Source organism: Polypterus senegalus, chromosome 1, assembly GCF_016835505.1.
Source record: "Polypterus senegalus isolate Bchr_013 chromosome 1, ASM1683550v1, whole genome shotgun sequence".
NCBI lineage: Eukaryota > Metazoa > Chordata > Cladistia > Polypteriformes > Polypteridae > Polypterus > Polypterus senegalus.
Genome location: NC_053154.1, coordinates 147,796,878 through 147,868,966, shown reverse-complemented (window position 1 = coordinate 147,868,966; position 72,089 = coordinate 147,796,878). Strand labels below are relative to the sequence as shown.

Below are 72,089 nucleotides of genomic sequence, written 5' to 3'. Positions count from 1 at the left end.
TAGTGTGTTTGAGCAGAGAACTGTAGGTTGGTTGTTCATGGACATGTGTTTGGAGTTGCCAAAATGGGGGTGGGGCTTGGTTCTGTAAGCTTGGTGTGTGCTGGAGCTGATGGGTGGACGCTTTTAGCACTCACAATGTTTTGCAATGATTGAACATCAAGATCGAACATTCCGTTTGACCTTAAAAGAATCCAAGAGTGATTTATATGTGCAGTGAAGACAATGAGTCATAAAAAGTGTACACTAAGGTAAAGTTAAATATACCGTATATACTCACATATAAGTCGGGTCTTGAAACCTAAAAAATCGATCATAAAATCAGACCCTGACTCATACGCCTGTTCAAAAATGCGACACTTAAATTTTTTTTTTTTTTTACATCTTCTTGTTTCCAATCTCACATCAGTTTCTCAGACCCAGCGAATTTTGTTGCAGCAGCGCAGTTACCAATTTCTTTCGCTACTTCAATGACTTTTAATTTAAAACCAGCTTCATATTTTCTTCTGATCGAAAGCTCCATCGTAGATAAGGGATGCTGTTACGATAAAGGTGCATGAGGGTGTGAGATACAAATCAGTGGAAAAGTTGCTTCGGAATACTTTGGTTATTACCATGTGGTCGCGTAGTCAACATTTCAAATGTGAATATTCTTCATCGGGATTCATCCTATCACCCATATCTATACTAATAAAAGACAAAGCCCTCACTGACTGACTGACTGACTCACTCACTCATCACTAATTCTCCAACTTCCCGTGTAGGTAGAAGGCTGAAATTTGGCAGGCTTATTCCTTACAGCTTACTTACAAAAGTTAGGCAGGTTTCATTTTGAAATTCTACGCGTAATGGTCATAACTGCAACATACTTACGTACATATATACGGCCATAGCCTGCAGCTCAGTCGCAGTGTGAGGCGGAGTTGCGTCCTCCATCAGCACGCCTCCCACGTAATTGACTGCCTACCCATATAAGGCCGTCCGTCAGTGGCAATCCAATAGACACTCTGCCGCTAAATATTTGCGGGTGAAGGACTGTGCTTATGCAAACGAAGATGAGATGGTCAGGGATAGAATAGTGTTTGGCACAAACTCAGCGAACGTGCGAGAGAAACCTTTAAGTGCCGAGTTTTAGCTAACATTAAATAAAGCCGTGGACAGCGCGAGATTGCACAAGATAGCACAAGCACAAATGAGAACCTTCGATGCATGTACTCTGAGTGACTCACGTTAACTGACTGTGAACGCAGTACGTAGAGAACAAGCGAGAGCTCCAAAGAGCGCTGAACAAAAAACGCATTACAAAATTGAGAAGACAGCAAAAGAATATGAAGCGAGTGATGCATACAAGCATATTCATAAGTGCAGCTACTGCAGAAAAAAAGCACAGTGTAAACCTTAAGTTTAAATTAAGTTCATAGACACGCTGCCGCTGGCGTTTGTCATGCCTACGACGAATACGATATTCACGAGATACAATTTTAATGAGAAGACGCAGGGTATCAACGAGACTTTTGATCACTTTGTAACGGAATTAAAATTGCTGTAACAGAGTTAAAATTGCTGGTGAAGGACTGTGCTTATGCAAACAAATAGGAAAGCAAGGTGTAAAGCTTAACTTTAAATTAAGTTCATAGAAACGCTGCTGCTGGCGTTTGTCATGCCTAAGACGAATATGATATTCACGAGATACAAGTTTACTGAGAGGACACAGGGTATAAACGAGACTTTTGATCACTTTGTAACGGAGTTAAAATTGCTTGTGAAGGACTATGCTTATGCAAACGAAGATGAGATGGTCAGGGATAGAATAGTGTTTGGCACAAACTCAGCGAAAGTGCGACAGAAACTTTTAAGTGCCGGGTCTGAGCTAACATTAAATAAAGCCGTGGACATCGCAAGATCGCACGAGATAGCACAAGCCCAGCTGAGAACCTTCGATGCATGTACTCCGAGCAGCTCACGTGAACTGACTGTGAATGTAGTACGCAGGCAAAAAGCAAGAGCTCCAAAGAGCGCTGAACAAAAATGCATTACACAATTGAGACAGCAGCAATAGAATATGAAGCGATTGACGCATACACGCATATTCATAAGTTCACCTACTGCGGAAACAAACCACACGGTGGAAAAAGTCAATGTCCAGCTAAAGGAAGACAGTGTAAAAAATGTGGTAAATTGAACCACTTCGCTAAATTTACAGGACTGGGAAAGGTAAACCCGTGCATGCAGCGTGTGATGTCTCAGATAAAGAGGAAGACCAGCTTTTTATTGATGCAGTAGGACAGGAATAACCCTCTGACGCTGAACAAGCCTTTGTACACATATCAATAGGAAAGCAGGGTGTAAAGCTTAAGTTTAAATTATGTTCATAGACACGCTGCCGCTAAATATTCGCAGGCAAATCCACAACTTGATACCGGGAATGGCTGTTAAACATCTTAGATTCACGAGTACCGATTTGGGTAGTGAACACTTCGATGAATGAAACCTGTTATCTTTACAACGGTTGACAAACACGGAATATAACTTGAACACAACACATTTTCCAAATACGAACCTGATTGAAAGAAATAATGATAATCAAATCCTTGATGACAGCAACACTCATAACAGTCACAAAACAATTACATTGACAATCATGTTACGTTATTTTTAAAATGTTTCCTTTTCTTTTGCATAACTTCTTTAACACACTACTTCTCCTCTGTGAAGCGCGGGTATTTTGCTAGTAAAAGATAAATGATACATACAGTATGGTTTTAATTTAGCTGTGTGACTCCAACTTTTTTATTCAGAAACACGGATTTGCTGAACATTTGCCAGTTCACTTAGAAAAATGTGTTGTTAATGAGTGGATGATGGAGCTCATTTGAAACCATTCATTTAAAAATGTTATTTAAGACACGGTAAATGATATTAATGTTTTTTGATGTCTTTTTTTCCTTATTTGGTGCCATGAGACAAGTGACCAAATTGTCCTTTCAGTAACATCTGTAGAAGGAAAACAGGCATCCTGGACGAGAAGGGGAAGAACACATTACCTGAACAGCAGGCCAGGATTACAACAAAAGCAAATTGGCCAACAGATCGAAGAAATAAATTTGTGTCTGACCAGCAGGAAATAATGGACAGAGTAGTGGAAGCTGAGATTCGGAAGCAGTTCCATCCCCCATACACCAGGTGGCAGTGGTTCTTATATGGCAACCCAGATGGGACACCTGCAGGGGTGTTTGGGAATTGGAGTCCAGAAGTGCAGTCCTTTTGGGGATCTTGAGTCTCATTAGACCGGAGGACCTCCCTACTTACTTTGTGGCCTGGAATTGCTTCCCAGAAGACATGGAGTGGCACCAGGTATGACGTAAAAGGAGTCCGCTGCTTCACATCAGGAAAACAGAGTCAGGAGGAAGGAGGCAACACTCAATGGAGATTGAAAGGAGGAAGATTTATTATTTTAATTGTGTGTATTCATTGTGCTTATGCAACTGGTTGAAGAGGTGATTTGGAAAGGTTCTTGTGAGGAGAATAAAAATCCTTTATTTTATCCTACAAATGTGTGCTGCTGTCTTGCTGTGTCTGTGGTTTGGGGGCGACACGCACCCATTATGGTTATACATCATATCCTTGCATTGTAGCCATTATAAAGAAAGAAAAATGTATTTTGTCAGCTTTACTAAATCGTACCCTAATATACACTGACAGTGATATACCTCAGGAATCTATTACCATATATAAAACATTAATTGTTTTTGATATATTTGATATACTTTATTAATCCTGAAGGGAAATTGTTTATTTCGATTCAAAGCAAGGGTCAGCCGCTGTACAGCACTCCTGAACAATTTTCAAGTTAAGGGCTTTGCTCAAGGGCCCAGTGGAGTAGGATCCATTCTGGCAGTAACAAGATATAAACCACCAACCTTCCAGGTACCATTGCAGATCCTTAACCACAGAGCCACCACTCTGCCCAAAAAAAAAAAAAAAATGTTAATTTTGTGACAATTATTTTATTAATTAGTAGTATGATTTCTTATTGTTACATGGCCTTACAGATCTCTTAATTTGACCCCAATTTATTATTATTTTAGTATTTAAAGATTACTGGACTACTGCAATTCACTTCTGGCAAGAGTACCCACATTTACTATCAAGCCGTTGCAAATGATCTATAATGCAGCAGCCCATCTTGTATTTAACCAGCTGAGACGGGCACAGGTCACTCCTCTCTTCACATCACTATATTTGCTCCCTGTAGCAGCACGCATTAAGATCAAATCCCTGATGCTTGCCTGCATATGTGGAGACACTGGTGAGGTGCTATGCTCCTTCTCGCCCACTCAGGTCTGCCAAGGAACAGTGTCTGTTGATGCTGCCTCTGCGAAATGTCAAGTCTCCATCCAGATTCTTTTCCTGTGTAGTTCCTAGTTGGTGGAATGAGCTGCCCACTGCCTTCCAAACTGCTGACTTGCTCAATGTATTTAAGAAGCAATTGATTATAAGTTACTATAATATTTCAGTTAGCATTGACTTTAGATTAAGAAATTTGATTCAAGTCACCTTTTATGTGTAACCTCGGAGGCTGAGTTGCTGTTCAGCTAGCATGAGCTTTATAATAAATCCAAAGGGACCAAAGAGATTTCTTAGCGTGTGTTACACAAATAATAGTTTACATGTAACCACAGAGGCTGAGCACTATTTCTTAGTGTGTGTTTCAGAATAAAACCACAGGGGCTAGACAGCTCATCTTAACATGCATTACATCTAATTCAAATCCCATTACACAAATACTCACCAATTATAAATATTTAGACTATAAATCACAGATTCCAGTGTATGCCCACAGATAAATGGAGCCATACCTTTTCTGTATTGAGACTCGTAATAGAAGAGTAAAAGACATGGTTTACAATAATTAACAATATATTTAATGAGCACACTCAAAATTATTACAGCAACAGACTAATATACTTCTAAATAAATGGTGAATAGACGTGTTCTGAGAGATTGCCCCAGAATCTTTCAAATTGCTCAATGAATGTTGTTATTCCCAGAAACCTTGTTTCTAGAATGCCATGTAAGCCGTTATTCTGGTCAGAGAGACTGCTGATGTGAAGCTTTTTGAAGGCATCTGCACTCAGTTCATTTATGGTGGGTCAATTAATGCAAATTATTTCCTGTCCACACTCACTCTGATATCCCTCAGTATCTTTGGTGCATTGGACACAAGACAGGAACAATCCAGGAGCATCAGTGCATCACTGGGATAGCACACTTGTACCTGACAACATAAAATGAACACTAGGAGAATATGCAAGTTCCTCTGAGGGATTTGAAGTCAATTTTCTAATCCTGCCAGGTAGCAATGCAAACTACTGCATCCCCTTGCAGGACAGAGAGAGGTGCTAAGCTGTCAGCTAATCAGCATTTGTCCTTTTCACTGGACTCATCTTTAGAGACTTGCATCATGATGTTTTATATACACTCAGCTAAAGGATTATTAGGAACACCATACTAATACGGTGTTTGACCCCCTTTCGCCTTCAGAACTGCCTTAATGCTACGTGGCATTGATTCAACAAGGTGCTGAAAGCATTCTTTAGAAATGTTGGCCCATATTGATAGGATAGCATTTTGCAGTTGATAGAGATTTGTGGGATGCACATCCAGGGCACGAAGCTCCCGTTCCACCACATCCCAAAGATGCTCTATTGGGTTGAGATGTGGTGACTGTGGGGGCCATTTTAGTACAGTGAACTCATTGTCATGTTCAAGAAACCAGTTTGAAATGATTCGAGCTTTGTGACATGGTGCATTATCCTGCTGGAAGTAGCCATCAGAGGATGGGTACATGGTGGTCATGAAGGGATGGACATGGTCAGAAACAATGCTCAGGTAGCCCGTGGCATTTAAATGATGCCCAACTGGCACTAAGGGGCCTAAAGTGCGCCAAGAAAACATCCCCCACACCATTACACCACCATCACCAGCCTGCACAGTGGTAACAAGGCATGATGGATCCATGTTCTCATTCTGTTTACGCCAAATTCTGACTCTACCATTTGAATGTCTCAACAGAAATCGAGACTCATCAGACCAGGCAACATTTTTCCAGTCTTCAACTGTCCAATTTTGGTGAGCTCGTGCAAATTGTAGCCTCTTTTTCCTATTTGTAGTGGAGATGAGTGGTACCCGGTGGGGTCTTCTGCTGTTGTAGCCCATCCACCTCAAGGTTGTGCGTGTTGTGGCTTCACAAATGCTTTGCTGCATACCTCGGTTGTAACGAGTGGTTATTTCAGTCAAAGTTGCTCTTCTATCAGCTTGAATCAGTCGGCCCATTCTCCTCTGACCTCTAGCATCACCAAGGCATTTTCGCCCACAGGACTGCCGCATACTGGATGTTTTTCCCTTTTCACACCATTCTTTGTAAACCCTAGAAATGGTTGTGCGTGAAAATCCCAGTAACTGAGTAGATTGTGAAATACTCAGACCGGCCCGTCTGGCACCAACAACCATGCCACGCTCAAAATTGCTTAAATCCCCTTTCTTTCCCATTCTGACATTCAGTTTGGAGTTCAGGAGATTGTCTTGACCAGGACCACACCCTAAATGCATTGAAGCAACTGCCATGTGATTGGATGATTAGATAATTGCATTAATGAGAAATTGAACAGGTGTTCCTAATAATCCTTTAGGTGAGTGTATAACAGCGGTACTCATCTCCTAGTTATATATCTGTTTTATAAGTTCATATAGATTTTTTGTTTTTTTCTTTATTTATTTTTGCCTAATCTTATTTGTTTTTCTTTTCTTATAACTTTCTCTTTGACATCTACTCGAGTACTTTGAGCTATATTGTTTGTATGACAATGTGCTTTAGAAATAAATGTCATTGTTGTGATCATTGGTGACCTGGCTCAGCTCACCTAGACAGATCCTGGAATTCAAAACAGATACTGAGAATATCTTGGTGTTACTTGACAGATGTGTCTTTTTGGGATGAGCTTAACTTGCACTCTGGAAGAGCTTCTTCTGAATCTTAGAAACTGCTGAGGATACAGAGTGTGAATGGAGACAGTATGGCTCTAACCTCTCTCTCTCTCATTCCTCCTAGGGCACGAAGCAGAAGCAGAAAATGGCCGACGGTGGGGTAACTCACGTTGAAATCGTGGTTGAAGAACTCCAGGCACTCGACGAACAGATTCAGAAACTCCTGTCCCGACGGAGATACCTTAGAGATCTGAAGGCCCGGCTGCTGGATAAACCGTCCTCGCCATCTGTAACTGGCGAAACATCAACCCTGCGTTGTGCCGACCTCACCCGCGTCTCGTAGGAGCGACGCCGCTGATGACCTCGGTGGATTTCAGCTATGCAGGTGGGGGTTCAAGGCCAGAGCACCTCCATCGGCACAGGCGAGCATCCTATCTCAGAAGCGGTTTGACCCTCTCCGCGTCCCCAGTTCGCCTTCAGCCCTGGTGATGTATTAGTGGTAGGTGATTCTATCGTTAGAAACCTTAATGTCGCATGCCCTAATGCAAAATCGTTTGTTTCTTGTTTTCCGGTGCTCGTGTCCGAGATGTAATGAGCGTCGCCAGCAGTCTACGAGAAACACAAGGAGAGGGCAGCTGGAGCAATCGTTTTGCATGCCGGCATAAACGATATAAGGCACCGACAATCCGAAATCCTGAAGGCTGACTTCGCAGCTTTGATTAAAGACACGAAGGAGAGGACCCCATCGGCAAAGATCTTCGTTTTCGGGTCCACTACCTCTCGTCAGACGATCCAACAAGTACTACAGTCGTCTGCTAGGGTTGAACAACTGGCTACAGGGTTTCTGCAAGAAGAAGGATGTCGGTTTCATCAACAATTGGAATCTCTTTTTGGAAAGGCCGCGTTTCTTCAAGCGTGATGGCCTGCATCCGAACAGTTTCGGCGCCCGGGTCCTCTCCGAAAACATATCGAAGGTAATTCGTTTTCTTGACTATCTATCTCTGCTCTTAACCCCTTCGAAATAATACTGTTGTGCTAGGACATGATAAATGTTTAATAGAGTCTTCCGTTAAAGTGCACACATTAATACTGTAATAAGCAATCTCAATGCACGTAGAAAACCTAGGAAATACGGCATAAACTCCAATAATCTAATTAAAATCACTATTTTAGAGGAACAATGTATTAAAACTATAAAACAGATCACAGATTAAACAAAAATACACACAGAGCGCTAATAAAATAATTTAGTTCCTATTCCAAATATCAATAACGCACATAGTATTCATCTCTGCACCTCGAAACATTAAATATGGCACTATTAAATGTTAGAGCTTTAACTAACAAAACGTTTTTTATCAACGATCTTATTAGTGATAAAAAAATAGATCTTATTGCACTAAATGAAACGTGGCTTAATTCAGATAGCGCGGCTGTTTTAATCGAATCTGCGCCTCCGGATTACAGTTTTACTCGTGCAGACCGCCAGGGAAAAAGGGGGGGCGGATTGGCTAACATTTACTCGAGCGATTAAAATGTAAAGATGTCAGTTTTGGTAAGTTCAAGTCCTTTGAGTATCTCACGTTGTTATTCATGGAGATTCTCAAGTTCTAGTACTATCCGTGTATAGACCTCCTAAATATAACGCGTCTTTTTTTGAGGAATTCTCTGACTTAATGTCAATTTTAATTACTAACTATGACACACTCCTAATAGTTGGCGACTTTAATTTTCATATAGATAATCAGTGTGATCTAAAAGTAAAAGAATTTATGAACCTCCTGGATTCTTTTGATTTTTAATCAGCCTACACATAAAGCAGGTCATACATTAGACTTAGTGATTACTAAAGGACTGAAAGTTGATATAAAACAGATCATTGATATTGGTCTATCAGACCATTTTCTTCTACTTTTAATATAGAAATAATGATAAAAACACTCATGAGAAGCATATTGTTAAAAACGCTTCTTTGACTCGCAGCAGCTTTAAAACTTACAAACATTTTAAGCAATCAGTCCGTTTATAGTGCCAGCTATAATAGCGAGGATAATGTAAATAGTAAGGTGGAAAGATTTAATACTAAAGTGAGAGCTGCTGTTGACATAGTTGCACCTGAAAAGACAGTGAAAAAATCTTCTAGCATTGTTATACCATGGAAGACCCAAAGAGTGTCTGATTTAAAGAGAACATGCGTAGAGCTGAGCGTCAATGGAGGAAGACTAAACTTACTATCCACCATGAAATATTAAAAGTCAAAATAACAGAATACAATAACACTGTCCGTCTTGAGAGCGCTGCTATTTCTCTAAGATTATAAATAACAATGCTAGTAATCCCAGAGTCTTATTTTCTACAATTGATCGCCTACTAAACCCAGGTAACTCAAAGGAATGCCTCCTAAGTGCTTCCAGTGAAACCTGTGAGGCTATCGCTGTATTTTCAATCAAAAAATTAATGATATTAGAAATAACATAGTATATCCCTCCAACACTAAGGATCCTCCTAAACCCCAGCATCCTGTTATAAACAAATTAAACTCTTTCACTAGGATAGATTTACCTGATTTAAAGAAAATAATCCCGATACCAACAAGGTTTTTCAAAGAAGTATCAGGCGTGCTAATTGATAATGTTCTTGACATAGTAAATTCGTCATTAGATACGGGGGTCTTCCCAGACTGTCTTAAGACTGCTGTAGTTAAACCCCTACTTAAGAAACATAATCTTGACCCTCGGCTCTTGAAAATTTTAGACCCATCTCTAACCTGCCTTTCTTAAGTAAAGTTCTGGAGAAGGCAGTCATTATGCAGTTAAATGACCACCTAAATAAACATGCTATTCTTGATAAATTTCAGTCGGGTTTTAGAACAAATCACAGCACAGAAACTGCACTCGTTAAAGTAGTAAATGATTTGCGGTGAAATGCAGACAGAGGCCATTTATCTGTTCTCATCCTCTTAGATCTGAGTGCTGCATTTGACACCATTGATCACAACATTCTTAGAAATCGCCTTAGTCAATGGGTGGGCCTCTCTGGCAGTGTCTTAAATTGGTTTGAATCCTACCTGACAGGGAGAAAATATTTTGTTAGTTGTGGTAATTACAACTCGAAGACACATGATATCCGATATGGTGTTCCACAAGGCTCTATCCTGGGTCCGCTGTTATTCTCAATCTACATGCTTCCGTTAGGTCAGATTATCTCAGGGCACAACGTGAGCTGATGACACACAGCTGTACTTACCAATAGCACCTGATGACCCCGATTCTATTGATTCACTAACAGAATGTCTGACTTGTATCTCAGAATGGATGAATAGTAATTTTCTCAAGTTAAATAAAGAGAAAACTGAAATCTTAGTGATCAGCAATAATGGATACAATGAGGCTATTAGAAATAAACTGGATACATTAGGATTAAAAGTCAAGACGGAGGTAAAAAGCTTAGGGGGATTGTTGACTGTAATCTGAATTTTAAATCACATATTAATCAGATCATTAGGACAGCATTTTTTCACTTAAGAAACATAAGTAAAGTTAGACCTCTTATATCACTGAAAGATGCTGAGAAATTAGTTCACGCATTTGTTTTCAGTCGACTAGATTACTGTAACGCACTCCTCTCAGGACTACCCAAAAAAGACATAAATCGTTTGCAACAGTGCAGAATGCAGCTGCTAGAATCCTAACTAGGAAAAGAAAATCAGAACACATTTCTCCAGTTTTATGTCACTACACTGGTTACCTGTGTCATTCAGGATTGACTTTAAAATTCTGCTTATGGTTTATAAAGCCTTAAATAATCTCGCCCCATCTTATATATCGGAATGTCTGACACCTTATATTCCAAATCGTAACCTCAGATCCTCAAATGAGTGTCTCCTTAGAATTCCAAGAACAAAACTTAAAAGAAGTGGTGAGGCGGCCTTCTGCTGTTATGCACCTAAAATCTGGAATAGCCTGCCAATAGGAATTCGCCAGGCTGATACAGTAGAGCACTTTAAAACACTGCTGAAAACACATTACTTTAACATGGCCTTTTATAACTTCATTTTAATCTTAATTTAACTTAATCCTGATACTCTGTATGTTCAATTCATCATAATAACTATTCATGGTGGCTCTAAAATCCGTACTGACCCCTACTCTCTCTTCTGTTTCTTTTTCCGGTGGCCTGCGCCACCACCACCTACTCAAAGCTTCATGATGCTCCAACAATGATGGATGGATTAAAAGGCAGAAGTCTACGTGACCATCATCATCATCAAGCCCTTCCGTGAGAACCCTAAATCCAAAGAGGACTGTTTCATTTATGTTAGGTAGAATGCCCAGAGGGGACTGGAATCCCTACAGATTTTATTTTTTTCTCCAGCCGTCTGGAGTTTTTTTTTTTCTGTCCCCTGGCCATTGAACCTTACTCTTATTATGTTAATTAATGTTGATTTATTTTTTTTTTATTGTGTCTTTTATTTTTCTATTCTTTATTATGTAAAGCACTTTGAGCTACTGTTTGTATGAAAATGTGCTATTTAAATAAATGTTGTTGTTGTTGTTGTTGTTCTGTGTTGTGGTAGCAGTGCCAAAGGATTTTCAAAACTTGTCTCAGCGGTAACCTCCGTTGGACACCAATGATAATGTGGTGGTATGGGGTCGGGGAGAGGGGGGTCATCTCAAGATTTGACAGTTATTACAGGCTGAAAATGTGCTAAATGTGGCAGTGGGTAATGCATATCCCTTATATACGAGGAGTATAGTGAGACCTAAAGAACTGAGTTTTGGGTGGTTTCAAGGAGTTTCTAGTAAAAATTTTCAACTACTCAAAAGGGGTGGAAGCCTATTCACTCAGGTTGTTCTCATCAAGTCTGTGGAAACACTAACCTTGAGTGGGGATATCGTATTGTGAGCCAGTGCAGGTAGCCTTTGGTGGGGTTTGAATGCTTTTCTGTGCTGATACAGCGTGTTGGCACCCCCACCACATGACAAACCACCTCAGGATCCTAGATTAGGATCCGAGCGCAGCCAGGATGACACCTTAGCACCACACAAGTTCAGATGGAATGGGACCAATGTGAGGTTTTTTTATGGTGGCTGGAGTGCCAATTCTGCCACGAACCCCCAAGATTTCCCTACAGGTTGGAGGGCCTGTTTGCTGGTTAATGTCATACCCAAGATGGAGCAATTGCAGGTTAAGGGCCTTGCTCAAGGGCCCAATGGAGCAGAGTCATTTTTGCAGTTTACGGGATTTGAACTGGCAACCTTCTGACTGCCAGAGCAGATCCCTAGCCTCAGTGATAGCTGAAATGCCCTGAAGTACTTTCTCCAAAACTACCTGAACACTGTTGTTAGGATAGGGATGTTTGGCCTGTACAAGTAGGACCCTCACCAGGACCACCAGATGGACAGTGAAAGAGTATAGAAAGAGAGTAATTTAGGAGGCTTTACCAAAAATAAAAGAATACCTGCTGCTAATATATTAAAGTTTTATTAATAAGTAAAAAGTATAGCACATTGAACAGAGTGGTCAATCCACATGAGTGAAAAACTGGAAATGTGTACTGGTGGGTGTTCTGTCCAGATCCCACAAAAGTGTGTATATATTTAAAATTATATTTACTCAAAATAATTCACTTTAATGCATGATTTGTGTAGAATGAAGAGCTGTACAGATTTAAAAACAATTTCATTTATTGCAAGACCACAAAGAATGTACGAGTACAATGCACAGAATTTGTTTTCCCAACAACATTCAAATTCATTTCAATAACAGATTTACACATACAAATAATGAGTAAAATATAGTTCCAGTTAGCAAAACACATTTTTAAAAATACACTTTTATGTAATTATTTATCACATTTGTTATAAGATTTTTGATTTTAAAGCACTTCAGTATATTAGCGTCTAAAGATCAATGCAGCAACCCGTGAACAGTGAAGTTCAATTTGCCATCTCTGCCTTTCATATAATAAGCGTGACGTGTCCTGTATATGTGTACCCATCCTAAACAAATGTTGTATAAAAATACCCATGACATAAGTATGAAGACACTGGAGTGTGCAGAAACAGTAGTTTGTGGTGCTATGTCAGATGTCAAGAATGGCCGCCGTTAACTCCTAGGCACAAACAGCAGAGTGACCCACGTTCGCCGCGGTATGTGCTGGGACTGCTTTATCCAACTAAACATTTCATATCAAAGTCTGAACCAGCCGCAGCAACACTGGGAGCAAGAGAGCTTCAAACCCTGTGAGAGGTTTTAGACTGTGCCAGCATAGGATTAGCACTTTGCCTTGGTGCCATCTTGGATGGCTACATGTTGCATTAAATTATGGGTAAAGGAACTGCAAGGAACTGCATGCCATACAGCAGCGTTTCTCAACCTTGAAGTATTTGTGACCCAAGTTTTCATAACAAATTTAATCGCGTCCCCCTAACATTTTTTTGAAATGTAGATGCATATTTGATTATACCTACTTAACTTTTATCGACATTTATCTAACTCTATATTTATTGTTCTAGTATCAGAATGTAGTTTAAGTTAATTTGTTTTGGTTTCAACAGAAGTTGGTTTTTTATATTTTTAATTCTTGTTTTCTTTTTTTCACATCTTCGCTCCCCCCTTTTTGTTACTTTGCGCCCCCCTAGGGGGGCCCACCCCACAGGTTGAGAACCACTGCCATACAGCATGTGGGCATGACAAACCAATTTCCTGACTCATATGTCTGATGCTCCCCATAAATAAAGCTCCAGAAGCTCCAGCCACCATTTATGAGAGTAAACTCACACCTCTACATACCACACAGCCTGCCATAGCTTCTTCAAAAAGCAAACGGCCTTTCATTTTTGTACTGGATACAAAATTGTGTTTCATTTGGACGTGACTGTCACACATGTGGGCTCATCCAAGGTATGTAATACCCCACTGGGGCAAGAGGGGGAGCTACTGCTGACAGTTTTGACTTTTCTTCTCTTCCTCGCTTGTGGGCAACTAACCCCACCCCTTCCTCCTGGACAGCTATAAAAGCCTGTTGGTCCCAAATAACAGCATCTCATTTGGTCCTGGACGAATCTACAGCATGGAGCTCAGGGATCCCTTCTTGGTCTCAACAGCTGTTAGTTTGGGAGTCTTAGAGGCACATTTATGTTCCATTTTTGCACCCTGTTTTGTTATTTTTTGCTGTACTCCTGTACTCCTTCCACCTGTCCACACCACACAGAAAATTAGGATTCATGCATTTTGTGGTCCTTTGTTTATGCTATCTAGTTACCTGAGACCGAAGACTGGACTCCTTTGGTACTGTGTCTCTTCAGAGAATCCTTGGGTATCACTGGTTTGACTTTGTGTCGAATGACTGGTTGCTCATGGAGTCCTGAATCAGGCACATTACCTGTATTGTGAGGGAGTGTCAGTTATGGCACTACGGCCATGTGGCGCATTTCCCCGAGGGTAATCCAGCTTGTAGGATCCTCATTGTTGGGGACCCGAGTGGCTGGCTAAGGCCAAGGGGTCACCCACATAACCCCTGGTTGCGTCAGATGGGGGGTCATTTCTGGAGGGTGGGAATGGACCGCATGTCTGCCTGCGGGGTTGCCTACTGGGATCCCGAGCTGTTTCGTCGTGAAGTTGGTGCAGCAATGGGGTTTTCATGCAGACTTGGAGTCTGTGCTAGCATCTTTTGGAAAAAAGCAGGAACCGATCGAGTAGGAGACGCCAGTCCTGAGCATGCTGAATCTTTACAGTTAGGCCTGGGTCAGGGAAGCTGCAGTAGAGTGAGAACAGCACACTTGCTTAAAGTGCAAATCTTAAGGTGTCTCGTTATCAGCCCTTTGCTATATTAAATTTAAAATATTACTCTTAAATTTTTACATGTAAAACCTGGAACTGAAATGCATATTACAACTCCAAAATCAACTGACTTAAAAATAACAAAACCTAACCAGAATTTGGTGATCAGCCACAGTTTAAAGAATTAATGCTTCCCTGACTCTTCTGCTTCAGTAATTACGATTATGCTGCCACAGCACAGCGACTGGAATGTGTCATCTACGTCCCCCATTACCAGCGGCAGACCACATGCTGCACGCGCATCACGAAGTAGAAGCTGAGCTTCCCTGGCATCCGTCAAGGCAATAAAGGAGAGGCAAGAGACGGCAAAAGAAATGCAGGAGTGTGTGCCACTGGGCAGCTTTGGCAGTTGCTGAAAGGGCTGTTGGATTAAACAAGTTGAAACAGGTAGTTTTAAAATTTGAAAAACGTCTTTGTCTGGGAACACACCCAATGTCTGCGAATCTCCACTTACATCGGCATCACGGTAGGACAAAACTTGACAGAACCTTCAGAAGGATCACAAGGGATTTCACTTCATAACTGCACCACCATCATCTGCCTCTGTGATGCTGGACTGTGTCTTGTTTATTGTTTTATGGTTAGTCTTCGGTTGGATTTCTTTTGTGTCTGTTATATTGGTCATTTTTGTTATTTACTTCCTTAAATATACACAAAAATGTATTATAGTAAGTTACATTTTGTAAAACATTACAGTTCACTAAAGAACTTTGTCTGGGGGACACCACACGTCTTTGTCTCGGCAGCCAGCCTCACACATGTGATTTGCTTGCGCAATGATCATTCTATCTCACATTTCTTCCAAATGTTTAGTGCAATACACTTAGAATATACAGTTGCCATGGGCCCAAAACATATTTTGCAGATTTTCACATTTGCAGGGGTCCTGCATCCCTAACTCTAGTTAATCACAAAGGGTAACTGTAATTTAGGGGCCTTCAAAAGTCATTTCTATACAAATTAGGTGAATAGGAATGGTCAGCTCGGTGGTCTGAATGGCCTATTCTTGTCAAATCTGTTCTACTTTTGGGAGGTCCTACTGTAAGTAGGCCACAGCCAGCGCTCTTCTGTATACTGGAAGGCTGCATATAGTTGCAGGCTACCCAAGCTGTACCCTTGTCATGCCTCCTTTTGATTTTCAGGCAATTTAAAAATCAAGTGTTAAGGATTTTGCATTGAAATTTATTGGAAATTTCTTTACGTGCTATAACGTACCAACTTTTTGTTTCAATGCCTGTAGCAGCTAAAATAAGAAGCAAGGTGTTTTAACAAATAAAGTGTAACTTAAGGGATTTACAGGTGACAGTGGGTAGCAATGCTGCCTCTCACATCCAGTGTCCTAAATTGGAATCCCACACCTTGTCATTGTCGGTTTAAAGTCTGCATGTTCTCCCCATTCATGTGGGGGTTTTCTCCCAATTTACCCCGACATGCTGGCAAATCCCCAAGTGGGCCCCCATGATGCCCAGGGCAGTTTGTTGTCCCAATGATGCTGAAATACACCTCAGACCGTCTCAGCACTCCACTGAATGAAGTGGCTTTGAGGGCGTGTCATGTGTGTTCAGGCGTGATTATTTAAGCACCGTAGCCAGCATGCTTGTTTCTACTTTTCCATAATACAGTCATTTGCAATCAGGGCCTATCCCAGCAGAGCAGATCGGATTTTTTTTTTTTTACTTTTCTGTTGCTCCTTGAATCACATCATATTGGATGTTCCATTCAATTTTTCTACCTTCAGCCAATCAGCTTTTTGCCTTTGCCGTCCTATCACAGGGACTGCGGCAAAGGATATGCGAAATCTCTCTGTTTGGAAGAAGAGGAAAAACAGCCCTTGCAACGCCATGTATGAAAATGTGAAGAAATCTTCCAAGCATAAAAGAAGAAACCCTGTCGTCAGTTGACAACTTTAATGTGGAACGAGAGTGGCTCAAGCATCCTGAAAAAAAAATGCATAAATACCAAGGACCCCTCCGGGTCTGCACGCTAACACCCATAATTCACTCATACAGGGCCGATGTCATGATGCAGTGAAGAGAACCAAAAGCTTATATTGCCATCTGCTGGCTTAAAATGTCAGTTACAAAAATACCTTGGCTCCTTCCAAGAGCGTCTTTGTTATTATTGTACTGTACATAAGGTATTATACTGTATGCAAACCTTCTATATAAAAACAATGTGGCCTTAAAAAAGAAACCTAAAGGCCAGAGTTTACATGACACGCTGCTGCGGCCCCCTTCATAGGAGCAGGCACACACCTGATTTTGACTCCCCACCTCCACCTATCCCAGCTTTGCTTTCCTTCCTATTGGGGTCACTCAGCTCATCAAACAGTCCGCTGTTAATGATCTCTTCCTGCCAGGGGATGGAGACAGCACCAGTGGCAAACTTCTTGAAGAACTTCTTATCCTTATCATCAAACTCGATGCCCCTGATTTCAGAAAAATCTGCAATGTCACCAATTTCTTTTGCATAAACAACAGAGGGATCGGGCACAAACGGTGGCTTGATGAGACCAGCCTCAAGTCTTTGGAAGTTTATTGTTTTAAACCAGGCGTGCTTTCTTGGGTCATCATTTTGCCCCCTAAAATACAAACAGCAACAAAGAATCTGTTACTTTTCAGAGAGCGAATGCTGGAAACTTCAATTTTCATATTGTGCAAGCTGTCTAAAAAGAGAAGTAACAAGAAGAATGAGGTGGAGAGAAAGAGCTGCAATGAGATAAGGTGTTTGAAGGAGATCAGGAAACAAGAAGTACGCAAAGATTAAAAGTGAAACAAAGAGAGAAAGGATCGGAAAAATGGGAGTCTGATGTGCTATTACAGATTAAACAGATTATGCTTTTACTCTAAAGAATCACTTTCAAACTGAAAGGTTAGCAGCGACAAAGTCGAGGGGAGTGTCAGGTTGGCCGAGGGGCAGCATATGGTCACTGGTCTAGCGGAAAGAAACGCCTTCAGGACAAGGCAGTTTGAAGACTGTCTAGGAGACTTGGGGCTCAGGAGTACTGGGCCTACTAGAGGTGACATCTCACCTACATGGAAATAAATGTCACCCCTGACTCAGGCACTGATTTCAGAGATTAGTGAAAATAATCTGAGGAAGGGATGCTCAACCAAAAGCATCTCCAACCAGTAACCCATCATGTTTAAAGCCGCAAAGAATCGAGAGACAGAGGGAGGCAGGAGTTGGGGAAGTGGTTGGTGAGCAATCCCACTTGACATGTGATAGTTAGGCCCAGGTCCTGTCTACAGTTTTGTTTCATCTGTTTAGGCCATTGGCACATTATAGATGTTCTCCCACCGCAGGAAGTTTGTTTTCGGAAACCAACGATCTTCTGTACAATGCAGGCCCTAGGCCACTTGTGGTCTCTGGCTACTTTTGTGTGCTACATTCCCGCCGCACACACAACAGGAACTGTAACCCTTATGCAAAAAATTTGACATGAAAAGAAGAGTGATGCAGTGGGAAGTGAGGCACTTTTAGGAGTACACATTGAACCCCCCACATATTGCTTCAATGTGGTGATGGGGTGCGGTGGCTATGAAGAGCGAAATGGCACAATGGGGAGTTCATGGAGGACCTGCCTAACCTATGGCTTCGAAGTGATCGCAACTTTCCTGGAGAGATTATTGCTTTGATGTCGTGGCACAGCACACCAGGGAGGCAGTTATGAAGAATAATGTGGTGCAAAGAGCGCCATTCCCGCAATCACCAGTAACTCACCAAAGTCAATACTACTAACAGATTTGTAAGATGGAGCCAGTGCTTGTGGTCAGCCAGCCAGCATAATTCATTCCCTGAGCCCCACTCATGATTGTTCCTGGCTGAACGACAAGTACCGTATATACTCGCGTTTAAGTTCTCTCGTGGATAAGTCGGGACTTGATTTTACCGTATAGTTTCCGGTATTTTATAATGTTGGCTGTATAAGTCGAATGTGGAAAACTCACGTTATTGATCCATGAGATTATTATATGCTCATGTATTGTGCCTTCATGACAACACGGTAATACCTGCACTATTCTGAAGCGACATTTACACTGTTTTGTGTTTTTTGTATCTCACACCCTCATACACATTTATCATAAGAGCATCCCTTATCTACGTTGGAGCATTTGATCACAAGAAAATAAGAAGCTGGTTTTAAATTAAAAGTCGTTGAAGTGGCAAAAGAAATTGGTAACTGCGCTGCTGCAACAGAATTCAATGTGTCTGAGAAACTGATGTGAGACTGGAGCAGACAAGAAGATGAAAAAAAAAAAATTATGTGTCGCATTTTTGAATGGGTGTATAAGTCGGGGTCTGATTTAATGAATGATTTTTCAAGTTTCAAGACCTGACTTATACACGAGTATATACAGTACATATAGTACCTTGGAGCATCAGTTAAAAAAAAATACCAGGAACTACAAACAGCCCGAGTTCCTGCTGTGGGAAAGCACCTCATGTTAGAGAGTTAGAGGAAGTCATGGCGTGCTCCCATGACCACCTACTGTGTAGAATGACATACCCAGCCACACACTGTGTCTTAAATCATAATGGTGGGCTTGTGTGTGTGTGCGTGTGTGTGTGAATCTGATGACCAATGAGCATTCAGTCGATATGTATAAAGCAGCAGGAGTAAGAAACCTGACAAACAGAAGAGACTTGTCTGTCTGATGTCTGATGTCTTGTGTCTTCTGTACCACAACACAATAAAAAAAAAGAAACAAAGGGGCTGAGGTTGCAGCTGCTTCTTTACTTGCTGTATCTGTAAGCAATTCGCAAGACCACCTGCTCTGTCAGGCAGCACATTATTGACCGTCAGAATGTAGTGAGTTTGTGATACTTTGAAAATGTGAAACTGTGCTGAAAAGTCATCATGGAGTGATGTAATTTGTCACCCCAAGTAGTTTCTAGTCCTGTAAGCTGACATACTCCGATGACGAGATCAGCAACTGCAGTAGTCAAATTTGACGTCCCCTCCGACTAGAAGTCATGTACTGGGACATCAGCTTTTTTTTTTATAGTTGATAATTTCTCCTCCGTATTTCTTGTGTATTTCTTGGGTTTCTTGGCATTATTGCTGGTGTGGAGTGGCTTTCTGAATCTCCTCTTACTCCAGAATTAATGTTGGAAAATAGCATTTATAATGAAGTGAAACAAGAAGGGGCCAAACAGCTTTGACTATGAGGCATGCAGCATACTGAAACATCCCTGACCAATTATTAATTTAGTAAAAATAAAACAACTACAAAACAAAACTAAGACGTCGGTGCTAATTTGAACTTCACAGCTCTGACATGTGGGCAAAACACATCTGAACTTCTGACAGGGAGTGTGGTTAAGGCTTTAGATTTCAGACTCTGAGGTTGTGGGTTCAAAACTTCAAATCCCACTGCTGACACTGTGTGACTATAAGCAAGTCACTTGAGCTCCCTGGAGTCCAATTGAAAAACCAAAAGAAATGTAACTAATTGTGTCATAAATGTTGTAAGTCACCTTGGATAAAAGCACCAGCCAAATAAGTAAATATATACATGCTGCTTATGACCTTTAATGGAATTACCACAGCAACAGTTTAGTGAATATTTCTCCAGTTGTAAATGCATCTCTCTATTATAAAAAAAATTCTTGGAAGGCTTGTAAGTAGACAATATGTGATTTTCTTGGAGACACTTTAACGTCCCGCGAGACAAGGCAGTGAGACAAAAGGACAGCTGCTCTACAGGCTTTTAAATGATCGATGCACAGCACGACATGCAGAACATGCAGCTCGGCAGCAGCAGCAGCAAGACAGCAGCTGATCCGACCGCATCTCTTAGCGTGCATTCAGCCCCCGCCTTCACAACGCGAGTGGCAGAGACCCAAAGTGGCTGGTGCATAGTGCACCCCCTGGGGGTGGCCGAGAAGCGAGCAGGGGGCAAAGCCCACTAGTTCTTTGTTATTTTAGAGACATTTAGTGAATGGGATTAGCAAGCTTTGTTGGGCTGTGCTCAGTAAAACTGCATTATAAAAGTAGACATTACACAATATTTTTGCATCTTCTTTATGAAGTGGTGCTGAAGCAACAATATAGCCTGCTCATGTCAGTCTGCTTGGGTTCTTTTCCAGAATGCATGATCAAGCATCATGAACCGAGCCACAGCTTGACTTAAGCTAAAATAAGCTTATGTAATAACATAAAAAAATGCTCTGCAGTTGACTGAATGATATTATGTTTAAAAATTCTGACGGGGGAATTGCAAAAAAAGTAATATAGTTCTATCTGTCCATTACTGAAGCTCCTTAATCAGGTCTGGAGTCATGGGGAGGTGATCCCTATTGTGGATGCCCTGGGTTCAAGGCAGCCACCAATCCTGGACAGCACACTTCCATGTGGAGCCAGTTTTGAGCCACCCCTTAACCCAACATGCACCTCTTACACTGACGCACAGAGACCATGTAAGCCCAGCATGGACAGCGAGAGGGATATCTGGACAGAGGAACTCTGGAGTTGTGGGTAAACTGCTACTCCACCTACCAAGCTGCAGCTCTCTTAAAAAGTACATTGAGAAATGTCTGATCAGTTTAATTGAAATGAGCAAAATGACTTGCAGCAGAGACCCCTCTGGTCCCTACCTGTAATCTGCTGTCTCTTCCTAATTGCCAAGCGAGCTGGAAGCCCCTAATGCTTCAAGTAAAGGTTCAGCTGAATAGAAATAAAAGCCAACTGGAAAGCAAAATGACAACATAAAAAAATCAACATTTAACAATACGGAGCTGCTTATAAGAAGCATTTAATGAAACTTTGTATATTAGTGAAAAAAGAGAGCAATTATAAATAGAAACCACCTCTCAGCCACATGAGCATGACCTGTTTGCAGATCCAGCATTCACTCACGGGTTATATAAAGGTCTAATCATTAGTCTAAGACTATAATTAAGTGTGACATAAAAGGTTACTGACTTTGTAACCGTCATCGACAAAAATAACTCTTTAAGTAGAATTAGAAAAGGAAAATTGGTCGGTCGCCATTGTCTTCTCTGATGGTATACTGCAATTCTACGCTAAACCAGGCACTCACCCTCACCCTCACATCAGGAATATTTCAAGTCCCACCTTTAAATTGTGGGTGCAAACCAGCATACAAAGCTGATGGAGAGTGAGACACTGGAGCTGAATTCTGCATGATGCTATCTGCCCTCTCCAGGTCTTTGCTCTTCCAATGTAGCTTTCTTGATTGTTTTGTAAGGCTCTTGTTATTATTAACATTTACTGTCAAAATGACATTAAAAAGAAATTTATTGATCTGAGTGTAACACCCTCATAAATTAAAGATGGACAAGTGTGACGGCACTACTGCCTCACGGATTCAGGGTCTTGGGTTCTAATTCCAAATTCGGTTGCTGTTGGTGAGCAGTTTACATGTCTACTGTGTCATTTTCTTTAGACATTTTGTTTTTTTTCCACATCCCAAAGACATGCATGCAAGGTAAAGGCCCTGTGTGTCTGTGCTCATGAGTTGGCCTTGTGGTGGACTGACACTTGTCACCCACGGCTGGTCCTGTCTTGAGCCTGATACTGATGGAGCAGTTCACCTACAATGGGGTTAAACTGCTTTGAGTTGTTAAGATCTAAGGGCTTTGGACCGCCTAGAATTTACTTTTTGCAATGGTTTTAGTTCAGTGTGGCTATTATTTTTTACTGTCATGTTTCATCATTATTGCACCAAAATTGCTGTTTTGTGAAGCTCTGCTTTGTTAGTAATCCCATTGCTGCCTTGTGATGATGAGAAGCCATGAGGTGATGATATTATCGTTACACCATAAAAGATGGCATTACGGTAGTTCTGGCAGCAAACATTTTGGATGTCATGGAACGTCTTTTTGCTGCATTTATCTAACATCAGATGTGTTTAGGGAGTCAAGGTTTTTGCACCAGTGGCAGATTTATGTCCCTGGAGTAGGATCTAAGAAAAGTACCAGGAACTACAAATGGCCTGCGTTCCGGCGGTGGGAAAGCTACAAAGGTTCTTGAGTTTCTAAAAAGTCCCTGGTTTCTGAAACAAGTTCCTGCTGTGGGAAGCACCGTATGTGAGCAAGTCAGAGGCAGTCACGGTGTGCTCCCATGAGCGCTAACTGTGTAGTATGACACACCCAGCCACCCACTCTACATGGTCTGTAAATCGTACTGCATCTTAAATTGTGGTGGCGGGCTTGTGAGTGTATGAAAGCTGATGACCAATGAGCATTCAGTCGAAAGTGTAATGCATATAATGCAGCAATGAAGAGGAAAAAAAACGACCAACAGAAGAGACTCGTCTATCTGATGTCTTGTGTCTTCCATACCACAACACAATAGAAAATAATACACAAAGGGGCTGAGGTTGTGGCTCAACCTATCATATCTGTAAGTAATACATAAGACTGGTGGCTCCATCAGGCAGCACATTATCAACTGTCATAAATTTGTAAATGTGAAATAGTGATTGGTTTAAGTATGAGCGACATAGGCAGCCACCAAGGGTTGGTATCTTGCACAGTGCGCCCACACCAAAAAATTTGGAATGGTGAGCGGGTCGATCCATTAGAGGAGCTGTTAATGAAAGGGGTTTTTGCTCTGTAAATCCCGCGGTATGTGCACAGAGGGATACCATTCATGTAACTGAAGGGGTGCATGCAGCAGACACTGAGAGGGACAAGGTCCTCAAAAAGTGTAATAGTGACCACCTGCTATAGACACCAAGGGGCACCGTCCCCTGCCTAGAGCTCCAAATGGGCTTTGACTGGCACTGTTTGCAATTAACAGTCTGAGTTTGTGTTTAAGCTTTAATATTTTGGGTTTTCTGTCTGCTAGTACTTAGAGAGGCAATTTTGCCTCTTTATTTCTTGGTCCTGTTTATCATGTTTCTTGCTACTTTTTCCATTTTGACAGATCATGAATGGGTTAAATTATGTAAATAAAAGGTCTTCACTGAAATATTTGTACTGTTGAGCTTGATAGCCCTTGTTATTTAATTATATTGCATGTTATTTTTTTCTAAATTCCATCGCATAGTAAGTGAAATCCATGCCTTATTTGTTTATAATTTCATGTCATCCAAAGTAAACTCCATACTTTAATGCATTGATATCCTGTTTAAGGACACATGCAGCAGGGCCAAGAATTTGATATCAGAATAGAGTAGCTTACTGTAAGTGCTGTCACTTTAAAGCATTTGTCCAGCTGTTAACAAACCTGCTTCATACAGATGGGGTTGACTTGAGCTGGAGCCTAAACTAGCAGGATCAGGCAAAAGGCAGGCAAGCCATGGACAGGGCACCAGTCCACCATAGGGCACACTCATGCGGAGCCGCCTCTTAACCTAACATTGTCATGTTTGGGATGTTAGAGATAATTGGGGTTTTCACAAGACTTGGAGAGGACCTCTTAACTCCACACAGAAGTAGGAATCATAGCCAAGACTCCAAAGCTGTGAGACAGCACATCATTATGCCCCCTCTCAGCTCCACTGATGGATCTTCATGTTTTTCGTTGCTGTTTCTGTTCTGACCCAATTTAAAATATCTGATATTACAACTAAACTGCAAACACATTAGTTCATTGTTTTACCAGAAATGTAAGAAGAAACAGTAACTGACTGATTTGATGCCATTTCTTTGAAGTGCTCTCATCAAAGAGTGTGTCTGCACTCTGCAGTGACTGGGAAAACATTCTAAAGAACCGAGAAGAAAAATAAAGCCAGAAGAAGTGTCACGAAAAAGAAGCACAGTGGTAAAGTGGAGTGTTTGCCTGTAGTTAGGTGTCAGGCCTGTGGGTGCTTAGTGGGATAAGCTGTGTCACGCATGCATGTCAAAGGACCTGCTCACAGGCTCAGTTGAGGTATATAATAACCGCCAAGACATGAGGGGATGCCTCCTTTTCCCACAATGCCGTAAAGCCACCACATGAAGGCATTTAACCCTGCCTGTTCTGGTACAGCCATCATAAAATCCCAGGCATCAGGAGGTGTCATTACTGGCCAGAGCAACCCACCAGATGGAGTACTGCTAGTGTGACTGCAACCTTTGTCTTTATTTTGAGATTCCCACTGAAGGCACATACGCCAACAAGCATTGTTTTTGTTTATTTCTGTTTATCTTGATGCCCCCAGACAGTAAAATAGAAGACCTGGTTGGATAATGGATGGATGGACCTGGTTTTCAACCCAAAATTTTTTTTCTGCATCCTTAGCTGTCATTCCCACATCTAGCCACAGGTGTTTGATACTTACAGCAACTGTGAGTATTGCCTTAAACCTTAGGAGTAAATCCAGCTGAATGGTTAGTGTTTTACTCTCTCATATACGAAGAAACCTCCCACACCTCAATTATTTTTGTAATTATGTCTGTGTGTGCGTGCGTATGTGTATGTAAACACGATAACTTGAGTACATTTTCATTTAGGTCAACCAAATTTCACATACAAGTATTAGGTACAAATAGTAGATTTCTGTCAACTTTTGGGCTATTTCTGCTAACCGGAAGTAGTACTTTTTTATTCATGCAGCTGCAGAGTCCGATTTATTCAACTTTACTTTTATAATAATTGTTCAATATATTATTAATTTAATTTGTTGTAGTTGATGGTTCTTTAATGTACATCTCCCTATTATAATAAAAAAATCCTGGGATGAGACAAACTTTTTCAGAGAGATACTTTCACGCCAATTTGCGCCAAGAGATTTAACCACGTCCGTGGCCTGCACATAAAAGATAAAGAGTAGATGACAAAGTAGAACGTCATAAAGAATTAAAAAATGTTGGTGCCATACACATGTAGAGCTGGTTAGAGATAATGGAAGTACTAAAATTCGAAAGTCACAAAAAAATGATAGTAAAGATCGCATTAGTACAAACAAACGGAAATTATTACTCTGTGAAATAACCAAACAGTGAAAAGAGATTGAATATATTGTTCGGATTTAAACTTTAAGTCGGAGACTTGTAGATCATCTAATTCGTGTTGCCATCAGGGAAAAGTAGTGTTTCTTCCCAATAAAGAGGCGTATCCGTGAAAATTAAAAGACACATAGCGCAGGCCGGGGTGTTGGCGAGCAAAACAAGCAGGGGGAAAACCTCTCTAGAAATATCTATATATATATATATATAAATTCCAACATCTGTCTGTCTGTCCACTTTTCACAAGAGAACTACTTAACGGATATAGATCAGGTTTTTCTCTATAATTTGCTTTTACATTCCAGTTGACTTTGACTTCTGTTATTGTGCTATGTATCATAGTTCGCTTGTGGTACCGATGTATTTGCGTGAATCTGAGAGAGACGCAGTTGGCTGAGAAGAGGGAAGGGGGGCAGGACCCTCCTCACTCATGTGCCAGCCTCACGCTGAGTACCTTAAATCCACTTAGCTAGCGAATGAGAGAACATATGTGACAGAGGAGGGGACGCTGGCGCATGCTTGCTGCTGACGCTCCTCCCTGTTAACAACACTTTTTGTAAAATTTGCCTTAATCCTGCACTTTTTTATGCTTGTTTTATTTCTTTATTGTACATGTAGTTCGTGAATGCAGCTGACTCAAATTGTATGGATTTGGATTAATTTTTACGGACTTTATGGATTTACCTTGACTGGGAACAACTGAATCTGTGGATCACAGGACGAGACCTGAGAACATTTCGATTCATTTTATTGTGCTTTATGACTAAGAACTGATCTGATGATCACACCCACCTGGCTTGTGGCTCTGCGGTGATCACGCCTGTAATACCCAGTTTTACCTGTTTATGGCTGTATGTTGGATCCTCCAAATCCTGCTACTTCCTCCTGCTATGCTTTCTGTTGCTTTGCTATCGCTGCTCATCTGCGCCATCGCACCCACCCGTCTCACCGGCTCTGCTGTGCTGTGCTGCTTCTCCACTGCTATCAGATAAGTATTGCTCAGTATCATGCTAAAATACTCTCATGAAAAACTCCTTTATATTAAACAGTTTGTCCAGAGCAAATTGTCTGACTGGAATATGCTAAAAGACACCGGTATTTTGCAAGGCCCGAAATATGTACATCACTGGTCAGGTCACCGCCATTGCTGGGCTACAAATGAAAAGATCACCAGAAGCATTTGCTCAGGAATACGCCGTCCTACTCATGGCCCTGAAAACAGAAGTGTCAGTGTGCCAAATTTACAGTATGTGAAAATAAACTCCGGTCATGACTCTGTGCAAAAAGAAGTCTCATCAACTAATATTGCATTTAATTTAATTCAAGATCTGTTAATGGCAAAGCATTGGTGCTGTCAGAATTCATCATTCACACCGAACTTGATATGCTGTGCTTAACGGAGACTGGCAAAAATGAATTTACATCTGTCACGGAGGCGACACCACCTGGTTACACCTTCCTCACAGAGCCTTGTAACTCAAGAGAAGGTGGAAGACTTGCAGTAATTGTCAGAGTGGAATTAAACATCAAAAGAATCCCAATTGATTGTCTATTATCTTTTGAGTGTCTGGCTCTTAAACTAATAATGGAATCAGGTCCTGTCTTACTCATTGTTCTTTATCATCCTCCAAAATACAATGCATCCTTCTTATCTGATCTGACTGAACTATTAACCCACCTAAGTTCCTTTTCCCAGAGAGTCATTCTTCTTGGTGATTTCATCATCCATATTGATGTTGATCTCATCTAAACTAAGAAGTGAATTCCTATCCTTACTGGACTGTTTTGTCTTGACACAACATGTTGATTTTCCCACCTACTCTGGTGGTCACATATTTGATCTGTACATCTGGATTATCTGTTGCCAACACTTACAGCACTGATATGGGACTCTCTGACCATAAAGCAGTACTTTTCACTGTCTCATTACCTCTCCCTCCTCTTAACTGTAAATGACAAATTTCTTACAGAAACTTTAAAAATATCTGTCTCGCTATCCTTTCTGGATCTATTTCTGATCTTTTACTGTCTTCGCTTATTCCATCAACACTAGATAGTCTTGTTGACCACTATAACACAGCTCTTAGTTCAACATTAGATAAAACAGCTCATTTAAAACATAAGGAGGTTTCCTTTAACACTAGAATTACCAGAGCCTACAAAAAAACTCATAGATCCGTCCCACCTTAAATCGCTTTGCACCTCTCCATCGGCATCTTTTGTCCTTTAAATGTGTTGATAAGCAGCAAGCAGCAAGCAGCCTGCTTTCACATCCCCAAGAGGCATGCTCAAAAAATACATGTGTAATGCCACAAAACGTGCATGCAGACACTTCAGTTCACAAGCATCGGTACGAGAATGCAGTCAGACTTCTTTTTAGGGCACATACACTGTCCAGATGTAAGCACTAGCATGGCAAGTCGCTTGCGAACTGAAGAGTCTATAGCTGCAGGTGTAGGCTGCCGTCGCAGTACTTTGTATATAAGAGGCAGATCGAATGTTATTTACTTATTTACCTTGGTTTATTTACTTACTTTCTACAGCGTAAAGTCACAAGTAGAGTGCAGAACTATAGCGCGTGTTTATGTGAAAACAGCAGTGTCAGAAAACTGAATAAAAAAAAAAACATAGCTAACCTTTACAAGTATTATACATTTACATTGGCTGTTACAGACTGAAATCAAATGTATGTTTTTATTCTAAAATAGTTTAGAATAAAAGCAGCTCACTTCTCAAAACAGACTCGTTGGGGATTGAAACCATGAAGTTTTGATTACCAGTCAACAGCTGATATCGCGCCACCAAAGCGGTCATAGTAAATGCGTGTCAATGTCGCATCCTAACGTGGGTTCTTTTTCTGCAATTATATTTTTGAATAAAAGTTCTGTTATATTTATACCTTTTGTGAAAGTGTTTCTTTGATATTTGGACTTCAGGCTTCACACATTATAAACTTCATGTCTACATTTTGTCAATTATAACTAAAACATGAAAAACGTTTCTTTTTTAACTATGTGTTTACATAGACCATTGTAGACACGGAACACACATGAAATGCAAGTGTTACAAATAATGATATAGTATTTATAAAAGGTGTCATTTTGCTTGACTTCTCACTCTATACAACTCCAAGCAACTGACACACACGTAAACAGACTTGAGCTGAGAAAACTGTGCGCCGGTGGGGGATGTGATAGCAGACTGCTTGCTGCTTATCAACACATTTAAAGGACAAAAGACACTGATGGAGAGGTGCGAAGCGATTTAAGGTGGTACAGATCTACGGGTTTTTTCGTAGGTTCTGGTAATTCTAGTGTTAAGCATTCAGCTCCTTGGTATAATTCAGAATTGCGATCTATGAAAGCAGCTGGCCGACGCCTTGAGAGAATGTCACATAAGTCTGGCCTCACCGTGCACATCCAGGCTTTCTCTGACCACCAAAGAGCTTACAGAGAAGCACTAACTGCTGCCAAGAACAAACATTATGGCAGAATAATAGAAAGTGGCCATGATAACCCAGGGTTTTTTTCTCTGTAATTAATAAACTACTCCAAACCGCATCTGGCCCAACTACCTCTTCTACTGAAGTCTGTGAGAAATTCCTCCACTTTTTCCGTAACAAAATTAAAGATCTAAATAATTCAACTAACATAAATACATCATCTGTTTATATCTCTCCCTGTTTTCCCACTCCATCCAGCTCCTTCTCTAAGTTCTCACCAGTCACATCTGCTTTTGTTAATGACCTGCTTTGTAAGATGAGGCCGACTACTTGTGTACTGGACCCTATCCCCACCACACTACTTAAATCCTGCCTTCATGCCATAATCCTGACTGTTACAACGATAATAAACTCATCCCTTGACACTGGCTCTGTGCCACTCATTTTTAAAATCGCTTTAGTAACCCCAATGTTAAAAACGTCTGGTTCTGATGCTGACAGACTTAACAATTTTCGGCATATTTCCCACTTACCTTTTCTGTCAAAAGTTCTTGAGCGTGTTGTAGCTTCCCAACTCACCAACTATCCATTCATCCATCCATTAACCAACCCGCTTTATCCTAACTACAGGGTCACGGGGGTCTGCTGGAGCCAATCCCAGCCAACACCGGGAGCAAGGCAGGAAACAAACCTCGGGCAGGGCGCCAGCCAACCGCAGGGTGCACACACACACACACACACACACCAAGCACATACTAGGGACAATTTAGAATTGCCAATGCACCTAATCTGCGTGTCTTTGGACTGTGGGAGGAAACACTCACCAACTACTTAACTTCTAATAATTTGATGGAACCCTTTCAGTCTGGTTTCAGAGAACACCACAATTGTGAAACTGCTCTGCTACGAGTAACCAATGATTTGATTATGGCAGCCGACTCTGGACAAACCAGTATATTAATTCTGTTAGACCTCTGTTCTGTTAGTGCAGCATTTGACACTGTCAGACATGAAATTCTACTGTCCAGAATGGAGAACATGCTGGGTATCTCTGGCACTGCCCTCCAGTGGTTCAAGTCCTATCTAACTGATAGGCAAGAGTTTGTTAGTCTTGGCAACAGCAGGTCCAGCACAGCGCCAGTCATACAAGGAGTTCCACAGGCTTTGTCCTCATTCCTCTGCTTTTCTGTATTTATATGCTTCCCCTTGGCTATATTATTCGTAGCTTTGGACTGGGTTATAATTTTTTATGCAGATGACACTCAACTCTATTTCAGTGTTAAAAGTGGAACTTCATCAGAGCTTTCTCAGCTCACAGCTTGCCTCAGTGATATTAAAACCTGGATGGAGCAGAACTCTTTAAATTTAAATTGCAACAAAACTGAACTCCCGCAAATTGGGACTAAAATGCAACTTAATAAAATGAGCTCCTTCCCAGTCCATCTTGGCGGTGATCTCATCAGACCTGCCTCTACTGCAAAGAATCTTGGTGTCATTTTTGATTCCTCCCTTTCTTATTCTGCCCACGTAAATCACATTAAGAAACATTCTTAACTTCACCTCCATAGCATATCCTGTGTTCACTCCTTCCTCTCCTTTTCTAACACTGAGAAACTTGTTCATGCTTTTATCACATCCTGCATCGATTATTGTAATTCCCTACTGGCAGGAACCTCTTCTAATCTTACAGTATATCACAGCTCCAGCTTATTAAAAACTTGGCTGCAAGAGTCCTCACTCGAACCAGCAGCAACGAGCACATCACACCCATCCTGCTTTGCTTTCACTGGCTCCCTGTGTCCTACAGAATTGAATATAAAATTCTGCTAATGACCTACAAAGCCTTAAACGACCTTGTGCCAAACTACATCAGTGACCTTCTCCATCACTATGTGCCTGTCCGCCCACTAAGGTCCTGTGATTCTGGCAATCTTGTTGTACCCCACACTAATCTACACTCCATGGATGACAGGGCTTTTAGCTGTATAGCGCCCAGACTCTGGAATGACCTACTGAAATTAATTAGATCTGCGGTGGGCTGGCACCTTGCCTGGGGTTTGTTTCCTGCCTTGCACCCTGTGTTGACTGGGATTGGCTCCAGCAGACCCCCATGACCCTGTAGTTAGGATATAGCGGGTTGGATAATGGATGGATGGCTGAATTAATTAGATCAGCTGACTCTATGAATTCTTTTAAAAAACAACTCAAAACTCATCTGTTCAGAAAGGCTTTTAGCTCTACCTGACTGTATTACCCTTCTTTCAGTTTACCTCTCTGTCAAGATGCTCATGTAACCTGTGTGTGTGTGCTGGACCATCAGTTATGTTTTCTGTTAGGCTTTTTTCTCTGAATTTACTATCTCACTCTTCTTTATTTATTTATCTGGTTTAGTACAATGCTATATACTGTATACACTGCCATTCTTTCTTAAACTCTGTGAAGTGCCTTGAGCATGGGAAAGTCGCTATATAAATAAAATGTATTATGATTATTATTATAACTACTTAACGGATTTAGATCGGGGTTTTTCAAGAATTTGCTTGAACATTCTGGTTGATTTTGCGACTTCTCTCATCGTGCTAAGTTTCATAGTTCACTTGCAGGAGTGATATATTTGCACTAATCCGAGATAGAGGTTGCGAGTTGAGGGGAGGGGGACATGTGACGTCAGGAGTGGGGAGCCAGACAGGGCCCTCCTCACTGTCCTCTTTCACTAATATGCAGGCAGAGCCATGGGGGACAGCTAATATAAAAATATAATCATTGTCTTGCGATTTACTCCTCAAATATCCATACACATACAGTGGTGTGAAAAACTATTTGCCCCCTTCCTGATTTCTTATTCTTTTGCATGTTTGTCACACAAAATGTCTCTGATCATCAAACACATTTAACCATTAGTCAAATATAACACAAGTAAACACAAAATGCAGTTTTTAAAATGATGGTTTTTATTATTTAGGGAGAAAAAATCCAAACCTACATGGCCCTGTGTGAAAAAGTAATTGCCCCCTGAACCTAATAACTGGTTGGGCCACCCTTAGCAGCAATAACTGCAATCAAGCTTTTGCGATAACTTGCAATGAGTCTTTTACAGTTCTCTGGAGGAATTTTGGCCCACTCATCTTTGCAGAATTGTTGTAATTCAGCTTTATTTGAGGGTTTTCTAGCATGAACCGCCTTTTTAAGGTCATGCCATAGCATCGCAATTGGATTCAGGTCATGACTTTGACTAGGCCACTCCAAAGTCTTCATTTTGTTTATCTTCAGCCATTCAGAGGTGGATTTGCTGGTGTGTTTTGGGTCATTGTCCTGTTGCAGCACCCAAGATCGCTTCAGCTTGAGTTGACGAACAGATGGCCAGACATTCTCCTTCAGGATTTTTTGGTAGACAGTAGAATTCATGGTTCCATCTATCACAGCAAGCCTTCCAGGTCCTGAAGCAGCAAAATAACCCCAGACCATCACACTACCACCACCATATTTTACTGTTGGTATGATGTTCTTTTCTGAAATGCTGTGTTCCTTTTACGCCAGATGTAATGGGACATTTGCCTTCCAAAAAGTTCAACTTTTGTCTCATCAGTCCACAAGGTATTTTCCCAAAAGTCTTGGCAATCATTGAGATGTTTCTTAGCAAAATTGAGACAAGCCCTAATGTTCTTTTGCTTAACAGTGGTTTGCGTCTTGGAAATCTGCCATGCAGGCCGTTTTTGCCCAGTCTCTTTCTTATGGTGGAGTCATGAACACTGAACTTAATTGAGGCAAGTGAGGCCTGCAGTTCTTTAGATGTTGTCCTGGGGTCTTTTGTGACCTCTCGGATGAGTCGTCTCGGCGCTCTTGGGGTAATTTTGGTCGGCCGGCCACTCCTGGGAAGGTTCACCACTGTTCCATGTTTTTGCCATTTGTGGATAATGGCTCTCACTGTGGTTCGCTGGAGTCCCAAAGCTTTAGAAATTGCTTTATAACCTTTACCAGACTGATAGATCTCAATTACTTCTGTTCTCATTTGTTCCTGAATTTCTTTGGATCTTGGCATGATGTCTAGCTTTTGAGGTGCTTTTGGTCTACTTCTCTGTGTCAGGCAGCTCCTATTTAAGTGATTTCTTGATTGAAACAGGTGTGGCAGTAATCAGGCCTGGGGGTGGCTACGGAAATTGAACTCAGGTGTGATACACCACAGTTAGGTTATTTTTTAACAAGGGGGCAATTACTTTTTCACACAGGGCCATGTAGGTTTTGATTTTTTCTCCCTAAATAATAAAAACCATCATTTAAAAACTGCATTTTGTGTTTACTTGTGTTATATTTGACTAATGGTTAAATGTGTTTGATGATCAGAAACATTTTGTGTGACAAACATGCGAAAGAATAAGAAATCAGGAAGTGGGCAAATAGTTTTTCACACCACTGTATCTAAGTATATGAGAAAGTCTAATGTAGACCACTCCCAATTTTTGTACTGAAAAATATATATACTGGCCAAAATATCAAGTGAGTGACATGTCAGGTTGTAGCCTAGTGACTATAGCTGACCTACTGTGTCAACAAAACTGAATGTATAGGTCTGTACTTGTGAAGTAATTTGGGATAGTTTTTCATTATGGAAAGTTACATTAAATAAATGTCTTTTTATATAAATAAATGGCTTCTACTAGGTGATATGAAACTTAAAACAATAAATTGTTCATCTTATTTATACTTTGTTTTCTTTTGATACAGAATGACAATATGATATTGCCAAACATTTCATTGCACAGAGAGGAGTGACTGAAAGAAGAAAGTGACTGGGATTAAGAGGAAGTTACATATGACAACCTACCCTCACTGCTGCAGGACAACGTGAACCTCATGAAGCTTTAACACAATAGATAAGCCATAATGATGAACTGGATGACAACAAAAAAAGACACAAAAAAATCAGCTAGAACACCCCTTAGCACACACCTACTGAACCTGGGACTCACAGTGTGCAGATAAGATGTACAGAGCTGTTAAAGTCAACCTGAAATATTCTCCCGAATATTTAAAGCTGTAACTTGGAGACTGTACACATAAAGCTCCTAGTGAAGGTCTGACTATACTGATCACCCTAGTGAGGGTAGTCATTCCAATTTATGGCAGTAAGGTTTGAGTCGAGTGATGTGTCCAGGTTGTAGTAGTTCAGACAGTGATTTCCTCCAACTGCATTTGCAGGAAGATTCCTCCAATAAGAAGGTCCCTTCTCATGGAAATTATTAAAAGCTCGATTGGAAGTGACCCTGGAATAGGGTTTAATGCCTACATCTAGCCCACAGTGGGAGGAAAAGTGACCAGATAAGTTCAAGCTTACAAATTCATTGCCATGTGTACTTAGTACAGTTAGATTCTTACTTCGATGCCTCTTTCAGATTAGCGAAAGTAATACAATACCTGCAAGACTGGACACAACACAGTACACTAAAGACATAGAAACATAAGAAACACAAAAAACTCAGTTATCAGTATGGCTGTCTGTTAGGCAGCCCTATGACCTGTGGATAAAAACAGTACAAGAATCTAGTGAGTGATGAGTGCTGCTGATCATCTGTACTGTTTGCTACGATAGAGAGAGAAAGAGACGTGACTGAACACCATGGCTGAAGTCGTTATTATTGTTTACCATGTCTTATGTATGTCCTGAAGCAGAAGGCTGATGTCTATCAATAATGCCACCTTCACCACCTTCAGTAGTGCTCTGTGGTCCTGAGCGAAAACAAAATACCATACCAGTGTGTAATGCAGCCAGAGGGGACAGACTACATTGTAGAGATGTGTGACATTTAGGCCTTCCTCATATATTTAAGAAAGTGAAGGTGCTGGTGAGCCTTCATGGTGATAGTCGAGATGTGTTCTGTCCATGTTAAGTCATCAGTGACAATGATTGTGTAAAATTTAAAGCTGCTGAGTGCTGACCTCCTCCACTGAAGCCCCTAAAATGCAGATACCAGTGTGGTCTTTCTCTTAAAGTCAATCACCACCTCCTTGATTTTGCTGGTGGAAACCACAGGGTAACTGCTGAGTCTAAACTGGCTTGGACACTTTCAATATGAAATGTGGCTGTTTTTCTCCTCTTGTTTTTGGCTGAGAAAAATGAACGAATGCAGGAAAAAATAGAATATTCCTGACTGTATAAGTTTTCAGACATAGAAGAATGAGGACCACTTGTATGCAATAAAGTTTGGTGAAGTGCACCTATCTGTTCGGAGTTCCACAGCTGGACAGCAGATCCTAATGCCTTGAAGACAAAGAAACATTCAGGAGGAATTCAGATTACAGTGAATGAAACGACCTATTCAATGGAAGGATACAGAAGAAAATCTGTATCAATGAGCAGTGAAGTACATCAATAAGAAATAGAGAAAATGTGGCACAACTTTAAATCTATGCAGAATATGGCGGCATGCAAAGCAGAGTGTCTGGTGGGAAGTCCCCAAGGATTGCAATTCTAGAAAAAAAAAAGAATTAGCCTTGCTTCCTTGAGATGCTGAAGACAACAATTGCCTGAGTGTCACAATCCATGGTTGTGGGAGAGTTAAAGAAATGCAAGCCACTATGGAAAGAAATTTGCATCAGATCTCAACTGCCATTTGCCAGAGAGAATGTGAGAGACATGGAGACCATGAAAAATATGCTTCCGTGGTCAGCTAAGTCCGAATGCAATGTAAAAGTAGAAAAAGAAAAACAAAATTACACCCTCCAGCAGATGTGAGACCTCAGAGAATCTGCAAAATAATTTAAATCACTGTGTATAAGTCACACTGGCAAAACATAAGCTCTACTGTGGCCCAATAAAAGTGTTAAACGTTGGAGGTTGCTGTTGACCACATTTTAGGATGGGGATGTAATAGAAGTCATCAAATGATGAGAACAAAGAATGATAACAAGACGATTGATTGACAGGTTCAAAGTAAAGGAGATAGGGGACAACTTTGTGTGGCACCTTTAAAAATCTGGAATGGTCAAGAAATATTCAAAATTGTTAGGATTACTGCTGTTCCAGAAAGCAGAAAGGAGCCGCAGAGCCAAGCTATTAGGATCTGGGAGTTTTCCAGACCTCATCTAGTCCAGATCTTCCTTAAACTCAGTGTAAGAAGGGAGTCCAACAAGGCTGCTTCATCTGTAGAGAGACTTGGGAGGGATAGGTTCTCTGGAAAAAAGTTCAGTTAAAAGGGAAAGGGTTATGAAATTTAACAAAAGCAATCCTGTGATCAATGAGCAAAACTGGTTTCACATCAGAAAGCCAGGTAGCCAGCAACTGAAAAATAAAAAAAGAACTAATCAGTTCTGGAGTGAGATTAACGGCTTTTAGAAAAAACACAAGAACATCTTGGAGGAGGGGATTAGTAGCTGAAAAGAGTCAACCACAGACCAGTAACAAATGTACATAGCTAGCAAGTCAAGTGTAGATAGGAACTGGAAGCTTGGCTAGCATAAGATTCAAAAATGTGTTCTTATCCACACCCAAATACATTTCATACACTTTTGGCCAGTTATATTGGGGGGGGAAAGACAGTCAATATAGAGTCGGAGAATAAATGCAGAATATAACAATCTTTTTTTCCATGCAAATTGCCAAATTCATCTGTATTTTAGTCTGTGGAATATGACACAAGAATAACTTTGCCACATTTCCTGGAACTGGAAGATGCCAAAGTAGCAATGAAATAACACTTTATACAAAAGGCAAGGGACATCCTTGGTCAGCAGTTTGGACTACTGCTGCAATGTGATGTGACACTTCTTGTCCAAGACTCTATAACTTGATTTACCGCTCCAAGCCCCAAACATTTCAGGATGGAACTGAAATATTAGTCATTAAAGAACGAAAGAAAGAAAGTAAGTTATATTGTAGGAAGTAAATGTTAAAAGACATGCCTTGTGGCCCCCATGTTGCACCCATGAAATAACAGCAGCAGTATAAACAGGATGTGACAGCACCATGCTGTCAAAAGACACAAGAATAGACGGTGAGATTCTTCATACCAGGTTTTGATCCATCACAATGACACATAAGGAGAAAAGGAGGCTAGAAACAAGAGTCTGATAATACATATTAGAGAAGAAGTGTGCCATTTTCCTGGATCAAACTCTTCAGTAGCTTGCTTTGGGTCATCAGTTGCAGTCCTTCTTCATGTGCCCTTTTCATCACATAGCCTTCATGGACTGAGCAGTGGATGGGCTGAAATCCAGAAAGGGTAGAATACGCTGAGCAGTAAATGCAGAAAGTCTTCTGATCAAACCTGTCCACTACAGGAGCAAAGCCACTTGTTATATGTTACTGGTCATAGGTTTTTAAACTTGTATCCCAACTCTGAGTATTCTCTTTTATTCTAAGAATGTGAACATTATGTCAACAATTCCTGCCTTCCACTTCGGCAAGGTTAGTGCTCCAGTGTTTTAATCTATTAATCATCATGACCTACGGTGTTTACTAATATCTCAAACTCCAACAAATTCTTCCTTTGCTAATCTTGAACTTATTTCAATTGATTCTGGACAGTATCAACCTTCGCTTGAAGACTGTGATAAATGGAGTTCTGCTGTGTGTTTTGCTATGATTTGCATCACACAGGTGAGTAATTTGGTCTTATTTGATACACCAGCCTGTTTATGCATGACTGTCATCATACGTAGAGGCTTCTTCTCTGGATTTGAGCCTTCAGAATGGGACCTTCACTCCTGATGACATTTTAACACCCCAAAAGGTAAACAGTAACTTATAATATACAGTATTGATAATCAAGGAGCTGGTAGGCTGTTAACGAGGAAGGTGGAGAAGAAGCAAGTTGCCCCGTGGAGCTACTGTACCTCAGAAAGTCACCACCAAAGGTCATGTCATGTGGTCTCCATTTTATCTCCTTTAATAAAACCTCTATGTTTCTCTGCATCAAGGCATGAAAATTTAAGTAAACACGACAAACCTTCATGTTAGAGGAGTTCCCAGTCCTATTTTAACTTAAAAGATACTAAATAATTAAATTACAACACTATACACTATAATAATAACACTATAATACTTAACTTAATCTGTAATGATCAGTTTAAAAAATCTCACTTGACCCAAAAATATAAAACACATTGCTAAATTGGGATGAATTCAGAGTAGGAATGGCAATGTTCAAGACGTGTGCAAGCAGACCTGATCATTGCTTGATAGGTGATACTGTGTGGCTCCCAGACTCCATTTCAGCATGGCTCCAATATGCTTTAAGCTTAATTTTAGATATGAAAAATTGTTTACTTCAAGCTAAATGTGATTTACTCAGTGGTGCTTGAAAAAGCCATGCACATCTGTCGTGTCTCCCTGGAGGCCCAAAGTTTCAGTCAGCCTTTAAAACCATATGGAGGTTGAAGATGACTGTCATACAAATCTTCTTCACACTATAATTTGACTTCCCATTACAACTGGGCATCCCATTCTGTTTTACCTTTATAACTAAACTAGCAAAATACCCGCGCTTCGCAGTGGCGAAGTGCTGCCTTAAAATTTTTATTAAGAAGAAAAGTAAACCTTTTTAAACTGAGGGAAAATATACCAATAATTATTTGTTAAGGATCTCTTTGTATGCCATGTTGCCAGATCGGCCCTCTGGTTGTAATATGACCAAGCTGTGCGCTGAGCTTACTCTTGAGCATGCAACGTACAGTTGGCCATGTGAACAGTAATCTTGCCTCAAATCTCACAGCTTGGATTGCTGCTGTCATAATCGGTTTGAGTTTCATGGTTTGTTTCAATTACGTTAGTATTTGCAGGATGTTTTGTGTTGAAATTACATTTGGCATCTGTCAAGTGTTGTAAGCATACAACCGGTTTCATTGATAACTTCGCATCCAGCTTTTGAGAGTTTAAACATTCATAAACATCAAAGTGTCCACTACTGAAATCGTCACCTGTGAATTTAAGATGTTTAAGAGGCATTGGTGGTTGTCGAAAGGTGTAAAATATTTGGCCGTTTCGGTACACTTGAAAGCGACAACCGAACAATTCAGCGGAAGCCATCAACTCACATGCAGAACCATAGGTGAAGGGCTTAAGCATTTCACTCTTCTAGTGCTCCTGTGTAGTATAATTATCTCCTGTACCGTCATCAGTCCACACCTTGAACCTGTCCCAGTCATTCAATACATAAGACACAATGTTCCTCCGAATATCAAGAGTGAGCCTGATATGGCCGTGCAATATGTAACAAAGAGAATGGAAAAGGTCGGTGCCATCTCTGGGCATTGGAAACCACTCGGTAAGTGACAGTTCTTTGATCGATGGTGATCACCTCGATAGACATGTTAATGGGGGTACAGTTGGAATGATAAAGGAAATGGGTACCTGAACAATGTAAAGTAAGTCTAAAATACCTACACAATAAATAAAATCATAATAAACGAACAATAAAACAGAGGAGAAGCTGTGGATTAAATAAAAAGGCTGCAGTTATCAGCAGGGAGACGTGAATACCGTGGTGAAGCAAAGAAGGGAATGTAGAGACCGGAGCGACGGACGGTCTTATATAGGCAGACAGCCAACAACGTGGGAGGCGTGGGGATAGGGGACCCAACGCCGCCTCACACGGTGACTGAGCTGCAGGTTATGGACGTATATATGTACGTAAGTAGGATTCAGTTAGCGTTGGGAACCCGCATACCAAATTTCTTGAAGATGGGCCCATAGGTAACAAAGACCGTTGGAAAGTTCAATATGGCGGCCGACAGTGGCATCATACCACCATAATAAGTATGCACATCGGTTTCGGTTAGTGCAGGGAAGCCGCCTACCAAATTTCGTGAAGATGGGGTCATAAATAAGAATGTTTAACATGGCGGACGTTGTCGACCATTATGACCGTTACACTTAGAATTTCGAAATGAAACCTGCTTAACTTTTGTAAGTAAGCTGTAAGGAATGGGCCTGCCAAATTTCAGCCTTCTACCTACACGGGAAGTTGGAGAATTAGTGATGAGTGAGTCAGTCAGTCAGTGAGTCAGTGAGGGCTTGCCTTTTATTAGTAGAGATAATATTTAGCTAATGTAAAGTTTTTCAGATTTCTTTCTGTAATTGGTTTCTTACTCATACCTGCTTCCCAGACGATCCTCCACTTTTTTGGCTAGCAGCAGTTTGCAGATTTCCTTGGTTGGTTCATCAAAGTTGCAATGTTCAAACTTGACATCATCTTCCAGAGTTCTCCTTTTTACCTCATCTTTACTGACTTTTTCCTTAAAGTCTTTGAAAGGGGTCCGCCCTGCAATCATCTCATAAACACTGCAACCCAGGGCAAACCAGTCTACGGAGTAGGTATAGTTTTCTTCTTTCAGGATCTCAGGTGCCATGTAGCCATTGGTGCCAGCCTGCAAGTATAACAAGATGAGTGGTCAGATGTGCCAGCAGCAGTGAGATTTAAATGCTTTCCATACACACATCTATCTTTAATCAAACCCATTTAATCCAGTCTCCGTGATATTGTTACCTGAATGATACAGCAATAATTCCTTAATCCATTTTCTGAAATTGCACAACAATTTCATTTGAACCGCAGCTTTTGGCAGGAGGCAAAAACAAATTTGGGGTGGGACTCCACTCACATACCCTCCTACGGTTACTCAGTTCAGTGGTACCAGTTATGCCAGACTGATAGGTCTTTAGGATGCGGGAAGAAACCCAAGAACATGGAGAAAATCCACACAAGCACAAGAGGAACATCTACGTTCAACAGAGCTACCATGCTGGGATAATGAATTATCTAATATTGTAATATTGCAAGATCATTTTCTTGAAGGAGGACAGAATTTATTTTCCTTGAGGAATCTGCACAACAATAATTCTTTATTGTCATTACACATTTGTATGTGTGTGTATGTATACAGTATATGTGTGTATATATATATATATATATATATATATATATATATATATATATATATATATATATATACACAGTGGGTACAGAAAGTATTCAAACCCCCTTCAATTTTTCACTCTTTGTTATATTGCAGCCATTTGCTAAAATCATTTAAATTAATTTTTTCCTCATTAATGTACACACAGCACCCCATATTGACAGACAAAAAAAGAATTTTTGAAATTGTTGCAGATTTATTAAAAAGAAAAACTGAAATATCACATGGTCCTAAGTATTCAGACCCTTTGCTCAGTATTTAGTAGAAGCACCCTTTTGAGCTAATACAGCCATGAGTCTTCTTGGGAAAAATGCAACAAGTTTTTCACACCTGGATTTGGGGATCCTCTGCCATTCCTCCTTGCAGATCCTCTCCAGTTCTGTCAGGTTGGATGGTAAACGTTGGTGGACAGCCATTTTTAGGTCTCTCCAGAGATGCTCAATTGGGTTTAAGTCAGGGCTCTGGCTGGGCCATTCAAGAACAGTCACAGAGTTGTTGTGAAGCCACTCCTTCGTTATTTTAGCTGTGTGCTTAGGGTCATTGTCTTGTTGGAAGGTAAACCTTCGGCCCAGTCTGAGGTCCTTAGCACTCTGGAGAAGGTTTTTGTCCAGGATATCCCTGTACTTGGCCGCATTCATCTTTCCCTCAATTGCAACCAGTCGTCCTGTCCCTGCAGCTGAAAAACACCCCCACAGCATGATGCTGCCACCACCATGCTTCACTGTGGGGACTGTATTGGACAAGTGATGAGCAGTGCCTGGTTGTCTCCACACATACCGCTTAGAATTAATGCCAAAAAGTTCTATCTTGGTCTCATCAGACCAGAGAATCTTATTTCTCACCATCTCAGAGTCCTTCAGGTGTCTTTTAGCAAACTCCATGCGGGCTGTCATGTGTCTTGCACTGAGGAGAGGCTTCGACAGGCCACTCTGCCATAAAGCCCTGACTGGTGGAGGGCTGCAGTGATGGTTGACTTTCTACAACTTTCTCCCATCTCCTGACTGCATCTCTGGAGCTCAGCCAAAGTGATCTTTGGGTTCTTCTTTACCTCTCTCACCAAGGCTCTTCTCCCCTGGTAGCTAAGCTTGGCCGGACGGCCAGCTATAGGAAGGGTTCTGGTTGTCCCAGATGTCTTCCATTTAAGGATTATGGAGGCCACTGTGCTCTTGGGAACCTTAAGTGCAGCAGAAATATTTTGTAACCTTGGCCAGATCTGTGCCTTGCCACAATTCTGTCTCTGAGCTCTTCAGGCAGTTCCTTTGACCTCATGATTCTCTTGTCATTTTACATGACATGCATTGTGAGCTGTAAGGTCTTATATAGACAGGTGTGTGGCTTTCCTAATCAAGTCCAATCAGTATAATCAAACACAGCTGGACTCAAATGAAGGTGATCTCAAGGATGATCAGAAGAAATGGAAAGCACCCAAATTAAATATATGAGTGTCACAGCAAAGGGTCCAAATACTTAGGACCATGTGATATTTCAGTTTTTCTTTTTTAATAAATCTGCAACAATTTCAAAAAATTCTTTTTTTGTCTGTCAATATGGGGTGCTGTGTGTACATTAATTAATTTAAATGATTTTAGCAAATGGCTGCAATATGACAAAGAGTGAAAAATTGAAGGGGGTCTGAATACTTTCCGTACCCACTGTATATATATATATATATATATATATATATATATATATATATATATATATATATATATATATATATAGGGTGAGTCAAAATTATGTTAACACTAATGGTACTGCAATATATATATATATATATATATATATATATATATATATATATATATATATATATATATATATATATATATATATATATATATATATACTGATATACAATTTTTGTGCCACATATGATACATGTGTTGAACATGATGGTGAACAGGTTGACATTCCTGCAAATCATCTATGAAGAATGTTTTGTGAATAAATTGTTTCCGCCATTCAAATGTTAACATCATTTTGACTCACCTTGTATATATATATTTATCTGTCTCTTAGATTAGATTAGATTAAATAAATTTTATTTATGTATTTATTTATTTAAAGAGCCAAATTTTGCCCTAGGAACAAATACAGTTCGCTCTATCTATCTATCTATCTATCTATCTATCTATCTATCTAGCTAGCTAGCTAACCATCCATCTGCAAGACACTGGCTTCCTTTCAAATAACGAATTATCTTAAGATCACTTCTTTTAACTTACAAACCTGAAACTTACTGTCCTAATTCTCAATGAGTGCTTCTCTGTGAAAGCCTCATTTAATTTACAGTTGAGCCGCTACCGCTTGGTGTAGCTGAAACTGACAATATCTTCTCACTGATATCCATTCTGCAATGTTACAGCATTGTGCCCAGTCTGAGGAGCAGCTATCACTTCAAGAAGAGAAACGTCAGCATCTAAACTCTTATGCAAGACAGCATTGTGGTGAGTACCTCTAAAATAGGTTTGCAAATGGGTAGAACCTGAGGTCTAATTTGATCCCCTTTTCTGATGGTGACTTTCATAGATCAGGAAAGAAAAAATAAACCCCTAGACTACATTAACACAATGAAATAAGCAGTGCATATATCAGAGTAATCCAACCATAATTATACTTATATTCCCCCTTAGAATATCATACATAAAGAAAATAAAACAAATAAATAAATAAAGATGTAATTGGGAATACTATTGAATAATACTAATGAATAACCACCTCTGTAATAGAACTGACCTAGTGCGGACACAAAGAAAAGAGAAAAAAATAAAATAACACCTAATTACATGCAGAACATAAATATAACCAGCACATACAGTATACTGTATATACATATAAGGTAGTTTTAGACAGACACACACCTCTCTTTTACCCCACAATAAACAGATCCCTAGACCCTTTTTAACACCAGTATCCTTATCCCTTTTTTCTAAAAGATCCAACCTGACTGGGTAATCCACAGTTAATTCCAGTTTACAGGAACAACTGGTGCTCCTTCCCTTTGAGCTATATTATTTGAAATAATATAGCACCGTATTTACACGTGTACCACGTGCACATTTATTCCCGAAAATTAGCATTAGAAAATCAGGTGCACATCATACACGAGGAAATGTAATTCTGTAATGTTTACTTCTTCTGCTTGGGCTCGCGCACTCACACTCTCTCTCTCTCTCGCTTGCTTGCACTCTCATGCTCTCTCTCGATCGCTCTCTAAAAGCTTTCTATACAATCACAACGCGCGGCGTACACGGGGAAAAACGATTTTCGTGATTTTCTTCATAAAAATTAGGGTGCGCATCTTTCACGAGGGCATGCGGTACACAAGTAAATACGGTCTATCTTCCCAACACTGATCCTCTCAAACCCCTGTACTCCATTATAAACAAATTAAATTCTTTCACCTGATTTATATAAAATAATTTCTCAACTGAGACCCTCCACCTGCGTCCTTGACCTAGTACCAACAAGTTTATTTCAAAGAAGTATCGGCCGTGCTAATTGATAGTATTCTTGACATAGTAAACTCATCATTAGATACGGGGGTCTTCCCAGACTGTCTTAAGACTGCTGTAGTTAAACCCCTGCTCAAGAAAAATAATCTTGACCCCTCTGCTTTTGAAAATTTTAGACTTATTTCTAACCTGCCTTTCTTAAGTAAAATTCTAGAGAAGGCAGTCATTATGCAGTTAAATGACCACCTCGATAAACATGCTATTCTTGATAAGTTTCATTTGGGTTTTAGATCAAATCACAGTACAGAAACTGCACTCGTTAAAGTAGTAAATGACTTGCGGGTAAATGCAGACAGAGGCCATTTACCTGTTCTCATCATTGGAGCCCAATTCTGTCCTTGAAGCCATTGTGACCCTCACTCTGTAGTGGAAGTTGCAAGCTTCAATAGCAAAAATGGGCAAGTTCCCCTTGAACTCTCTCTTGCCAAATTCCTCTCCTCTTCCTCTCCTCTCCTCTTTTCCAAAAGCGCACCTCCTTTTTTGAAGAATGTGCAGCTGTTTGTGTCACAGAATAGCTCATTACACGGGGGACACACAGGCACAGCTTGACCCACCCTCTCCCCTTAAAGTGATATTGTGCAATTATTTAATTCACAAGAAATATGTATTTTTAAGAAAAACAAGGTGGCAGAAACAGATACAGTGAACATAATATGTAGGACCTACTAGAGAGTAATGCTTTTCCTTATGAAGTTGCAGATGACACAGCTAAGGGCCTAACTTAGGAAAACCCACAGAACAGCACGAACTACAAATCACGCAGCAGACAGAAAGAGTGCACACCAACACAACAGGAATACTTCATTTGAATCTGGAGGAGAAAGGGTCTTCTTCACAAGTCTCTTTTGTAAGGCTTCATTGGTCAAAGCTGTCACCCAAGATCACCCTTCACTCCCTTGCACTTACAGAAGATGTGCACCATATATGCAGATCTTGTTATTCCTGGCTCTTTGGTGTCTGTTGTACTGATGTTGACTCTGCTATATTGTTAATAAGTCTTTATTATTAATATTTCCCATGTTCATTCTGTCCAGTTTATTGGTTTTGATTTGATGCATAATTTTATGATTTAATTTATTATTATTACAGAACAAACATGAATTCAATCAGTACTACTGATACATTTATATTTTGTATCATGTCAAATCAAAATTAACATTTGCTCACTACTCAAGTCGGAGAGCTATGTGAATGAAAAGCCCACTAGGCAGCAGCCCTTCGTATATTTGAAACATCAGAATGATTAACAGAAGCTCAGCTTATCTATTTTACTACAGCATTAATTATATTTTTTCCTAATTCAGAAAAAAACTTTGGAGAGTTCCCTGTAATATACATTTTTCTGAAGTAAATCAGACATCATTTTCCAACTGAGTTATGGAGGGTGTAATAGGATTCTTCTAACTGAATAAAATAAGAATGTGAGCAAGCAATGTCATGTAAGATGTCACAATACAGTAGACAGAGAGCTATGCCATGTGGCATTACTCCAAAAAATGCTAGTACTGGGATCAGAGTAACTGTTAACCCAAAACTAGCTGACAAACAAGAAAAGATTATTTTCCTAATATAGTCTGAGTGTAGAGTATTTCTAAAACAGACTTTTGATAGTTACAAATGGCGTCTTATCCTGGGTATGTTTTGTATCATCTTAGTCAAGTCTGGTGAGAAGGCATATCTTTAATTATACCAATTTTGTTGATGGCTGACTTCAATTCAATATCTGAGATTTAAATTGAAAAGTCCCATTCTTCGTGTTGCTGTAGACCCTGTAGGGGTGCAGTCCATGAGATAACTTGGTAAATTCTGAGTCCTTACCTTGATTATCACTAGATAGTACAGTCACAGCCATGGGTATTGATGGGAGATTGAAAGCATGGGGTAAGATTTTTGTAATAAAATGTCTAACTTGTATTTAGTAAAAGTAGTGTGCTGCCAGAAGATTGTATGAGAGTAAATCAAAAAGTAAAGGCAATTTGAAAATTATGCTCTACTGGTGGATTTCAATTTCTACCCAAAGAAATCTCACCATGGTGTGTTGTTCAACAATAGTGCAATCCTGCAATGGAGCGTCCTTGTTCATTTGACTGTGGCCTCAACTAGATAATGGCAGAGTGCTGCATTCTTCATATTTCATGTAACTCGGTTTGAAATGTCATGCCACACTGTGAGTGTCCGAGAATCAAAGCCACTTGTCAGTATGTGGTATCAGCATTCATTTTCCTGATTTTTGCAAATCACCATATAGATGTCGACTATGGAGTGGGGCAATTCTGGAGCAATGCTAGAGAAACATTTTGATGGTATAAATCAAGGGTTCCCAAACTTTTTTTGACTGCAGACCCCTTTACCAAAAACTTTTAAAACCGTCGACCCCTAGTCATTTACTTTACTTACTCAAATTACTACATTTGTAAAGTACTCGATATTAAATATTTCACTAGATAACTAAAAACTTTTCATTTTAATCACTTGTAATTAATGATTGAAAAAGATAAAAGGACAACGGAATATGGCATTATCTATTAATATCGAAACCTGCACTAACAAAAATGAAAGCAAAAAAATACAAGCAGTTTTTTTACATTTTGGACATTTATGAAATAAATATGTAAATTCAAAATAAGTACAAATAGTCCAAGCTGTACTGTCTGAATTTCTTTTCTGGTTCAGTCATATTATTATCTGAAGAAATAAAAACTTTTATTAAAAAACAATTCCGACAGCCCCGTGATTAAAAAAAACAATAAAGTATGTACTTACTTGAAACAGAAGATTTTTGTTCAAACTCGAATAAATAAACTGTGTCCTCTGATTTTCTTTTTCGTAGTACTGCTCCTCAATAAATAATTATATTCAAAGTTCAAATCACAAATAAGTACATGTCACATGAAACAAAAAATTTTATTATGTTTTATGAAAGCATGACCGTACAAGACTGATAGATTCTGCTAATATCGAATATCTATCGTCTCGTCCCACCGTGAGCAAGTGCGGCCATGTAAGCGGTTTTTCATTTTTGCACTTGCTTTGATACGTTCGATAAGACAATGCACAGACATGTTTGTGCTACATGTATTTTCATGCATTCTTACGTGTGACTCTTTTAATGACACATTTTACCTTTTCGTTTGCAAGTTTGGTATGTAATGTGTTTTTATCAAAAAAGTGTTTTTTTGAATTATTTTACTTCTTAATTAGGTACCTATTGGAATCATAGATATTTTGAAGTAACAAACAAATAGCAGTAGTAAGGGGGTCTATTTTTGCTGTTGTCAACCCCCAAATTTTTTTATTGAAATTATCAACTATAAAGGGGTCGATATCGATTGGGAACTCTTGGTATAAATGATTCGAGAAGCCTGTATCAGCAGCGTTGGACTCTCTGTGTTGTTACATTCAGTATGTTTAGCTCATATGCAGTTAATTTTTGTTTGTCTGGTTGTTCAAATTAACTTTACAAGGGATTCATCTATACTAATAAAATGCAAAGCCCTCACTGACTCACTTATCACTAATTCTCCAACTTCCCATGTAGGTAGAAGGCTGAAATTTGGCAGGCTCATTCCTTACAGCTTACTTACAAAAGTTAAGCAGGTTTCATTTCAAAATTCTGCGCATAACGGTCATAATTGAATCCTACTTACATACATATATAGCCTGCAGCTTGGTCGCCGTGTGAGGTGGCGTTGCGTCCCCCATCACCACGCCTCCCACATAGTTAGCTGCCTGCCTATATACGGCTGTCCGTCGCTCCGGTCTCTTCATTCCCTTCTTTGCTTCGCCGCGGTATTCACGTCTCCCTGCTGATAACTGCAGCCTTTTTATTTAATTCACGGCTTCTCAGTTGTTTTATTGTTCGTTTATTATGATTATAGTTATTGTATAGGTATTTTAGATTTAGTTTACTGTTCAGGTACCCATTTCCTTTATCGTTCCAACTGTACCCTCATTAACATGTCTATCGAGGTGATCACCATCGATCAAAGAACTGTCACTTACCGAGTGGTTTCCATGCCCGGAGATGGCACCTGCCTTTTCCATTCTCTTTGTTACATATTGCACGGCCATATCAGGCTCAATCTTGATATCCGGAGGAACATTGTGTCTTATGTATTGAATGACTGGGACAGGTTCAAGGTGTGGACTGATGATGGCACAGGAGATAATTATACTACACAGGAGCACTATAAGAGTGAAATGCTTAAGCCCTTCACCTATGCATCTGCATGTGAGTTGATGGCTGCTGTTGAATTGTTCATTTTTTCGCTTTCAAGTGTACCGAAATGGCCAAATATTTTACACCTTTGGAGAACCGCCAATGCCTCTTAAACATCTTAGATTGACAGGTGATTATTTCAGTAGTGGACACTTTGATGTTTATGTTTCAACTCTCAAAAGCTGGATGCGAAGTTATCGATGAAGCCAGTTGTATGCTTACAACGCATGGGATGCGAAGTTATCGATGAAGCCGGTTGTATGCTTAAAACGTTAGACAGATGATGAATGTAACTTCAACACAAGTTCTGCAAATACTAACATAATTTAAACAAACCATGAAACTCAAACCGATTATGACAGCAGCAATCCAAGCTGTGAGAAAACAGTAAAAAGGAGGCGTGTCAGACGTCGTGTTACATTTTCTGATGCAGCTAGACGAAAACAACTTTGTGACGCTGCCGCCAAATATTCGCAGAAAAATCCACAAGTTAATAGACATGCTATCGCTAAATACTCGCAGGCAAATCCATAACTTAATAGAGACGCTGCCGCTAAATACTCGCAGTCAAATCCACAACTTCATAGAGACGCTGTCACTAAATATTTGCAGGCAATTCCACAAGTTCATAGACACGCTGCCACTAAATATTCACAGGCAAATCAAAAAGTTAATCCCGGGAATGCCTGTTAAACATTTTAGATTCACGAGTAGCGATTTGGGTAGTGAACACATCGATGAATGAAACCTGTTATTTTTACAACGGTTGACAAACACAGAATATAACTTGAACACAACACGTCCTTCAAATACGAACCTGATTGAAAGAAATAATGCTAATCAAATCCTTGATGACAGCAACACTCATAACAGTGACAAAACAATTACATTGACAATCATGTTACATTATTTTTAAAATGTTTCCTTTTCTTTTTCATAACTTCTTTAACACACTACTTCTCTGCTGCAAAGCGCAGGTATTTTGCTAGTATTCAATATGACTGTGTACTGATGGCTATCCTGAATGTACAAAACTATTAAAAACAAATTCATCAAACAAATGCAACCTAATCAACAAACATCAGATTGTTTACAGTGAAAGATGTCTTCAAGCTGGTGGCAGCATCACTGTCGAATCTGTCTGCAAGACTTTCTCAGGAAGACTTGAGGTGTGATGTTGGAGAAAACAAGTAGCACTTTGGCTGCACTGGAAGGCTTTCACACTTCTCTAAAATATAGAATCTGTGTCACATGACTGAAATTGATGTTGCCATTGAACGGCAGTTTGAAAAATATTGTTCATGGTGGCTGTTCATTAAAACCCACCAGCCTACTGCGATGGTGACTGCACAATTAGCATTTTACTTTGCAGCCCCATAAACAATAACCATATAGATTTTATATAGGCCCTTTAATTAAACTAACTAGTCGTCAATGAATTCAATGTATAATAATTATTTTTAAACTATATCCTGTATCCTCACTAATATATGCAAAGAATGCAGTTTCACCAACCAATCAATGTACGTCATCAGTCTTCCCTGTGAGTCTTTGGTGATGAAGAACTCTTTTAGCAGGTCCAGAGTGAATGTGTAGAATCTAATCTTCAAGTCATTGCCGGAGGTGAACAACAGATGATGGGAGTTGTGGAGTTTTTTTGCAAGTTTTAAGGTAAGCCCATTTGAGAGACACTTAATCTTTAAATTAATTCCATTTTAGCACTGCATTCAGAGTCTACAGTTGAAGTCTTGTTGCAGTGTTTATCATTTAAAATTACTTTTCCACTTGCTATGCAGATTCCACAATTATTATTTTTTTCATTTATACTGCTATAATTACTCATGTTGCCAGATTATTATCAATGTTCTTTATTATAGCTATTTTGTGTTCTGTTGTTTTAAAGCTGGGCGGCACAGTAGTAGTGCTGCTGCCTCACAGTTAGGAGACCCGGGTTCGCTTCCTGGGTCCTCCCTGTGTGGAGTTTGCATGTTCTCCCAATGTCTGCGTGGGTTTCCTCCCAAAGACATGCAGGGTAGGTGCTTTGGCCATTCTAAATTGTCCCTAGTGGGTGGGTGTGTGTGTGCCCAGCGGTGGGCTAGCGCCCTGTATGGGATTTGTTTCCTGCCTTGCACCCTGTGTTGGCTGTGATTGGCTCCAGCAGACCCCCATGACCCTGTAGTTAGGATATAGCAGGTTGGATAATGGATGGATTATTTTTCTGTTTTATCCAATGATCAGAGAATGCACTTTCTCACAAAGCCTGAATAGCACTATGTACTGGATATGAATGAAGTGTAACATCCCTTGCCTAGTAAGGACATAATGTAATTGTCTCAAGCTGCGTTATTTCTCACACAATATTGGAATTGTGTGATCAGCCATGAGGGCTGTTGCCAACAACAAAATGGGCACGATTGTGAGTTAACTGCATCAAAATGGCAGAATCCATGTTAAAAATGGAAAAGAAAATGGCACTTTGATGACATGAAAAGAAAATAATCTCAAAACATATTTACGACAATACAGAGCAACATCTATGTATTAAACACTGTAGTGGTTGGTGTATTGGTTACTGCTAGAAACGATTATAGGACATAGGAGCTTTCGACAATAGCACCTCAGCTTTTAACTGTTCACTACATTGGCACTATACTTGATTGTTTCATTACTTTTCGGTTCTTCCACCTTTTGAAAGTGCATATATTCATGACTCAGTTATAAACATGGAGTCTTTGCATGTTTTGACATTGAATTTGCACACCTTTTTATGTGGTCTGTGAGAGAGTTCTGATGTATCGAAGGTAACTAACAACATTTATTACTTTGTGCAGAGTCTGTTAACTAACTCTAGTATTCTGGAGTGCAAGTTGTTACAAGGACTACTCGTCGGATTATTTTACTGTACATGTGAAGTAGTAATGCGGCAGGCCTTTTCAGTGCTCATCAGAAACTTCTAAGTAGCTAAAGAGAGCCACAATCTTTCAGGCATAAGGTTGACAAAAGCCAAGCAAAATGACTCCTTTTATTGGCTAACTAAAAAGATTACAATATGCAAGCTTTCGAGACAACTCAGGCCCGTTCTTCAGGTAAGATGTAACCATGAAGAAGAAGGAGTCTGAGTTGCCTCGAAAGTTTGCATATTGTAATCTTTTTAGTTAGCCAATAAAAGGTGTCATTTTGCTTGGCTTTTGTCAACCTTATGCCTGAAAGATTGTGCCAAGATTTTGCTTGGCTTTTCTCTACATTTATAATGGCTAACACGGTACAACACCCTAGTAGTACTGGCATAAGGTTGAAAAGAAAACATGCAATATGTCTATAATTGTTATCCAGGTAGAGTATGCCGCACACTTCAGCCTCACAAAATAAAGCTTGGGTTTTCTTCTTTGGAGCCAAGGTCTGCTCTCTTACAAGTATATAAACAAACACAGCAGAACAAGACATTTCATTTTTATCCCATATTCTTCTCTCCTCTTCACTTTTGTTCTGTTGTGTTCCCTTTATCCATTATTAATCAGTGAAGATCTGATAACATAAAATACAGAAAATTTCCCAGAATTGGAAAATGAGGGAATGAATTTATGGAGCTCTGATGTACTTTCTAATCCAGCGTCACTTGTCATTATATTGTTGTGCCCTTTGCAAAATGTAACTTGGTGTGAGTTTCGTCATTCACTGACGTGTGTCTGGGTGATGTTTAAAGCACTCTGAGGAAACAACTTGGAAAAGACTAATGGCTGAAACATAATCATCAAAGGGCATGCAATATGATACAAATCATCAAACTATACTTTATTTCATTTGCAACTTAAAGACTAAAGCAATATCAAATACCTTCTTTATTCTATTATTACAACCATATAATGAAATGAGGTCAAGGCACAGATAATAAGAAGCCGGTGTTTGGAGCAAATTAAATCTATAATGAAGGTGGTTCATTTTATAGTCTTTGCTCTTGTTTCAGTTCACAGTTCAGCAATAAATATGCTGTTAAGGATGAAAAAAATTGTATTATTCCTGAATGGGAAATTCAGTTACTATAGGTGTTACAAGTCAGTCAGTCAGTCAGTCAGTCAATGTCCAACCCGCTATATCCGAACACAGGATCATGGGGGTCTGCTGGAGCCAATCCTAGCCAACAAAGGGTGCAAGGCAGGAAACAAATCCTTGGGCAGGATGCCAGCCCACCGCAGGGTGTTACAAGTGAGTACCAAAAATATCAGACAAGAGGAAGACAAAATAGGAAAAAGTAGAAGAAGGAGAAGAAAATATTTATACAGAATGTGTGGAGTGAACTTCAGGTCATCCTGAGCTGCTCCTTAACCTCGGACAACTGACTGCTGAATGGCCATTCATTATCACTCCATAATAAAATTCTATCTATCTATCTACAGTTGTGCTTGAAAGTTTGTGAACCCTTTAGAATTTTCTATATTTCTGCATAAATATGACCTAAAACATCATCAGATTTTCACTGAAGTCCTAAATGTAGATAAAGAGAAACCAGTTAAACAAATGAGACAAAAATATTACACTTGGTCATTTATTTATTGAAGAAAATGATTGAATATTACATATTTGTGAGTGTCAAAAGTATGTGAACCTCTAGGATTAGCAGTTAGTTTGAAGGTGAAATTCGAGTCAGGTGTTTTCAATCAATGGGATGACAATCAGGTGTGAGTAGGCACCCTATTTAAAGAACAGGGATCTATCAAAGTCTGCTCTTCACAACACATGTTTGTGGAAGTTTATCAAGACACGAACAAAGGAGATTTCTGAGGACCTCAGAAAAAGAGTTGTTGATGCTCATCAGGCTGGAAAAGGTTACAAAACCATCTCTAAAGAGTTTGGACTCCACCAATCCACAGTCAGACAGATTGTGTACAAATGGAGGAAATTCAAGACCATTGTTACCCTCCTCAGGAGTGGTCGACCAACAAAGATCACTCCAATTCAGATATTACAAGAGCAAGGCGTGTAATAGTCGGTGTAGTCACAAAGGACCCCAGGGTAACTTCTAAGCAACTGAAGGCCTCTCTCACATTGGCTAATGATCATGTTCATGAGTCCACCATCAGGAGAACACTGAACAACAATGGTGTGCATGGCAGGGTTGCAAAGAGAAAGCCACTGCTCTCCAAAAACATTGCTGCTCGTCTGCAGTTTGCTAAAGATCACGTGGACAAACCAGAAGGCTATTGGAAGAATGTTTTGTGGACGGATGAGACCAAAATAGAACTTTTTGGTTTAAATGAAAAGAGTTATGTTTGGAGAAAGGAAAACACTGCATTCCAGCATAAGAACCTTATCCCATCTGTGAAACATGGTGGTGGTAGTATCATGGTTTGGGCCTGTTTTGCTGCATCTGGGCCACGATGGCTTGCCTTCATTGATGGAACAATGAATTCTGAGTTATATCAGAGAATTCTAAAGGAGAATGTCAGGACATCTGTCCATGAACTGAATCTCAAGAGAAGGTGGGTCATGCAGCAAGACAACGACCCTAAGCACACAAGTCGTTCTACCAAAGAATGGTTAAAGAAGAATAAAGTTAATGTTTTGGAATGGCCAAGTCAAAGTCCTGACCTTAATCCAATTGAAATGTTGTGGAAGGACCTGAAGCGAGCAGTTAATGTAAGGAAACCCACCAACATCCCAGAGTTGAAGCTGTTCTGTACGGAGGAATGGGCTAAACTTCCTCCAAGCTGGTGTGCAGGACTGATCAAAAGTTACGGAAACGTTTAGTTGCAGTTATTGCTGCAAAAGGGGGGCCACACCAAATACTAAAAGCAAAGGTTCACATACTTTTGCCACTCACAAATATGTAATATTCGATCATTTTCCTTAATAAATAAATGACCAAGTATAATATTTTTGTCTCATTTGTTTAACTGGTTTCTCTTTATCTACTTTTAGGACTTGAGTGAAAATCTGATGATGTTTTAGGTCATATTTATGCAGAAATATAGAAAATTCTAAAGGGTTCACAAACTTTCAAGCACAACTGTATCTATCTATCTATCTATCTATCTATCTATCTATCTATCTATCTATCTATCTATCTATCTATCAACCCTATAGTGCAGTGGCTGAGCAGCATTATTAAAGAAGTGATGCAGAGTTTTTATAATAAAGTAGTAGTAATAATACTAGCAGTAATATCATATGAAATTCAAACTCAGGGTCTGCATGTAGTCAATATGATGTGTAAACTTAAAAAGAATCAGACTCATTATGAAGATGATCTTTCACTAAATATTTTTTGCCGCAAGATGTTTTGGAAATAAGAAGCATAATTTTTTTCCCTCAGTGTGCTACATTTTTTAAATTTCCAGTTTGGTGTCTTTATGAAATGACTACTCCTGGCACATTATTGTAAATGATGAAATTGACTCTTTCCATAGAAATTTTGAGCATATTCTTGAACAGAGAGATGTTTAGTGAAATGTATTTTTGCTGTTATGCTAAAATGCTGCCTTGCTTTGCTCGCTGTCTTTGGAATATTTGTGCACCGTTGGCCACATTTACTGTTTGTGTCAGATGGTTTACACCAATTCTGGTATTCTGGGCGACAACCCAACCATGTCCAGGGTTGGTTTTAGCTTTGCAGTGGTGGGCTCTGCACACTCTCGAAATTGTGCAAGTGAGCTCAGTTTATGGGTGGAAGAACTGGTAAAAAAATGTTCTTCATCACATTGAAAATATGCAAAAAGCACACAAATTGTGAAATTTGATTTTTTATGTAATTTATATTAAAATAATTTGTGAAAAATCATATATAAATAATTAATTCTGGCCTTCATAAAAACCATTTGATGTGAAAAACATTTGTTATTCTGGGTGCACTCTATGACTTACATAAGGACCACTAAGCTTATTTTGTGGGTAACATTAAAAGGGGTACAGTTGCCAATCGGAAATCAAAATTGTCATGTCATGGAAGGACGCTGCAGTCCTCAGTCTAGCATTCAGTGAACCTGCGATTTGGGGCACAAAAGGGACAGACTTCAACTCCATAGTGAGAGAGAAAGCACAAGAGTTGGATGGAAGAATAAGAAGCAGAAGACATTAAGAACAACTTAGCTGTTTTAGCTGTGGTTCCTAGTATTTTAAATCCATCTCCCTAAGGTATAATCTGCACTGGATTCATGTGTTTGTCCTTCTTCTTCTTCTTTCGGCTGCTACCGTTAGGGATGCCAGAGCGGATCATCTTCTTCCATATCTTTCTGTCCTTTGCATCTTGTTCTGTTACACTCATCACCTGCATGTCCTCTCTCACCACATCCATAAACCTTCTCATAGGCCTTCCTCTTTTCCTCTTCCCTGACAGCTCTATCCTTAGCAAACTTCTCCCAATATATCCAGCATCTCTCCTCTGCACATGTCCAAACTTACGCAATCTCGCCTCTCTGACTTTGTCTCTCAACCATCCAACTTGAGCTGACCCTCATTAAACAGTATATTAACCCCAAGACTCAGACCTCTGTGAAGTAAGCTACTGAAGGTGAATTACGCGACTTAACAATGTCCACATATAGAAAGTACAAGAGCACACAATCACTTAGATCGCCTGTAAAACCTTCTCAACCCTCACCCACTACAGTCAAATCAAACATAAAAATAATTTTGCGTCTCACAGCCATGCACTGCATTCAGTTCCCACAAAGTGTGCATCTTATATTTGGTTAAAATGTGGGGATGCGACTGTTGCATGAGATTATTTTTAAAGACTGAACGACTGAATGTTCTACACGACATACTTTGAAAACAGCAAAAACCAAAACTTAACAGCAAAGTATTGAAGTTTCCTTTTAACCCCAACTCTCAGTCACCTTCACGTTATAGCAGTGCTTAACTTAGCTGGGTGTTGTCTGCATGGTGCTCTTCCTGGGTCTTTATGGGTTTCCCCACAGATATACTTGCCGGGTTAACTGGGGAGATGCCAAAGTGGTCCTGGATGTGTGTGTGGGCCCCGTGATGGACTGTTAACTCTGTCCAGGGCTATTTACTCCCTTGTGTCTACTGTTGCTGGGGTAAGACCCAGAATTTCATTAACTAGGTTTGAAAATGTTGTGTTAAATTTACATCACCATCAATAGAAAGCGAGCCACCTTCAGTAACACATGCCATCCTCGTAATTCTACTCTTTGCACTCCATCAGGTGGCGTTGTTGTAGAGCAGGCACTATGGTCGCCTTAGAGCCCTTGGACCTGAGTTCAGTCAGTCTGCATGTATTTCCACAGGTCTTCTCCCAGTTTGGTTTGAACAGCCCCTCCAAATCAGTATGTGTGTGAATGGACTCCTGCCTTTTGTGTGACAGGGCCAGGAAAAGCCATTGTGGACTATGGCTGACAGCTTATCCCGACCAAGACCCCCAAGCTGCCAGATGGAGCCCTCCCTGCAACGTGGAGATGCCCCGTATTCCAACAGGGCATCATGGACCATGGAGTTTTAATACACAGCCCCTTCTGGGGCCGCCAGAGGATGCTGCAGGGAGACACAGAGACGGTTTAAAAGCACTTCGGTCACAGACTATAAGAGGACTGTGGGAACTCCCAGACGGCGAGCTGAGCTGGGTGGAAGGGTGGCAACGCATCTGGGAGTGGAGGATTTATTGATTAGTGTATTGTGATTGATTATAGGAGTACTGTGGAGGGGGGATGCTTTGTGCATTGTGTAATAATAAAAAGTCAAATTATTGGACTTTTATCTGGTGTCTGACATTTGATCTGAGGGTTGAAGGGAGCGATAGCGACCCCTATCTGTCACAGTGGCGTAGTTGGCAGGATTCTCTTCAAATTTTCTTTGGGCAGAGAACCCCGAGAAGACGACGTGCAGACACGCAGCAACAGCGCAGGAACCTACCTTCACCAAGTCCGATATGGGGAAGAAGAAGGGCAAGCAGAGCAACAACGCCAGCAGAAGAGCCACGCTCGTAATGGCCGAGGCTCGGGAGGAGCTACGTAGCAGCTACACAAGTCGGGAGAAGCCTCCGGAGACAGACGATCGCTCTGAGGTACCTGCGCTTTTCAGAGGGGAAGGGGGAGGCGATCGAAGCACCGCTCACCCTACAGAAAGGCAAGGAGGGCCGGGAAATGGCTGATCGATCCACCGACAAATTAATACAGGCAGATCACAGTCAGCCAAAGATGGCGGCCCAGTCCTCCACAGACAACTCCAATTCCCAGAAGCCTCCGCGAGATCCGCCAGAACATGTGCCAAGAGCGGGCATGTTCATTGGCTCCCGGCCGGATGGTAAGGCGAAACAGGAAGTAAGTTTACCTCTGGCCGAATAAAATAAGATTATGAACATACGGGACCTTGAAAAATTAATAGAGCCCGTACGAAATGTTTTGCAGATGTTGGCAGGGATAAAGAAGATCGTCGGGGAACTGGGAGAGACGGCCGAAGCGCCCATCTGGAAAGTAGATGAGTACCTGCGGCGATTAGGCTGGGAGTATTATATGATTTGGTGGTACAGGTAGTTAATGCCAGTACCGTACAGCATACAGGGACACAGTGTGATCCGGGCCCACGATTGATAAGTAGCGGGTGCCAAGTCACTGCGTGCCCTACAAAAGAGTGCGGAACGTTGACCGAGTGGTTGGGGGAAGGGCCAATTGAGCCGGAGCAGCTGGATCGTGTTGTCTCTCGGAGCGATTCGGTCCTGAAGACCCTGACCTGTGTTATAAATAAATCTAAAGGGGTGCAGACAGGAAAGGGGCTCTCTTTTACCCAAACTATGAACAAGCCCCAGATTAAACAGGAGATCAATAAATTAAAACAGGGGTCTCCTGACAAACGAGACATGGGTGCGGAAAAATCAGAGACGGCTCTGGAATCCTCCTCAGCAGGAAAAGGGGCGAAGACAGACTTTCCTAAGTGTTTCCAGTCTCGTCGAGGTAGACAAACGGGGACCGCAACAGTGCTACGAATGCCGCAGGCCGGGCCATGGGTGGCGAAGTTGTCCAAGGAGGACAGGTGTGCAAAAAACTCATTTTTATAATGTTCCTCCTAGGTTTTCAAAAGAATGTCACCAACATTGCCCGACCGGTGGATCCTCCTGGAGGAAGACATCCCTCAAAGGGCTGGTTGCTTCGAACCTTAGTTCTTCGCTGGGGGGGGGAGTATTGTGGACTATGGCCGGGAGCCAGATGGAGCCCTCCCTGCAACGTGGAGATGCCCCAAATTCCAGCAGGGCATCATGGACTATGGAGTTTTAATACACAGCCCTGCTGGATAACGTCGGGGCCGACAGGGGACGCTGCAGGGAGACACAGAGACATTTGGTTTTCATTCAGCCCGGAAGTACTTACAGGGCACGAGGACGGAAGAAATAAAATGCTTCCGGGCTGATGAAGAAAAGAAGAGTTTTGATTTGACCCGGAAGTGCTAGGAAGTCACATGGACTGTGGGTTCAGAAGCACTTCCAGGTCACGGACTATAAGAGGACTGTGGGAACTCCCAGACGGTGTCTGAGAGTGGTGGATTTATTGATTAGTGTATTGTGATTGATTATAGGAGTATTGTGGAGAGGATGGTGCTTTGTGCACTGTGTAATAATAAAAAGTCAAATTATTGGACTTTTATCTGGTGTCTGACATTTGATTTGAGGGTTCAAGGGAGCGATAGCGACCCCTATCTGTCACAGTGGCGTAGTTGGCAGGATTCTCTGGCCGTCCTTTTGGCAGAGGACCTGTACACAAATTTTCTTTGGGCAGAGAACCCCGAGAAGACGACGTGCAGACACGCAGCAACAGCGCAGGAACCTGAGAGTTCAAAGGAGCGATAGCGGCCCCTATCTTTCACACCAGAGAAGAATAACAAAAGAAAGGTTAGAGCAGAATTTGATAAAATAAGATGAATGGTCAAAAGAACAGTGTGGATTTGAAGTTGGGATCAGGGCACATAGTGAAATGTACAAAGGAAAAGAAAGGCCACCTAAAACCAAAATTTGCTGACATCAATTAGGGGAAGAGTCAAACATAGTTCTTTTATAATTTTGTTACAAAAGTGTGGATCAAAAAATTTCAAAAATTTCCATGTCTCACATAAAAGGCTTTGAATTTGTATCTCTGTGCTTTCTTTTCTTTTTTCTTGTTCTAATTTCCATTCTTGCTATTACCTCACACAAGCCATGGGGGAATTGCATTTTGCTCACCTCAAAATACATGCCTGCCACTCTTGTGCTTTTGAAATGTATCAAGCTATACATATGAACACAGTAACATTTCATGAATCCAAAGCCAGTGAAGATATGCAATACAGCTCTGACAGGACAGAATCACTCAACACAAACAAGTCGACATTTTCAGACTACGGTAGGACGTGAGGCCAGTCCATTATGGGGTTGATTCTCAATGCTGGTGGTCTCAAACAAGGAATCAAATGTCCATCCAAGTGTATATTATAAGCTGGACCTGCTCCTCCAAATATTAATAACTTAAAGTATAAACCTGAACAGGTCTGACCTCATTTTACAGCCCCCTAAGAAGCCTGTGATTGACACCAGCAACTTCATGTTAGCCAAGTTTGTTGTTTGTTTTTATTATATTTATCTATGTTGGAGCAACTCTAAAATTTAAATTTCCCCTTGAGGACAAATAAAGTATAATCTATCTATCTATCTATCTATCTATCTATCTATCTATCTATCTATCTATCTATCTATCTATCTATCTATCTATCTATCTATCTATCTATCTATTAGTGCTGTGACTGTGTGACCCTGAGAAAGTCAATTCACCCACTTTGGCTCCAATTGGATAAAGTAAAGTACAGTAATCAGTTGTAGCTGAAATGTTATGTTGCCTTGGATAGAGGCGTCGGCCTAATAAATAAATATAAATGTAATGTAACTATCCAAACCCACCTCACACAAGGCCAATGGGGTCTGCCAAACAACCTAATTTGGGTTGTGCAGGAGGAGTAAATTAACAAACTTAAATATGCTTCTTTTTCAGAATGTATAGAAGGTGATAAATATTTTATCCTTCTGTCAGGCACCCTCAGTCTAAGAACATGGACTTTCCATGCTGCCACTTCTTTATATTTGTAATAACTTATATATTTTCTTCTCACATCCCATCAAAGTGTGCCTGATCCTGCCAGGGCAGACCCCAGCCTCCTGCAATCCTAAATTGCAATGTGTGCTAAATTAATTTCTGACTTTAAACTGGCATGCAATGGATAGGAAAGAATGGTTTCCTTGAATGCTTATGTGTTTGGCATTTGAGAAGCACCCCGAGCACCTAAACAAAGTGCCTGATGGTCCCTGGGGTGGACTTGGAGTGCAGCACAGAAACTGAACTCAGTACTCAGGAGCCACAAGGTAGCGCCACTGTGCCAAGTTAGATGATCAGCCACGGCCTGTAAATAATGGGAGGTGGTTGGCCTGGCAGAACTTTACTAGTTTCCTGTCATCTCAGTTGTCATAAGTCAAAGAAAGAATTCAAGGAACTCCTTGGTTAGGTTTAATGCCAAATTATGACGATATCTTTACTTTAAATTCCCAAACCCTTTGTTAGTATATACAGTAGGACAGGATTACTGGCAACTGTAGCATCATTGCAGCCCCCAATGCATTTTGCTTCCTGTTTTCTGGCATTGCTGTGGTTTAAGCCAGGGGTCTGCAAAGTTGGTCTTGGGGGCTGTAGTGGCTGCAGGTTTTTGTTCCATACCCAGTTTCTTAATTCAATTATTACTGTTGAAGCTCTTATTGCTCCGTTATAATTTTTGTTCTTCATTTTAGTTTTCTCGCTAGTTCAGATTGCCCACCCTTAATTGCTGGTTTTAGTCTTAAATGACTCTTTATTACTTATAAGTGGCATTTGACAAAGGGAGCAGCAGTTCTCCCACTCACCTGATTCCACCTACACTTGTGTGGATTCATTGTGAACTATCTGGTTTAATAAAATATTTGGAAGAAAACTGAAGAGAAAAAAAGCAAAGAAAGAAAAAAACCCTTTGGATGATATCCTTGGCAAGGAAAAAATATATACAATACAATAACAAGGTAACCTGGTAGAGTGAAAACAAGCCATAAAATGAATATGATCTGTTATTGACAAGGGTTGGCTTCTAATCAGGCACCAGTCTGGACAAAAACATGCAGGTGCTACGGCCCTCCGGGACCAACTTTACAGACCCCTCATCTAAGCCACAGAACCAGACGCTCATACATTCTGCACCATATCTTGCATTGAAGCCACCTTCTTTTCATTGTCTGACTGAGGAAGATTACTGTAATTCCCTCTAAACCCGATTACCTTGTCAGTAATGCCTTCTCCTGTCCTGCACTGCACTGCAGAAGGCCATTAGATAACGGAGTTTTATTAAAAGAATTTGAACTTGTCTGGCAGAGTGTTCAGATACTGCCAGGGAGAACATCATTTTTATGACTGAATTTTAGTATTGCATTGTTTAGCTCGGCGTCCTTATTGCTCCACGGTCCAGACTTTGTACCCTAGACTGGTGACAGTCACTATCCATGTGAGTTGGCACAGTACCCACCCTTCAAAGACAAGTAGCTTAGGTGAATTGGGGATGTTGAACTAGTCCTGTAAGAGTGAGTGTGCCCTGTGATAGATTGGCACCTCTTCCAGGGTGAGCTCCTACCTTGTGTCTGATGCCGGATTTAATGGGAGGAGGATGGATGGATGTCGGCTGAATTTTCAGTGTAATGTAATCCTCCCTTCACTGCTATTATCACTCATCAATGGGCACTCTGACCAAACAAATTTGGCATCATATTGGCCTTGAGCTACTAGCTTGGCACCTTTTTGTTACAATTTAGAAGCTCAATTTCACATGAATCATAGCAAAAATATCCGCTAAGTCAATGATGATGCTGTGGGCCACTTAAAGCTTAAAAGAATGGGGGGACCTGTACTGGAGTATGACGAATCCCACTGGCAACATCACCTTGGGGTGTTTGTCTCTTTGTTTCCTACTCATATTCAAATCTCATTTGCACCGTTGTTTGCTGTTTATCTCATTTCCTCAGTTCAAGTGCACACTCACTGGACACTCAGTCTGTTTGTGGGTGTTTCTGAGATGAATGAACTGTGTAGGCACAAAAAGTACCCGTCTGGGTATTAAGCCACGTACCCATTTTCTGCACATATTTCGATATTCACAGTCTCACAAAGACATGGAGCCTCTCCAGGCTGCTTCAGACACAAGTGCCAGGATGGGTTGCCATTCATCTTACTTTGCACGTAATTAGGGGGGCCATAAAGAAAGTGGAGTATGCCAAGAAGCCCTACATTCTCGCAGTGAGAACATGCAAAGTGCCCATGAACAGCAACTGGACTGAGAGTCAGACCTGCGTCAGTACTCAGGGTGCTCATCACAGTGCTAATGTGTTGTTCTCCACAGAACTTACGAGAATCTCCGAAACACACAGAGAGACTTGTGTAAACTTTCCATCCACCTAACCATCAATTTTCTGAATCCTCTTAATGTCAAAAAAGAGCCATTCTGCAGAAGTAGGAATCAACTCAATATGGAGCACCCATCCATCACCAGATACATTAACTGAAGTTCTCAAACCACAAAAATTTGGGGCCACCATTAACCTAACAGAGATGTCTTTGGGATGTGTGAGGGTAAACTATGTTAAGATACAGGGAGAACATGCCAACTCCATGCAGACAGTGGATGGGCCAGGGCACCGCAGTGCTATCTGCCCTGACGCTATTTCAGCTGGTTCAGTTATCCCATTTTCAAATCTCTTTCTACAGAGCTGTGTGTGTTGTGTTGACTCATTTCACTTTCTGCTTTGAAAGTGAGAACTCACACACTAACACACCTTCGTGGTCGATAAATCTTTTTAACCATCTGTTACTTGGCTAAATGAATCAGCCTGGAGGCCATTAGACACTGTAAGCCCTTTCTGTTGACTTTTTCTTTACATCTTACCTTCTGCTTGATTTCCTTGCCTTCTTTGACTTGTACTGCGAGCCCCAAATCCGATAACCGGCACTGTCCGTTATCATCCAAAAGCACATTTTCTGGCTTCATGTCTCTGTATATGATTTGGATTGAATGCAGATGCAATAAGCCGCACGTTATCTGGGCCGTATAGTAGATGGCCCGCTTCATCTCTATTCCCCTCTCGCCCATGTTGTAAATGTGATATTTCAGGTCACCTCCATTCATCAGGCTCATCACCAAACAGAGGTGGGATTTAGTTTCATATGCATAGGCCAGCTTGACAATGAAGGGGCTGTTAACTTTCTCCAGGATCTGTTTTTCCAGAAGGGCCATCTTTTCCCCAGTCTTCTTCTTCAGTCTCTTTTTATCCAGCTTCTTGCAAGCATACATTTGTCCTGAAATCTTCACTTGAATTGCACAGACCTTCAAAAATACATCAAAAAATAAGATTAGATTCTTTGTAAAAACACATCCATCCATCCATGCATTATTGAAAACACTTTCTGAGATGGAGGAAGCCACTCACAAGGCAGTCAGTGACCCTTGATGTGATTGGCATCAGTCTATCACAGGGCAAACTCACCCATGTGTCCTCAGTTTCGAGCACTTACTAAACTAACAAGGACACAACTGCCCATATAATGACATCCTCTTACGACAGTCACGTTCACCCCACACACTAAACCCTGAATGCCCACATGAAGAACGTCACCCCTTATTCTAGACCAATCCAAGATTGCAGACATACCTCTCCGAACCCTCCTTTGCCCAGAGTCCTAAATTCATAAAAATACTTTTCAGTGATGGGCTGCCGTTCATAGCCTTTCCACTGCAAGAATTTATCAAATTGGGGGCTGCCCTGGAAATCCTTGAAGGGCTGGCCTTTCAGGAAAGTGTTGGTCTCCTCTTTGGCCAGGGACATGACTTGCTCAAATTCTTTTTCTGTCACATTTTTACACTTTTCAGCCAGTCCTGGGCTCACATAAGAGATGAAGTTCTTCGAGTCCGCAGTTAAAAAGCTAGTAGTGATGTTTTGCCGGAGTTTATCGCGGGTGGCACTTTCTGCCAGCTCCCAATCGGTGAATTCATCCAGAAAGTCAACGGCCACCTGGTAGTTGGGGACAGTCTCGGTGAACTTTCGGAAAAGCTTTTTTCCTATTGGCTGCTGCACACAAATACTTTCAAAGTCCATCGCCATGTCCACCTTCACTTCCGCACACTTTTCCAAGGCAGGGAGTGCCAGGCTCTTGCGCCTTTTCTGCATTTCTTTGGCGTCACATTCTGAACTTTTTCTAGCCTGCAGGTAAGCCGTATTGGCAATTAAATTATCCAGTCCTCCCATATCACACATCTTGACGCCGTTTGGTTTATCCCTTGTGCCCTGTGAAAAGTCAAGAACGCAGTGTGTCGGTCCTCCTTCAGAGAAGAGCACAGTGTGTGTGAGACCTCCTCCACTTGGAAGAGACACTTAGGTTTTAAGTAATGACTTATGTAGAATTAAATACTTCAGAAGGATTTTCTTTAAGTATCTTTGGGTATGCTATTCACAGAAAGTAACGTCTAAGAGGTTTCGCAGTTAAGGAGCTTTCAGCTTTCTATGTTTAGTGGGCGGCAAAATGCCAAGAAAGGTAGATGTGAAGCACTTTCAATAAGCCTAGTTATGCAGGAAAATCAGTATAAACAACTTGAGATCTATTTTTTATTTGGATTACACAACTAAACCTGCTCATGCTTGGACCTAATCTCAAAACTTATTGGGGTGACAGTTTAGAATGGCCAAATTAATTAAATTAAACCTGCTGTAGGCGTAATCCGTGACCTCACCACATAACGTGCAAGGATATTACGAGCACAAGTTCGCTATAAATAGTTAAAAAAAAAAAAATGCAATATGTCCAGTTCCATATGCTTCATTTCATGTAGGTCAAGAGTTTATAAACCCGCCTTTGAACTAAAAAGAATTTCGTGTGTTTGATTTTTTCTTGCTTGTAGGTTTTAATCATTTGGGATTTTCCTACTTGTTCAGCGCATTCCTCTACTCCAGGCTGGTGCTGCAGAAGAAAGGAAGCATTGTGTTGGCCTATTCATTAGAACTCTTGAATAGAATTAAGTCAAATATTTATTGGTAAATTTGAATATTTGAATGGCATTCTGTAAAAGTGCAATTAACTGAAATTGAATGTAATTAAATGTTGGCAGATGGACATGTCAGGAAGCTTTTAATTGTTTCCATAAACTCGCTTCGCCATTCCTGTGTATGTGTGATCAGCCAGTCAGTCTTCATTTTGTCATAGTGAGTGCTGCCTCAGGGATATTCCCACAGCAAAATGCTCATCCGCCTGCCCACATGAGCCCACTTTATCAGTGGACAGACCTGCTCATGCTTTCTCCGTGATCTTTACTTCTCTACATGTAAAATAAAAAGTATAATACACCTACAGAAATTTTCAGATGACTCTTCCATCATTGGCTGCATTATGGAGCTGAGTCGGAATACAGGAAGGTTGTGGAGGACTTCATGTTGTTGTGTAGGGAGGACCACCTGCAACTCAACATCAGCAAGGCAAAAAGAACTGGTGGTGGACTTCCAGTGTGCCAAGGAGCCTCTGAGACCGGTCATCCTTCAGGGGAGGACATGGAAGTGGTGCAGGGTTACAAGTACTTGAGGGTTCACATAAACACCAAACTGGACTGGTCTGACAATAACAGACTGTACTTGCTAAGGAGACTCAGGTCTTTTAGAACATTACAACATTTGAACAATCTAGACGAGAACAGGCCATTCAGCCTAACAAAGCTCACCAGTCTTATCCACTTAATTCTTCTAAAAAATATCAAGTCCAGTTTTTTTCTTCTTCTTTCGGCTACTCCCAGTAGGGATCGCCACAGTGGATTATCTTCTTCCATATCTTTTTGTCCTCTGCATCTTGTTCTGTTACACCCATCACCTGCATGTCCTCTCTCACCACATCCAAAATCCTTCTCTCGGGCCTTCCTCTTTTCCTCTTCCCTGGCAGCTCTATCCTTAGCATTCTTTTCCCAATGTACCCAGCACCTCTCCTCTGTACATGTCCCAACCGTCCAACTTGAGAGGAAGGCCTATGTGGTCAGTAATGAAGAAACCGTTTTACAAAATTATGAGAAACAAGTGGATACTGAAAACCAAAGGGGAAATAGAGAATTAATGCCCATCCAAACAGAATGTATTAATTAAAATGTACCAGGGTGGAGAAGACTCAAGTTGGGTGGCAGGTAAAATTATAAAAAAACTGGGCAATATTCTGCACCTTGTACTGGTAAAAGGCAAGATGGTAAAATGGCATGTAAACCAGTTGTTAGCCACAGGGGTGGAATCTGAACTGGATGGTGAAGCGGAAACTGGTGCAATGGAATGGGAAACATCCATACCCATTACTGCCAATGTTCCTGAGACAGAGCCTACCAGGGCTGAGCCGGATACAAATGAGGAAAATGGTGGTAATCCCAGGGCTCATTTGAAACGCATAAGAAAGCCTCCTGAGAGGCTAATGTGAAAACTGTCATTTTGATTAGTGAGGGGAGTGTTGGGTAGGACTTCATGGTGATCTTCTTCTTTTTCTTTTTCATTTTTCGGCTGCTCCCGTTAGGGGTTGACACAGCGGATCATCTTCTTCCATATCTTTCTGTCATCTGCATCTTGTTCTGTTACACCCATCCCCTGCATGTCCTCTCTCACCACATCCATAATCCTTCACTTAGGCTTTCCCCTTTTCCTCTTCCCTGGCAGCTCTATCCTTAGCATCCTTCTCCCAATATACCCAGCATCTCTCCTCTGCACATGTCCAAACCAACGCAATTTCACCTCTCTGACTTTGTCTCCCAACCGTCCAACTTGAGCTGACCCTCTAATGTACTCATTTCAAATCCTGTCCATCCTTGTCACACCCAGTGCAAATCTTAGCATCTTTAACTCTGCTACCTCCAGCTCTGTCTCCTGCTTTCTGGTCAGTGCCACCGTCTCTAATCCATATAACATAGCTGGTCTCACTACCGTCCTGTAGACCTTCCCTTTCACTCTTGCTGATACCTGTCTGTGACAAATTACTCCTGACATTCTTCTCCACCCATTCCACCCTGCCTGCACTCTCTTCTTCACCTCTCTTCCACAATCCCTGTAACTCTGAATTCTTGATCCCAAGTATTTAAATCATCCACCTTCGCCAACTCTACTCCCTGCATCCTCACCATTCCACTGACATCCCTCTCATTTACATACATGTATTCTGTCTTGTTCCTACTGACCTTCATTCCTTTCCTTTCTAGAGCATATCTCCACCTCTCCAGGGTCTCCTCAACCTGCTCCCTACTATCGCTACAGATCACAATGTCATCAGCAAACATCATAGTCCACGGGGACTCCTGTCTAATCTCGTCTGTCAGCCTGTCCATCACCATTGAAAATAAGAAGGGGCTCAAAGCCGATCCCTGATGTAATCCCACCTCCACCTTGAATGCATCCGTTGATCCTTTATCACCCTAACCTGCTGCACATCTTTCCTAGCTCGACCCCTCTGTCTAGCCAATCAGGTCCTTTTCTCCCTCCTTAGTGTCCAACCTCTCATACAACTCATCATATGCCTTTTCTTTAGCCTTCGCTACCTCTCTCTTCACCTTGCACCTTATCTCCTTATACTCTTGTCTACTTTCTGCATCTCTCTGACTATCCCACTTCTTCTTTGCCATCCTCTTCCTCTGTATACTCTCCTGTATTTCCTTATTCCACCAGCAGGTTTCCTTTTCCTGCTTCCTCTTTCCAGATGTCACGCCAAGCACCCTTCTTGCTGTCACCCTTACTACATCTGCTGTAGGTTCTAAGCTGTCTGGTAACTGTTCACTACCACCCAGTGCCTGTCTCGCTTTCTCCCTAAACTCAACCTTACAGTTGTCTTTTTTCAACTTCCTCTATTTGATCCTTGGCTCTGCCCTCACTCTCTTCCCCTTCTTGATCTCCCACGTCATCCTACAGACCACCATCCTATGCTGCCTAACTATATTTTCCCCTGCCACCACTTTGCATTCTTCAATCTCCTTCAGATTGACTTTTCTGCATAGGATATAATTTACCTGTGTGCATCTTCCTCCACTCTTGTACATCACCCTATGTTCCTCCCTCTTCTTAAAATTTGTATTCACCACAGCCATGTCCATCCTTTTGGCAAAATCCACTATCCTCTGACCTTCTTCATTCCTCTCCTTGACTCCATACCTACCCATCACCTCCTTATCTCCACTGTTCCCTTCACCAACATGTGCATTGAAATCTGCTCCAATCACCACTTTCTGTCCCTTGGGTACATTGTTCATCACTTCATCCAACTCACTCCAAAAATCTTTCTCACCCATTGTACACCCAGCTTGCGGGGCATATGCACTAACAACATTCATCATCACATCTCCAATTTCCAGCTTCATAATCATTACTCTATCTGACACTCTTTTCACCTCCAAAACACTCTTGACATTCTGTTCCTTCAGAATAATCCCTACCCCATTTCTCATCCTATCCACACCAAGATAGAACAATTTGAATCCACCTCCGATCCACCTGGCCTTACTCCCATTCCATTTAGTCTCTTACACAATATATCAACCTTCCTTCTCTCCATCATATCTGCTAACTTTCTCCCCTTTCCAGTCATACTGCCAACATTCAAAGTTCCTACCCCCAGTTCCATTCTCTTTACTTTCCTCCTCTCCTCCTCCCCCCTCTTCTTCTCCTTCTTCTTCTTCAGCCAACAGTAGCGCAATTTCTGCCAGCATCCTGTTGGCTAACAGTACTGGTGGCGGTCGTTGTTAACCCGGGGCTTGACCGATGTGGTATGGAAATTTGTATTGTTGTCTGCATATTGATTTGGCAAAATTTTACACCGGATGCGCTTCCTGACGTAACCGTCCCCATTTATCCGGGCTTGGGACTGGCACAAATAAACACACTGGTTTGTGCATCCCCTGTGGCTGGGTTGCAGGACTTCATGGTGAAGGTTGTTTTAAAAAAAAGGACGTTTATTTTGGTGTTCTCCCCGTGTCTGCGTGGGTTTCCTCCTGGTACTCCGGTTTCCTCCCACAGTCCAAAGACATGCAGGTTAGGTGCATTGGCGATCCTAAATTGTCCCTAGTGTGTGCGTGTGTGTGTGTGTGTGTGTGTGCCCAGCTGTGGGATGGCTCCTTGCCCGGGGTTTGTTTCCTACCTTGCACCCCATGCTGGCTGGGATTGGCTCCAGTAGACCCCCGTGGCCCTGTGTTAGTATTTAGTGGGTTGGGTAATGACTGACTGACTGACTTTTATTTTGGTAATGAAAAGGTTGTCCATTCCAGTGGTATATCATGCCTTGGTATAGAACGTGGGTGGGCAAAATCAGTCTTGATGGGCCACAGTGGTTGCAGGATTTTGTTCCAACCTAGTTTCTTAATTAAAAACAATCCTTGTCAATTGTTTAATTTCATGGCTTGCTAGTGGTTTAACTCTGCCATGTCAAGTCATTCACATATCCTAGATTTTTTTTTCCTTTCTAAGGATAACATTCAAATGATTTGAAGTCTAAAACAGACAAGTTATTCTCAGTGCTTCACTTTTTTCTTTTCAGTTTTCTTCCAATTATTTAATTAAACCCAGTAGTACATGATAAATACACACAGGTGTAAATGGAAACACACTAAATGGAGGACTGCTGGTTTCTTTTGTCATTTGCATCTTATTGCAAATACGGAGCAATTAAAAACCAAGACTACAGCTGTTTAAGACTAAAATAGGCAATAAGGGTTCAAAATTTTAACAAGCGAGACAACTAAAATGAAGCAGAAGTGCTACTTGAGCAATACGTGCTTCTTATTAAGTAGTTGGGTTGGAGCAAAAACCTGCAGCCACTGCGGCCCTCCAGGACTGAATCTGCCCACCCCTGGTACAGTATATCCATATAATGCAATACTGTACAGTGATCCCTCGCTATATCACGCTTCGACTTTCACAGCTTAACACCATCGCGGATTTTAAATGTAAGCATATCTAAATATATATCACAAATTTTTCGCTGGTTCGTGGATTTCTGCAGACAATGAGTCTTTTAATTTATGGTACATGCTTCCTGAGTTTGTTTGCCCAGTTGATTTCATACAAGGGATGCTATTGGCGGATGGCGGAGAAGCTACCCAATCAGAGCACGTATTACGTATTAAATAAAACTCCTCAATGATATACGATATGCTTCGCACACTTCAAAGCTCTAACAGCCCGTATTGATTTTTAATTGTTTGCTTTTCTCTGTCTCTCTCACTCTCTCTGACATTCTCTGCTCCTGACGGAGGGGGTATAAGCAGAGGGGCTGTTTGCTTAGAAGATACAGACGCTCCTCTAAAAAATGCTGAAAGGCTACCTTCACATTGATCCCTTCATTGCCGCTGCTTTATCGCGGTGCTTTGCATACTTTAAAGCACATCAGCCCTATTGATTTTTGTTTACTTTTCTCTCTCTCTGACTGACATTCTCTGCTCCTGACGGCGCTCTTTTGAAGATAAGATATGTTTGCATTCTTTTAATTGTGAGAAAGAACTGTCATCTCTGTCTTGTCATGGAGCACAGTTTATACTTTTGACTAAAGGGTGTTATTTCATGTCTAGAGGGCTCTAATAATGTTAAAAAAACGTATTTAGAAGGTTGTAAACAGGTTTTCAATGCTCTGTGAAAATATTAGATTTATAAATAAAGAATCCTACTTCTTGGAAATTCTTTTATCTGTCTGGAGCAGATCAACTGCTATGAACGAGGGTTTACTGTATAACAATGCAGAGAATATTTATAAACAGTGTGGGAGAGTTTCTAAGGGCTTAAAATATATTAAAATATCCATACAAACATATGGTTTCTACTTCATGGATTTTCACCTATCGCGGGGGGTCTGGAACACAACCCCCGCGATCGAGGAGGGATTACTGTACATCTTTCCAATGTTAAATAGACTTCTTTTTTTTTTATTCTTTTATACTGAGGCTCACATCTGAATTAAAGCAGTTGTCAGTTGGACTTGTCTCAGGCCTGCTGTTAATTCTGGTTGTGAGTGCTGCCCTGTAATGAGTTGCTTAAATGAGACACAACAAATGCAAACCTTTTTAATATGATACAAAACAATACAAAATTACAATAAAGTACTTGATTAATTATTTATAACTGTTCATAGCCTCATTAGGATATTTATGGACTGTAGCCAGATGCTTACACCTATAACAACCGAACATATGATGACCATCCAGCTTTTAGAACGTTTTTACACGCAGTAAACAATGGAGAGCCAGCTTGTATAAG

At 40.8% G+C, this 72,089-nt stretch overlaps 1 protein-coding gene across 1 annotated transcript; it reads right to left on the bottom strand.

The window, feature by feature from the left end:
• Positions 1–17,064: 17,064 nt before the first annotated feature.
• On the bottom strand, positions 17,065–65,226 carry LOC120518528 (rhodopsin kinase grk7-a-like). Its single transcript, XM_039741375.1, has 4 exons — positions 64,503–65,226; positions 63,740–64,177; positions 40,263–40,534; positions 17,065–17,410 (listed from the first exon to the last, which is right to left on the bottom strand). Exons 1-4 carry the CDS (start codon positions 65,103–65,105, stop codon positions 17,065–17,067), a joined length of 1,659 nt encoding a protein of 552 aa, XP_039597309.1. The 5' UTR covers positions 65,106–65,226.
• Positions 65,227–72,089: the final 6,863 nt, after the last annotated feature.

Bases quoted from the DNA above. Each gene is read 5' to 3' on its own strand.
- LOC120518528 (XM_039741375.1), bottom strand. From the start codon at position 65,105: ATGTGTGATATGGGAGGACTGGATAATTTAATTGCCAATACGGCTTAC. The intron at 64,178-64,502 runs GTATGTCTGCAA...GTATTTTTGAAG, and splicing joins GCAAAGGAGGGTTCGGAGAG to GTCTGTGCAATTCAAGTGAA. The intron at 17,411-40,262 runs GTATGAGTAAGA...TTTGTATTTTAG, and splicing joins GAGGATCGTCTGGGAAGCAG to GGGGCAAAATGATGACCCAA.